This window comes from Corylus avellana, chromosome 4 (assembly GCF_965113065.1).
Source record: "Corylus avellana chromosome 4, dhCorAvel1.hap1.2, whole genome shotgun sequence".
Taxonomy (NCBI): Eukaryota; Viridiplantae; Streptophyta; class Magnoliopsida; order Fagales; family Betulaceae; genus Corylus; species Corylus avellana.
This window is the reverse complement of record NC_142493.1, coordinates 10,494,251-10,566,339: the sequence shown is the minus strand read 5'-3', so window position 1 is coordinate 10,566,339 and position 72,089 is coordinate 10,494,251. Positions and strand designations below refer to the sequence as shown.

The 72,089-nt window shown below is 33.6% G+C and overlaps 3 protein-coding genes across 3 annotated transcripts; 1 reads left to right on the top strand and 2 right to left on the bottom strand.

Moving 5' to 3' along the window:
- The first annotated feature begins 13,116 nt into the window (after positions 1-13,116).
- Positions 13,117-16,891, top strand: LOC132179843 (F-box/kelch-repeat protein At1g22040). The gene is made up of 2 exons (XM_059592633.2): positions 13,117-13,225; positions 14,270-16,891. The coding sequence occupies exon 2, from the start codon at positions 14,369-14,371 to the stop codon at positions 15,788-15,790; it is 1,422 nt and encodes a 473-aa protein (XP_059448616.2). The 5' UTR covers positions 13,117-13,225; positions 14,270-14,368; the 3' UTR covers positions 15,791-16,891.
- A 1,893-nt stretch (positions 16,892-18,784) lies between these two features.
- Positions 18,785-29,494, bottom strand: LOC132179844 (very-long-chain aldehyde decarbonylase CER1). The gene is given in 10 exon segments (XM_059592635.2): positions 18,785-18,973; positions 19,911-20,084; positions 21,132-21,239; positions 21,443-21,643; positions 23,249-23,356; positions 24,324-24,699; positions 26,047-26,266; positions 27,519-27,751; positions 28,967-29,193; positions 29,387-29,494. Coding segments are annotated over 10 exon segments (1,923 nt in total). The 5' UTR covers positions 29,474-29,494.
- A 17,070-nt stretch (positions 29,495-46,564) lies between these two features.
- Positions 46,565-57,455, bottom strand: LOC132178970 (aminotransferase ALD1, chloroplastic-like). The gene is made up of 8 exons (XM_059591567.2): positions 57,405-57,455; positions 56,537-56,653; positions 53,220-53,282; positions 52,831-52,935; positions 52,350-52,400; positions 51,218-51,538; positions 50,339-50,545; positions 46,565-47,034 (listed from the first exon to the last, which is right to left on the bottom strand). Exons 1-8 carry the CDS (start codon positions 57,438-57,440, stop codon positions 46,741-46,743), a joined length of 1,194 nt encoding a protein of 397 aa, XP_059447550.2. The 5' UTR covers positions 57,441-57,455; the 3' UTR covers positions 46,565-46,740.
- Positions 57,456-72,089: the final 14,634 nt, after the last annotated feature.

Sequence of the window (72,089 nt, the reverse complement as noted above, 5' to 3'; positions counted from 1 at the left end):
AGCGGAGGTCACTAGTTCGAATCCCTCCTCCCCCCTCTTGTGTGGACATGTCAAAAAAAAAAAAAAAAACAAAAACAAAAAACAAATTCTTAAGTATTTTTTTGTAACTCCTTATTAAAATATTCAGACCTAAGACTTAGAATAATCAATTTCCATTAAATCTATCTCGATGGGATATTTATCTCATAAAGAGATTACGGATTCATCTTGAAGAATAGTTTTTCCACAACAGTACATGCAAAATCACACAACATATTGGGGTATTAACCATTTAAGATCTTACTCATATATATATCAAAGTAAATTCCCTTCACATTTGAACTCACAATCCTCTCGGAATTGAAAACCAATGTTATAAGCAATCTTGAGTTCAATTTATTTAGTTGATAGTAGTATATAAAATAAAAATTCACTATCGTCCAGTTCAATGTATTCTAAATACACTAACATATCAATTAGAAGTCTTTACTTCCATAATCAATATAATGATTAATGTGTTATAGTTTGATAAGATGAAATGTTGAATTTCATTAATGACAACAAACTATGGTATATAAGCCACAAGGAACTATCGTTTTGATCTTCTGTGTATTAACCACCTTACCACACTTAAACTGCATACAATATGACTTATGGACTACATTCATCAAATGCATGTGCAATGCCAAATGTTTTTGTACATCTATAACTATAAACAACTTTTTTAGTAATGAAAATGATATAAACTTTGAGTAGAACTTAATATTGAAAACTGGCTTGCAAGAGGACGGTTTAGTGCCCCGATTAATTACTAGGTTGTGGTTAACTTAGTTGAAGGGTTAGCCAGATTTTTCGGTTCGTTAGGGTGCATTTGGAATCAGAAGTTTGAGAATTTCGGTTCTGACCGAATGTACAACAGAAAGACCATTGAATGTTCAGCCTAAAACCAAGAAACCATTGGGTAAAATAGTACACTGAATGTTCATTGACCAAATTGTGACCCACTGGGTAATGAGCGAACGTGCGCCTTGCAAACTCTAAATCACAGTGCAAATAGTACACCAAACGTCCAGTGCTTTGTAAGACTGTCACTCATCATATCATTAGGAATCTGAGTCCTTAGACTCATTTTTTGGGTTAGAGAGACTTCATTTGTGTTGAGTTGATTATCACAAGCACATTAGCATAGAGTCTGTGAGGTATGAAATTTGAAATGAATCATGTGTATCTTGAGATTTGTTGATGATTTATTGATAAATAACCTTGGCGTGAAAATTAAAAAAAAAAAAAACAAAATCATTTTGAGTTCGCACTAAGTAACCGGCCTGTTGCCTCATTAAGCATTGAATGTTCCCGTAAAAAGGTGCAAAACTCAAGGTTGGTTGATTGTATGCTAGTTTGGTTTCGTAACCTTTTTTACTCGAGTTATTAAGCCCTTAGGTATATTTTACATCTAGTGCCCTAAAACCATCTAGTTTGGGAGTCATTGGCCTAACACTCGTTACATGGGTCAATTAGAAAGCTTAAGGAAGCTAAGTATTGTACAACCTACACAAAAATAAAAAATAAAAAATGCATATCTTGCCTTGGTTGTTTCATTTGATAAAGATTCCAATGAATTTTGAGGTATTTATCTTGTGAGTAAATTGAAGCCTCATGCTAATTTCAACTTGCACTTATTGAAACATGTGTTGTCTCAATTGCCATTTATGAGTTCTTTGATTTTGGATGCCCTAATGAGTGTGATGATGGTGTTTACCTTTTTAAGCCTGCTTATGAATGAGAACCATAGTTTGTTCTTTTCAATAACATAACACTGACAATGTTTGTAGGTATCATTCATGTTAAACCCTCACGAGACTTCACTCGTCCACTAGAGATGCCTAGGGGTTTAAAAGGCTTGTTGCATATGCTAAATGCAATCGTCTCTCCCATGACAGCGGATTTATGTTTCTCGCTTTCAGTTTTTTTTCGTTTTGTTTTACTAAGGGACTAGCAAAATGTAAGTTTGGGGGTATTTGATGAGTGCCAAATATTGTATATTTGAGCCCTTAATTTATATATGTTAATCCTTTAGCTGTGTCTTAATATGACGTTTCGTGTTAGTTTTGGTATTTTTAGTGTTTTGCAGGTTGCTAAGAGAAAACTGTGGCTTTAAGGTGAAAAATGCAGATTTTGGAAGAAGGTTGGAAAAATAGCCATTTGAGGAAGTAGGATCGAGCGCACACTCCTAAGCTCGAGCGCATATGCGCTCGATCGTAGAAGTGTTACGCTCGAGCACATACATGCCCACAAGCAATCTATTAGTGCGCGAGCGCTGCGCTGCAGGAGAAGTCAAGCATGCTCGAGTGTGATCGAGCGCACTCGTCCGATCTGGAAGCACTAAAACCCTAAATTAGGGTTATAAATACCATTTTTTTTAGGGAAACGTACGGAGGCGCGCCAGGGGGCGCTGTTCTTTGTCATTTTCGAGTTTTTTGGGTTTTTGTAGCTTTGAACTCCAATTGTTTTGTAAGTACTTTGATTTTAATGAAGTTAATTAGTTTCTTTATGATTTCTTTTGTCATGAGAGGCTAATCCTTCAACTAAGGTTGAAGATTAAGCCTCACCATTGATTTATTTGCATATTTTTATGATTTATTCATACAATTCCGACGTTTAGTGTAATGTATGTTCATTTCAGTTAAATTATTTGATTAAGTTCTTGTAATTGATTGTTTAGATTAATATTTGTGCCAAAGTTGGATATTCAATGTGTTTCATCCAATGGATACAGTGCATCTTTAATTTAAATGGGATATCCGTTGTTTTCGTTAATCAAATGAATACATCGGATAATTTTGATTTAAGTTGGATATGCATTGTGATTTGTATAATGGATGGATTCATTGAATCATTCAATGGGTTATTTTTGTGAAAATATAACATGGATAGGATTTTATTGAAATTCGGATATATGAACAAACATAATAATGTGTGCTTTGATTTGGTGAGTGTGAATTCTGAAACCTTAGGCCTTGTTTGGGAAGCAAGATTTTTCAACTCAAACTGAAATTTTTTCTAAATTCATGTTTGGCAATTTTTTAAACTCAATTCAACTCAACTCAAAAATTTTCATCCAAATTAATAAAAATTATAAATAAAGATTGAAAAAATAAATAAATAAATTTAGGGTAGCCGAAACACCCCAGGTGGTGGTTGGGCCACCCCAAGCCCAACTGGGGTGGTCCGACCACCCCTTAATATTTTATTATTTTTGTAAACTTCTTATTATTATTTTTTTAATTAAATTTAAAATATATAGAATATTTTATTATTATTTCTATCAATGTGACATATGTTTCATTTATGGCCTTAGGATATCTCTCTCGAGAGATCCTAATTATTAATTGACATATTTTCTAATTATTTGACATATTTTCAACTATTATAGAGTTGGCTCGGTTGCCTTTATTTTTTATTTTTTGTAACTTTTCCCTCTCCCCTCTTCCCCGCATTGAAAAAAAAAGGGGTGGTGGGGGGTATGAGCATTTTTAAAATAATAATAATAATAATAATTTGAACTTTGCTAGTATTATTTTTTATATTAGCTTAGATTTATCTTCTTTTTAAAGTTGGAATGCTTTGAAATGATGGTAATGTGCAAATTTTAGAGTATACATTTTAGGCAAAGTAGTTGCTACTTGCTTCTCGTCTCGTATTTCAAAGCATTTTCATGAGATATCTCATTCTCTTTTCCATTTAAATAAGAGTAGGAAAATCTCACTTTGTAACAACCCTTTTTCCTACGTCAATTAGAAGATCGTACTTTAACTAACATAAGTATGCTAATCTTTGCAAGCAGATTGTACTTTTTTTCCCCTTTCTAATAAGCAGATCATTTTATGTTGATATCTCATGCTTTGGTTTAGAAACAATAAGTTTAACTCCTCTTGTATCCCCCTCCCACGTTCCTGTATTGTATTTGAATAAATAAAATAAAATTATAAAAAATAAATAAATAAAAAGTGGAACCCCTCCAGTGAATTCAGAGCTACAAGGCCTAAAAGAATTTCCTTACTAACACATGCCAGCTGGTTCTAAAATGAGTCCCTTTTGTGATCCAAAGTACTAATATCGCCTATTATATATATACAACCTTTCGAGTAATGCCGTTATGGAGAGAATCCGTTTTTAAAAGTGTCAATTATGCTACATAGATTTAATTTAAGGGTGAATTAAATTAAGCTGGAAGAGAAATGATAGGATTATAAAATATTTTACAAAATAATTTTATTGTCCTATTATAATTGAAAACGAGATGAATTTATATTTTAAAAAATTTAATCATTTTTTTAAAAAAAAAAACAAAAAATTAGAAGCCTAACAATTTTTTAGCTGAAAAGGCTAAAAAAAAAAAAAAATTGCTAAATAGAAAATCTCTTTTTAAACCATGAGATGGTAGAATTTGTAAATGGGTTAAAGTAATTCCAAAAATATTTATGTATAATATTTATCCCACAAAAGAAAAGGTAATTGTGAAGTGGGAGAGTGTTGTTCTCAAAGTTAGAATTGTCAGTCATTCATTTATGAGGACCTCAAAGGGAAGTTGTGGCATTTAAAACTCTCCGCATCCAATTCCCAATGCTCCAATTACCTCGCATTTACTCCGATCGACGGATGGACGGATGGATGGGACGGATGTGCGTGGAGGCCAGAGGGGGGGACCACATGAAGACGACACAAATCTCAGCCCCAATTGTCTCATTTATGAGCTTCACATGCATGCTTATGTGTTCTCTCTCTCTCACGAATCACGATAGATTGGGTGGTCGTTTCTGAGCCACCACCAATGCAGGCGCAGAGCACATCCGTCCCATCCATCCGTCCACCAATGCAGGCGAAGAGTTGTTTTTCTATTTAGCAATTTTTTTTTTTTTAGCCTTTTCAGCTGAAAAATTGTTATGCTTCTAATTTTTTTTTTTTTTTTTTTTTTTTAAATATGATTAAATTTTTTAAAATATAAATTTATCTCGTTTTCAATTATAATAGGACAATAAAATTATTTTGTAAAATATTTTATAATCCTATCATTTCTCTTCCAGCTTAATTTAATTCACCCTTAAATTAAATCTATGTAGCATAATTGACACTTTTAAAAACGGATTCTCTCCATAACGGCATTACTCGAAAGGTTGTATATATATAATAGGCGATATTAGTCCATCCGTCCATCCAATTCCCAATGCTCCAACTACCTCGCATTTACTCCGATCGACGAATGGACGGATGGATGGGACGGATGTGCTCTGCGCCTGCATTGGTGGTGGCTCAGAAACAACCACCCAATCTATCGTGATTCGTTAGAGAGAGAGAGAACACGTAAGCATGCATGTGAAGCTCATAAATGAGACAATTGGGGCTGAGATTTGTGTCGTCTTCATGTGGTCCCCCCCTCTGGCCTCCACACACATCCGTCCCATCCATCCGTCCATCCGTCGATCGGAGTAAATGCGAGGTAGTTGGAGCATTGGGAATTGGATGCGGAGAGTTTTAAATGCCACAACTTCCCTTTGAGGTCCTCATAAATGAATGACTCTGACAATTCTAACTTTGAGAACAACACTCTCCCACTTCACAATTACCTTTTCTTTTGTGGGATAAATATTATACATAAATATTTTTGGAATTACTTTAACCCATTTACAAATTCTACCATCTCATGGTTTAAAAAGAGATTTTCTATTTAGCAATTTTTTTTTTTTTTAGCCTTTTCAGCTGAAAAATTGTTAGGCTTCTAATTTTTTTTTTTTTTTTTTTTTTAAAAAATATGATTAAATTTTTTAAAATATAAATTTATGTCGTTTTCAATTATAATAGGACAATAAAATTATTTTGTAAAATATTTTATAATCCTATCATTTCTCTTCCAGCTTAATTTAATTCACCCTTAATTTAATCCTTGATATATTTGCCGATAGTTAAGAGTAGTAATTACTAACGTTCCTGCTCTGCTAGTTAACGCGCTTTGGACGAATTTTTTTGTTGTTTAGCCCATAAGATCTCCATCAACAATTAAATAATTGATGCAATGCAACTTGACTTTGATATCAATTAATGCAGCGTGTAGTGATTAGTTTGCCAAGACAAACAAGATAAGAATCACAACTCTTCTTAAAACTAATACTCAATCAAGGGTTTAATGTGGATAGAAAAGAAAACCACTCTTAAAAGTGTTTTTCATTGATCACTGGTCAAAATAACATAATAAATTAAGGCTATAGATAGCCATTACATATATTTATACTACCTAGACTCCTGAACCTAAGAAAACGCTCAAATAAAAGTTTGTTTACAAAAATTTATTGGAGCTTGTCTGAACGTGTAAGAGGCTCTTTCGAACCTAACTATGGTTTCCTCGTATTCTTACATGAATTGTCAATTCACACAGCAGCTCGTTCTAACCCAACTTTAAACGAGTGCATCTATGAATAACTCATTCGAACCCAACTTCATATGAGTTATTGAACGAGCTATTTTGTCAACTTGTTTTAAAGCTTGTTCAAACATAAACAACATACGAGCAATTTTGTACGGCTTTTCAATTTTCTTTTTACGGTCTATTTTAACTCAGTAAACATTTGAATTAGGAAAACTTAATGAAATATGATTTTGTAACCCTCTAAATGAGCTTTCTAACACCATTAATTATGTCTCCATATGATGTCAGAATCGCTATATATGTCCCTTTTGTTAAAGCAAATATGATTGAAAATTGTCCTCTATCAACAACCTTCATTATTCGACCTATGGCCCACGAAGGAATGTGGGTCAAACACGGTAGAGGATTTTCTTCTATCCATTTTGGATTAGAGAATATCCAATTAATAATTAGGATCTCTCTAAGGTCATAAATGAAACATATGTCCCATTGATAGAAATAATAATAAAATATTACATATATTTTAAATTTAAATAAAAAATAATAATAAGAAGTTTTAAAAAATAATAAAATATTAAGGGGTGGTCGGACCACCCCAGTTGGGCTTGGGGTGGCCCAGCCACCACCTGGGGTGTTTCGGCTACCCTAAATTTATTTATTTATTTATTTTATTTATTTTTTCAATCTTTATTTATAATTTTTATTAATTGGGTTGAGAATTGTTGAGTTAAGTTGAAATTTTTTGAGTTGAGTTGAATTGAGTTTAAAAAATTGCCAAACTTGAATTTAGAAAAAATTTGAGATTGAGTTGGAAAATCTTGCTTCCCAAACAAGGCCTTAGTATTTATCTTTTGATTACTTTTATTTTGTTTATTTTCAATTACAAAATTTTCGAAACTAGGTTAGATTAAAATTGTTTTCAAAAATACAATTATCTGTGAGATCGACCTCGTACTTGCAAAACCCTTTATTGCAAACAATTCGTGCACTTGCGAGTAATTAAAATTTGCACAACAACATGCGGGCTTACTATACATGTTAACTTTATGGTCAACTGTGTGTTATTAGGGCCTTGGATCCAATGGTTGGATCATGACCGATGCAACCATATTTGATTGGAGAGTCACTATAGGATATACATTTTTAGTATTGTGGGCCACCCGAGGTCGGACTCGGTCAGGCTGCTAGTTATGAACGATAGCGTACAATGGTCAGGACACCGACATTGTATTATAGGTTCATCGAGACAGCACTAACCCTACTAAGAAGGGGTAATATCTCGGGGAATCATACAATTTGAACTATGACTTGATTCTCATAAATATAGTATGTATTATATCTATATTGCATCCATGATAAATTGTCACCTCACAATGCTGCATGTGATTTATTAACAACTGAGTTCATCATTCCAATGACATGTACATCGTGTGCATTTTACTTACTAAGTCGTCGGATTTACCCTTGTATTATTTCCCCTCCATTATGTGTAACTGCTCTGTTTAGGTACTTAGCTAATGATGGATCTGGGAAGACAACTAGCAATTATAGTGGATTTGTTCAAGATAATTTGAGGACTTGGACCCTATATGGCTCAAGTCAATGTGGAATGTCGACGGATCTATTCGTCTGGAGTTGCTTGAGATCATCTTAATGCTTTATTTAGTTAGACATAGGCCCTAGTTTATTCGGAACAGTTGTTAGTGATATGTATTATATTTAGTGACCGGTCTCTGACCGATACATTTGAAAATCTATCTATGTTAATTGTTATGATGCTTTCAGTTTCGCTTTCGTTTTTATGATTGTGGTTTTAAATTATTGCTATCTATGTTCCTTAGTTAAAGTCTTGCACTGTAGTCTCTCTTTGGAGATAATGAGAATCCTGAGTCTTGTTCCGAGATAAATATGGGTGGAAGGTGAACCATGGAGTCAATTATCTGTTAATTGATTTCCTTGGGGTGTTACAGAGGGTGCCCAAGAGTTTATATACACATGATTAAGATTGTACTTCCGTCATGCAGGGCACCTAGGATTGTAACACATAACTACGCTCCGCAGCCAACGTCCACTACCCACTCTATAAACATTGACCCAGTGGTAGCCTTTTTTATTTTGGTCGCTCTACTTATCTATCAGTATTCAATGCTTTAACATTATACTTATACATAGTGCTAGGAAATTTTAATCTAGCCTATAGGTTGCCTCCTCTGTAACTCAACCACAAAGCGGCAACCTTTTTGATCCCATATTCGATGAGTTGAGTCTGATCCCATACTCTACGTGCTAGTTGGCTCTGATACCAAATGATATAAACTTTGGGTAAAACTCATCATTAAAAACTAGCTTGCAATGGGAGAGTATCCAATAACTTATATATATATATATATATATAGTTAACATTATACTTAAACCATGTGAGAGACCTAATATCGTAACAAAAAATGTCACACAAATCAAATTGAATTTTAGGTTATTAACTAATACTCAAACAGTCTCCCACTTTCCCTTGAAGTCAATCTCACATGAAAAATAAAAACGTGTGTAACGTGTTTGTTTGTCCATTTGACTTTAAGCCCTAAACTAAAAGCGAGAGGTTTTTTTTTCATCTAAATAGTGAAGTGTGAAGTGAAGTGTCACTAGTTCATCTAAATAGTTGAAAGAGTGAAGTGTCACCATGATAGTTTATGAGTAAATGAGAAAACAGTGTTGCATCATAGAGGATTAGTGTTTTTTTTCTCTTTTTTCAAGGGGTAGTAAGACAATGTCTTATAAAAGGCAGGTCACTAGTTCGAGTCACGCTCTCCTTCCCTCTCTCCATTATTATGCGGACATGTAAAAAAAAAAAAAAAAAAAAAAAAGTGCATTTTTCCCCTTTATTTGACTTTTGTATTCTCGCAAAAAGCAAGTAGACTTCCATTTCCTGTTCTTCATCAATTAGTTGTTGTCCAACTTATATACTCCATGTCATGTCATTAATCATAATAAACATGGCAGGTCAAACGCATGTGTTTTGAAAACACATGATTTTAAAGATGGTAAGGCCACTAGTTTTTTCAAACCTCATATTTTACGAACTACTTAACTACCTTTTTGAAATCTTGTTTGAAAAAAGAGTTGATGTCAACTCTCTACCAATTTAGACCCCAATAAGCCGTGGAACAATTACAAACACGAGACATAAATATATCAATTAAAATATTGAAGTACGTATAAATATCAAACCATCAAAGTGATGATCATTAACACCATATTTTGTTGACGAAGAGAAATTTTTTCAAAAATTAAAAAAAAAAAAAAAAAGATTTCTATGAGGCAGCCAAACTTTACTATAGAAGAGTTAAATTGGTGGTTCAATAGTCTAAGGAAATTTTTAAGTGATTAGGTATGTATTAGGATGTGGGTTCGAATCTCCGTAATGAAGAATTCCTATGTTTGATTAGTATAAACCACTTTAGTTCTCATTGATGCCCTGGTGGGGCGGACGGTTAAGCTTTGACTCGGCTGGTCTTAAGGGTGCGCCTGCGGTTTTCGCCGTTTAGGAACCTCCTAATCAGTCTCCCACAAGTTGGTACTACTTTGGTCACACTCAAGTAGAATAGCCACAATTAGTCTCCCCCTCCAACCTTTTTTATTAAAAAATAAAATAAAAAATAAAAAACTTATAGCCTTTTGTAAAATACTTACACAATCTGTATGACGACAAGCTCCTCGCGTATCTTTGCTCCACAATCTTGACAACATTTTTCATGACATTTGTAGCTATAATTGTCTTTCTTGAAGCATTTCTCACCATCTTCATATGCACATAAGTACACAATTATGAATTATCCATTCCGCAAAATAAAAATAAAATTAAAATTTTGGGCACTAAATGAGCTAACACAAAAATCTAATAGTATTTTTATTAACTATATTTTAATTTTTTTTTTTTTTAAACCACACATTTTTTAAGCCGCGAAACCAACAAAGGCTTAGTGGTAAACACTAAAGTTATAAAATTGGGTAAAATCAACATACCCCCTCAAACTACCATCCAATTAACAATATTCCCAAAACTTTTAATTGTAACAATTTTCCTCCAAACTACCAAAACATTGTCAGTGTCCCCCCAAATAATGAAAATACTCTTAGTAAAATAAAAACAAAAAATACTAAAACTTCTAAAAAAAGTTTAAAAATAAAAAGGAATTTAATTCCTTTTTATAAGAAAAAAAAAATCGATTGTTTTAATAAAAATTGAAAATTTTTCCTTTTTTTTTTTTTTCTTTTCTAAATTTTAGTTTTATGAGAATTTCTGTTTTAAAAATATTAAAAAAATTCTTTTAAAAATAAAAATTCGTTTTAAAAAAAAAATCTGTTTTTAAAACATAATTTATTTATTTTTTAAATAAAAAATTTCCGGTTAAAAAAATTAATTAAATTTTAGTTTTAACAAAAAATGAAAAATTAGTTTATTTTTCGAATTTATAAGGGTATTTTTGTCTTATTGAGAAATCTATAGGAGTATTTTAATCTTTTTGCTAGCCTTGGAAGAACATTGACAATATTTTGGTAGTTTAGGGGGGACATTGTCACAATTGAAAGTTTGGGGGACACATTGTCAATTGGCTAGTAATTTGAGGGGATATCTATAAAATTTAAATAATTTAATTTAAAAATAATGATTAAAATGGAAAATATTCTAAAGAATCTGAAGGATCCTTATTAAAATAAATAAATACAAAATAGTCACCGATTTGGTGAGTCTAAGAATGTCTTTGTCTTTTTGTGATGAATAAGTATAACAAAATTCGTGTGGCAATAATTAATTCAATAACGATTTTTCTAATATAGCGGCATTGTCGGCAATTTAATTAATCAAATAGATAAGAGTACTGATATATAGTAGACAATGACTCTCATATATCTAAAATAATGTGATAATAAAAATAGTATTTGAATCACTAAGGGTTTATCAAAAAAAAAATTAAAAAATTAAAAGCTGATTTTTACCACCAATTCATTTCAATAGTTTGCCATCCTATAACTGTTGATATTATTTCATGAAATTAAAATTTCGAATTTATTATTATTTCATGATTATTTAGAATTTCAAATAAATAACCGATCTCCTATTATCATGTTTTAAATAGTCACTTATTTTAAATAAATAACTTTTTATTCTATTATGGTTCTCACTTCTGCTTCAATATCTCATATTATTATGTTATATGAGATCATGTGTTTTTAAGTTTCAATTGCTTTTTCAACGTTAGGTTTTAAAATATATGTAACCCTTATTTCAATTAAAAAAAAAAAAAAAAATTGCTTTTGAGATAATATGAATGATATAGATATATTTTAATTCCCAACAGTTTTATTAAGTACAGATAATTTTTTTTTCCCTCTCTTCTTCTCTCCATTATTAACTGTTGTTACAAAAATATTTTTTGTCCTAGATAGTGTTGAGAGTTTGCAATCTGCACACTACATCAGGCAGTATTGTACTTGAGGATAAGGTTGCTTTGATTCTATTTTGCAAAACTTCTAATACAAGTGAGATGCAATATTTATCTAAGAGATAGAGTCACAATCGCCTTACTGTTTAGATTTCATTTACTTCTTATTATGTTTGTATTCTACGTTTATTTTATCCCCGCAATTCCCACATCTTTATTTCCAACAATAACTTTCTACGAAATAACATTTTTCAATAGTAAAACAATTATTTTTGCAATAGAGAAATTTTATTAGTAGACATTTATATGTCTGTCATACAATTGGAAAAATGTGATAGTAAAACTCAGTAGTTCTGTTTTTTTTTTTTTTTTTTTTTGACATGCTCCTCGTTTAAATTTTACTGAGATAAAAATGTCATCTCAATTACATAACAGTCAATTCTATAGTATTAATTTTTTAAATAATAAAACAAATAGGTGGGTAAAATGACATTGGAAGGATGATGAAAGAACGTACGCCGTAGCTAAATATAGCCCCTCAAAATGAAAATAGTAGAGAATAACTTTTATAGGGTCTTTGTACAAACCAAGGCCTTTGTACCCTTCAATAAGAAGGCGACACATCAGCGTGGAACACTATAACAAAAATATGGTATTCCATTTAATCTTTTTCATAGAATACCTAAAACAAAACACCTTCTAGAATAACATTTTCATATTTTTTTCCAAAACCACTCTAGCCACCAACCTGCCACCAAAGACAATGCCAGAGACGACACCAGCCGATGCAGAGAAAGCCGGAGATGACGGATACTTACTATACAGAAAACGACGGGTAAGAACCAAGCTCCTCCTCCCTCTCTCCGGCGCCCCTCTCTCTCACTGGCGGCAACAACAAAAAAATATGAAAAGGTTATTCTAGAAGGTGTTTTGTTTTAGGTATTCTAGAAAAAAGGTTAAGTTGAACATCATATTTTTGTTATAGTATTTCATGCTAATGTGCTGCTTTCTTATTAGAGAGTACAAGCCAAGACCCTATAGAATTTATTCTCGAAAATAGTATTGCGCAATACGTCAGAGGAGTAGAAACCCCCTGAGACGGATTAGAAAACAGTACATATGTTTGACCGTTCAGAATTGTGGACCCACAAGAACGGACGGTTTCGATCGCGTAGTCGTTGTGATTAAGAATTTCAAGAGAATCAGGTGCCGTGCGGCGTGCACTAAGAAGGATAAAGTTTTGTCCTTTTTTGTTAAATTATTATTATTATTATTATCATTAGTAATGGGTGATTGATGGAAACAAAGAAAACAGAGAAACCAAGCAAAGCTCCCTTTCTGCCAAAGCAAAAGCTGAGCTTCCTTCTTCTCTGTCTCTCAAAAAGTAAGTAATATTAATTATTTTGTCTTTAATTCTTCGATGAAGTCTCAGAGGGTTCGCTAATTTTCTTAATTTTTGATTGTTAGGCTTTAATGTTATTATTTTGTGGCTCTACTCAGTTGCTATTCTCTGGTTGTAGTTTATGGTAGATTTTGTTTTTTATTTTTATTTCAATTGATTAATTCAGTGAAGATTTGTAATGCAACGGGTTCCCGTTGAGAAACCCATTTATAATATAGCTTTTGTTTTGCTTATGTTGTATTAGGTATTGTTTTGCCTATGGAAATTGCTTGGATTGTTGAACTTTCTTTTGGTTAAGACCTCTGTTTGGCTGCCAAGAAAGCCGAGGGATGGGAAAAGAGAATTTAAAGTTTGGATTTTTTTAATTGATAGTTATAATAGGCTCTTTTAAATGAAAGCTTTTGTTTTTATTATTTTTTAATAAATTTAGAATATTTAGATTTAATATGGTAAATGTTTCCTCTATTTTCTTTCAAAAAATTTTGTGGGTTAAAAGTAGGTTTGAATTCATTTCGTGTCAAAAGTCCTGGTTTATCCAGATGCATTTGATTTTTGGGTTTTTTCTTTCCAAGTTAAAACATGTGCAAGATTGTCGTTGTCCATTATTGTATTTGATTGTTTGTTTTTGGATATAATTTTTAAATTATTTGAAAAACTGATCAATTTGGTGGGATACGAAGCTGCAACCCTTTTTTCATTTTCAAATTTTTTTTTTTTTTACCGAAAAGCTGTGAAATCTGAAAGCATAAAAGGCGTAATAGAAAGTTTTCATTGTTTAAGAGTGCCCGTGAATCCTGCACATGAACACTGATTAGTCTACTTCTTAATGGAGTTTTAGAGACTACTTTCTGTACCAATATGAAGATTGATGTATTTATGTGAGAATCTAACCAATACAAATGCATTTTCCTGATTGGGGCAAATTGGTGTGAAAATTTGAGCACTACAGTGTCTTTGTGATAACTGACATTTGACATTGATACTAATACCATTCTTTCGTACTTCCGTTTATTTTGTTGAGCTCAGATATGATTAGAAGTTAGAACAGTCAACAATACTAAACTGTTTGGTTTAAGAAGCTGGCCAAGTTTGATTTCTTATTAAAATCTGAAGAATTTAGATTCAATGGGGGGTAGACTGAGCCTAAACAATTCCAGAATCGAGCCCTATGAGGTTTCACAAAGTGAACTTTGCAAGAGGCAAAGGGTGTCATTAAGCTTTTGTGAGGAGAATCCAAGATTGATCTCCAGTCTTCCTGATGAGATATCTATGCAGATTCTTGCTAGAATTCCTAGGGTTAACTATTTGAATCTCAAGCTGGTGTCTCGGGCCTGGAAGGCTTCCATTGTGAGTGTCGAACTTTATAATTTGAGAAAAGAACTTGGAACTACAGAGGAATGGCTGTATATATTAACAAAGGTTGAAAATGATAAGCTTCTATGGTATGCTTTGGATCCTCTATCCAGAAGATGGCAGAGGCTGCCACCAATGCCGAATTTTGCTCTTGAAGATGAAACTAGAAAGGGTATGATCCCCCTTCGGATGTGGAATATGGTGGGCTCAGGCATCAAAATTGCGGATGTGATAAGAAGTTGGCTTGGGAAGAAGGATGCATTCGATAGAATGCGGCTTTGTGGTTGTGCCATTGGGGCTGTTGATGGCTGCCTCTATGTGCTAGGGGGATTCTCTCGAGCTTCAGCCATGAAATGTGTCTGGCGGTATGATCCGATTTTTAATTGTTGGAGTGAAGCAGCTGATATGTCGATTGGTAGAGCTTATTGTAAGACCGGCATCTTAAACAATAAGCTTTATGTTGTTGGAGGGGTTACTAGGGGTCCTGGTGGATTGACCCCACTTCAATCTGGTGAAGTTTTTGATCCACATACCGGTATATGGTCTCAAATACCAAGCATGCCTTTTACAAAAGCTCAGGTGCTACCAACTGCCTTTCTGGCTGATCTACTTAAGCCTATTGCCACTGGTATGACTTCATATAGGGGAAGGTTATTCGTACCTCAGAGTTTATATTGCTGGCCATTTTTTGTCGATGTTGGAGGGGAAGTTTATGATCCAGAGCTAGATTCATGGGTTGAAATGCCAATCGGAATGGGTGAGGGTTGGCCTGCAAGGCAAGCGGGAACAAAATTGAGCGTCACTGTTGACGGTGAGCTGTATGCACTGGATCCCTCTAGTTCTCTTGACAGTGCCAAGATTAAGGTATATGATTACCAAGATGATTCTTGGAAAGTTATTGCAGGAGACATTCCCATCCCTAACTTCTCTTCATCAGAGTCTCCATATCTACTTGCCAGTTTACTTGGGAAGCTTCATATGATCGCTAAAGATGCCACTCACAATATATTTATCTTGCAAGCTGATTTGAAGAATCATTTAGCTCCCATCCCATCAGCTTCATCGTCATTGGATGATGCTCCCCATGGAATTTCTGAACCAACAGCAGAATCAGAAAGAAGTCTTTGGGAGGCAATTTCCAGTTGCAGTGTTGGGTCAGCTGAACTGGTGAGCTGCCAAACCCTTAATATTTAAGGATTTTGCAACAAAAGTACTCTTTATAAAATGATTTCAGATATTATACTTGTGTTGGTTGATATGATGACTATTACAAATGCATACCAAATTCAAATTTTATTAGCCAGAATATAAGATGCATAATAAATCCATTTCAGTAGAATGGATGTACCTTCTTTTTCTTTTTCCTTTTTTTTTTTTTCCCCTTAAAATTCTATCTCATGTGTGCTGGGTTTTAGATTAGCTAATTCGGTACCCAAATAGGTTGAATGTTAGAATGATTTAAACTTGTAATTTTGGATGAATTTTGGCTCTTGGTTGCCAAGACAATCAGACTGGTTCAAACTACAAGAACAAAACAGACCTACAGAACTGATCATTTGCTGGGTCGGAGTGGAGTTCGGACATGGAGCATCGATAGAAGAATCCGAGAGATTCGTTGGGTAATTTTCAATGTGCTTGGCTGAGTTAAGGAAACCTAGTTAACGCAAGTCTCCCAATACACATTCTTATTTTACTACAAGATAGACCCCAGTGCCATGTTTGATAAGTATTGCTGACATCAATCGTTGGAAATGTCTTTCAAGTTCTTTGCTTAACTTGTCAGTTGGGAATGCATTGGTGGATTCTACTCTTTTGAAAATTAGCCATTGGGTATGCAGGACGCACACGCCTTCACTTATGTGGGTCCTACAAATCCAATGGTTGATTTTCAAAAATAAGGATGGAAAATGATAGGAAAAGAATGGGAGAATGAAATGTATGGTTCTACTTTTATGATCTTTCTGGTAAGAATACCCCTTTGATGGAGAGATATTGACAACCATGACAACAAAACTTAAGTGAAGGGGTAGAAAATTGGTCGTTGCCATATGACTTGACTTATGTGTTGTTGATAGAGGAACAGGAGGGCTTTCATCCTCTAGAAAACCATTGCTATCACAGCATTTTGAAGTATCTTATTGAACCATACAAAATAGATTGATCAATTAACATCATGGTACTAAAGCAAAAGTTTCACTTTTCTAGTCTCGCTGAAGCTTAAAATTTCACTTTTTTACATTGCTATATGATTGTCATATAACTGTGATTGAAAAAGTTAGCACTTTATTTATTTATTTATTTTATTTACAAATGTTGATTCAGTGATTGATTTGTACTACCATATCAAGTTGTATGACAGTTATATAACAGTTTACTAAATAACATTAATCTTCTAGAATTTTTTTTTTTTTTTTTTGGACGAAAACTGTTTTTGCTCCTAAAAAATACATGACATCATAGTTTTGTCTGTGAAAATATAAGCAATTGCAGTAAAGTCTATTTCTCAAATAATATCAAGGAAAAATATCCAATTTGCTCTCTAAGATGTTGGTATTTATCAAATAGTTTATTAGGATTTCGGTTTTATCAAATAGATCTTTTTTCTATATTCCATTTATTTTTTAATGGAAGACCAAAACAAAAGGTACAATAACTTAAAAGAAACAAAAAAAAAAAAAAGTACACATACTTCATTTAAACGGATCCGGCTTAGGTGTGGTAGTTAAAAACTACTGCACGATGCTGTTAAATCTCCCAACGGCTAAGATTAAACAGAAAAAAAAAAAAAAAAAAAAAAAAAAAAAAAAAGAAAACAAAGGCTGTGATTTCACAGAATCCGTTCCCTTCTCTCACGCTTCTTCTCCTTCATTTCTCTCTCTAAACCCATTTTTCTTCCTTTCTCTTTCTTGTTTTTATTTTGGTTATTTTTTATGCCTAGGACGATAAATAGGAGAGTTTAATTGGTTATTTTCTTTTGGTTTGGGAGGAAGAAAGGTGTTGGTTTTCTTGAAAAGTTTGTGGCTTGATTTTATTTTTGTTGTGGGTGTTCTTGAAGATTTGGGTTCTTAAATTGAACCCAGTTTTGAGGTCCAGTCTTCTCCGCATTGAACATGCTCTTCATCATGAATTGCAAGAACACCAACCCAGGTGGGTAGAGAGAGAGAAAGGAAGAGGTTTAAGAGATAAAGATGGGTTTTGAGGAGAAGAGGGAGAAGAAGGTTAGAGAAATTCCGTGAAAATATTTAGTTTGGTTAGAAATTGTCTTGATTAATTTTCAGATTAAACAAAGACAAGAAGAGAAAGGAAGAAGAAGAAGAATGGGTTAAGAGAGAGAAAGGAAGAAGAAGGAGAAAGAAGTGTGAGAGAAACGGAACGGGTTCCATGAAATTGCAGCCTTTGCTTTTTTGTTTTTTTGTTTTTTTGTTTTTTTTTTCTGTTTAATCCCGGCCGTTGGAAGATTTTACAACATGGTGCAGTAGTTTTTAACTACCACACCTAAGCCGGATCCGTTTAAATGAAGTATGTGTACTTTTTTTTTTTTTTGTTTCTTTTAAGTTATTGTACCTTTTGTTTTGGTCTTCCATTAAAAAATAAATGGAAGAGAAAGCACCATCCAAGCTCTTTGCTGTGCTCAAATGCTTACGAGTCTCACTATGCTTCGTCTATTTTCACCAAAACATATCTTGACTTTATTATTTTATTTTATTTATTTCAATTTTTTTAGTATATATTTTTTTAAAAAAATTTCAACTTCTCAACATTCTAATTTTTTATATACACATATTATTTTTTATTACTATTCAAACAAAAAACTCACTACAAAACAAAACTTTTTTACTTTTCCATACAAAAAATTCAAAAACTTCTATTTACCTTATATCACATCAATAACTTTTAATTACTATTGAAACTAAAAATCTACCACACAATCATTTACCAAACACCCCCATTAATTTATTAGATAAAACAATACAAGCAGCGGCATTTCTATATATTTTATAGCAAGCTTGATTATTTAAATGGGATTTTATTATAATTGCTATATAATTGGATGACATGATATTAAAATCCAACCTTTAGATTAGCACTTAAAAAAACAGAAACAATAACTGATTTTCATGGTCACGTTATCCCAGTTACATTACATAGAACTACTCTATTTAGATATAACATTACAAGCACTGTGGATTAATGTTTATTGTAGTGTTTTGATTAGTTTGGGAACATCAAAGGTTGAAATCCATGTCGGAGACTTGCTTGCCAAACTTTGTCAATGTTGGACAATGTGTAACCACACTCTTGTTCATCACATCCTTCTAGGGCATGCACAATCCCAGCTACACGCCATGCACTCATCACTCTTCTTGGCAACCAATTCTGTTCACAAAATTAATTAAATTACTATCTGTTGTAAGCCAAAGGAAAACAGATACAAAATGTGTGCCTGCATTGCAATTGAAAGGAGGTTTAACCTAAATCAAAGTTAAGGATATAAAAATTAAAGGAAAAAAAAGAAGAAAAAGTTCAATGTCAATGTGCAAATGCTAAAGTATATATATGTATATATGAAATGGTAGGGTCGAAAATGTAAGCGGCCCAAGCTCCGCCACTTCAGGGCCACCAAGAAGGCTCCAAACCCAGCCCAAAAGCACGCTCATCTATTGAAATTCGGGTTAAGGCACATGTCACCAAAGAAAAACCCAGGCAAGGCAACAAATCCCCGCGATTAGTCTACATTCTTAAGGGAGGATAGACCATTGACCAAGTGTGGAACCACCCCTTGGCTTCGGGGGCAGGCACCAAAGCCACAGGGTGGTCACCAAATTTTTTTTTTTTTTTTTTAATCTTTTAAATATATTTTTAAAAATTAACTTTTACCCCCATAAGAATTGTTTTTTAAAATTTTGCCCTCCCCCCAAACAAAATGTTTAGTTCGGCTCCTGCCCCTGACCAAGGGAATCGACTAAAGAAAAATAAACCACTAAGGTAAGGATCCACTAAGCCCAATAAAGAAGGTGAACGCTAAAGAAAACCCTCAAAGTGATCGAAAGCCCATTCAGCCAAATAAATAACCTATTGGAGATGCTTGCCTTACCTAGGCATCCAATCAAACAAAAATCCCGTCTATATAAGGCCAGCAAGAAGAATGGCACCCTAATAACAAAGGCTTTGTGTTTTGCTTAAATTTACAATTACATGTATGAGATTTACTGTGAATCAAGGCAACTAATTAAAGATTTAATTATAAAGCACAAAGAAAATGATGTTTTCCAATATATATAATCTTCAATATTCTCGTGGATTCTCTACTAACCTCACAAGAGTGCAGATTCTCAATATGCCTTGGAGTCACCATTGCTGGTGTGCTGTGGTAGCAACAATCCTTGCGCAATTTCTTTGGTGGGAATTGTGAAAAGGGAATAAATTGTGTTCCTTTCTGCGCCTTCAACTGTTCTTCCTCATCCAGTCCATCTCCCACTAACCAAATCTACAAAAATCATAATGATTTTACTGCTTTAAAGGTTGTAAGATGGCTTTTGTTAAGTTTCTTATAATATGGAAATGTTAAAATATTGATTAAATGATTAAATTCATTCATTCTTATCAATATAAGCTTTTGGAATAAGTGGTGATTTAACTTAGTATAAAAGCTAAAGATCTTGAGTTCAAACCTTGATTCCGTCAATTTACAGGAGCATTAAAATATTAATTAAATGGTTAATGTAACACCACAGTCCTATAATGGGAAGAGATGAGTAACTCACATAGAGTGGGTAGTTTATAAGAGAGTCATGAGTGCTAAATTTCATATTGCCTAGTTACTAGGTAAAACTGAGTTTTATAAGAAATTCTAAAGAAGCTCCAAGTTGACTAGTCCTTTTGGCGTGATAGTGCAAATGTGGATAACGCTTTTTCCTAGGTCGTAATAATTAAATTTACCCTTTTTGTTTTCTATCAGACATTGATTCCGTCAATTTACTTTTCAAGCCCACATGTAAGGAGGAGTGTTAAAGTATTAATTAAATAATTAATGTAACACCCTAGTTCCATATTGGAAAAAGATGAGTAACCCTTATAAAGTGGATGGTTTATAAGAGATAGTTATGAGTGCTAAGTTCTACATTGTCAAGTTACTAGGTGAAATTAGATTTTATAAGAAATTTTAATGAAGCTCTAAGTTGATTAGTCATTTTGGGGTGATAGTGTAGATGCGGCTAGCGTTTTTCTTTAGGTCGTTATAATTAAATTTATCTTTTTTTCTATCTACCTATCTTTTTAGGATAAGTGATGATTTAACATAGTATCATAACCAGAGATCATGAGTTTGAACTCTGTATAAGTGGTGATTTAACGTGGTATCAGAGTCAGAGATCATGACTTTGAACTCTGGATAAGTGGTGATTTAAAATGGTATCAAAACAAGAGGTCATGAATTTAAACTATGACTCCGTCATTTACCTCATATTTCAATTAATTAAAATTGTACGTGTTGAACCTCTCTTATTCTTATCAACTTAAGCTTTCGTAGATTTACCTTTTGAGCATAAGTACTTCTTGAAAAGAGCAAATTAGTTTTGGAGTTGGAGTTGGAGTTGAACGATCTTCTAAGCTTCACATACTCATCTTCACGTAATGTAACTACCTGAACTCATTTAAAAACGTAAAGCAGAATTAGATCCATGTTATGAATTAGTTTTTCTTAGCTCAACTTCTTAGCTTTCAAAATTGAGATCAACTATCTATTTCTAATTATGATTTAAAGTTGGTGCATCTAATAGTATATAAGAAGTCAATATTGACACGTCTTTTAAACGTCCCTTGCACACGATTTCAAAATAAACGAACCTCGATACCCCTTTGGCATAAGGTAAAGGCCAGGGCATATGCAACCTTGGTGAGTCTGCCTCTGATGACCACTTGGGTTGTTCCTTTGGGAATTCTGTTTAGCACAACAGCAACTGCGAGGCTACTCCCATCCACCACCTTGATATTTAGCTTAGGGTGTCTCTCTACATAAAGTTCACCATATCTATTAAGCTCCTCTCCCTGCATCAAATGAAACCAGCAAAGTTTACATGAGATATACCATGAAATAAAGTATTTTCATAAAGCAAAAAATTGAAGAAAAAATATGTCATGGGTCACGACATGGATTCCGAATTTCTTTTTATTTCCTGCCTAAAAAACAAGGGGGCAAGAGTTATAACAGCGAAAGAAACTCCCCTATCCAAGTAGAGAGCCTTGGCTACACAAAGGGCCCACTGCTTGGGGAGGAGAGTCTCTCTGACATATAGACCCATGCTCCAAAAAAGATGGAAAATGGGTAAAAAGAGTGTTTTCCAATATTGAAAAATGATTTCTCTATAAACATTTTCGAACATATATCGAAACAAACAGAGCATAAAAGAAAAACATATCACCCTGAGGTTATATGAAGGCCATTAAAGTTTCTATTGCATGCGCATGCATTGAACCTGAAAGAACTATGCCCCATTTATTTTGATGTAAAATATTTTTTTGTTAGAAATTATTTTTCAAGAAAACACTTTCAGTTAAAAACATTTTCTAGTGTTTAGCATGTACGTAAAATCAAAGATATTTTGGTAAAATCTATATACCCTCCTCAAATTACCACTCAATTGACAATATTCCCTACAACCTACCAAAATATTGTCAATGTCTCCCAAGGCTAGCAAAAAGATAAAAATGTCTTTATATATTTCTCAATAAGACAAAAATATCCCTATCAATTAAAAAAAAAAGACTAAAAACAAAAAATTTAATTTCTTTTAAAACGAAAATTTTAATTTAAAAATAACACTTTTTAAAAAAATATTTTTTTTTAAAAGAGTTTTTTTTTTTTCAAAAAAAAAAACATTTTTTTTTAAATTTTGTTTTAGAAAACAAAAATTTTAATTTCTTAAAATAAAAATTGTTAATTTTTATTTAAAAAAGTTATAAAACAAAACAAAACAAAACAAAACAAAAATTTTCAATTTTTATAACAAAAATTATAAAAAGGATTTTCTTTTTTAATTTTAAATTTGCCACCCTTTGGATTTTTTATTTTTTTTTGGTTAGTTTTAGGTTTTTTTTCTAGAATTTTAGTATTTTTTTGTTTTTATTTTACTAAGGGTAGTTTCGTCATTTGGGGGAACATTGACAATTTTTGATAGTTTAGGGTGGCATTATCAATTATGTGATAATTTGAGAGGGTATGTGTACTTTTTCCAAGATATTTTTTATACTTTCATTCAATCATATTAACTTATAAAAATTAACTTTTATTCATAACATAAAAATATTAATATAAAATATTTTTTAAGAAATTAACCTAAAAATTTGAGTTCCGGTGGTGGTCAGGTAGTTGCGGTCCGATGATAGTCCGGCGGCACTCCGACAATTTGAGAATGAGAAATTCAAACTCAAAAAATAGTTTACAATTTTAAAAATGAAACTATTGTACATAAAGTTTTTTTTTTTAAAAAAAAAAAAAAAAACTTTCGGTAAAACTGAAAATATTTTTGATTAACTATTATTTTCCGTAAAAAGAAAAAAATAATTATTTTTAAGAAATCATTTCACCCTAAAACAATCAGAGCCTGAAAAAAAAAAAAAAAAAAAAAAAAAAAATCAGAGCCTGAAACTTGCCTGATTTAAGAGACCAAGGCTCAGCACTTTAGCGCCTCTTTTCTCTGCTTCAAGTATGGCTTCCTCAATCAAGCCATTGATAGACTCAATTTTCCATTGCAAAGAATACTACAACACAGAAACAAAAACAAAAGAAATAAATCAAATGACAGAGTAGCCAGGTAACATTAAATCAGAAAATAAATAAATAAGAGAAATTTCACTTTAAACCTTTGAACTACCGAGTGTTTAGAGAAAACCTCACAAAATTCAAAAACTATCAATTTACATCCATGAACTTTTAATTTCAATCAATTTAGAGCATTCTCAATGGAGGGGCCAAATTTTTATGCAAAATGGCTTCTCAAAATACACTTTATCTAGTTTAGCTAATGAATTTTTAAATGTCTCATACATCCGATTAGCTATATTTTATCTATATCATTTAAATATTATTAAAAGTGAGAAAAGTTTTGAAAAAAAAAGAACATGTGAGAGGAAAAATATGAAAAGTTTTGAGAAAAAGAGAACATGCGAGAGAAAAAGTAGGAAAAGATTTGGGAAAAAAAGAAAACAGGTGAGAGAAACAATAAAAAAATAAAATGGCTTCATTGAGAAGTGCTGCTATATTTAGTTTCTTTTTTTAGCTCTTCCAATCAAATATTTATTTTATATATATATATATATATATTTTGCTAATCTAATGTAAAGGGTTTTTTAAACATTTGAATAGTCATTTTAGATAAATGTAACATTTGACTCTTCCATTAGGACTGCTCTTACCCCCTCCGTTAGTTTTAGCTATTAAATTCTAACGAAAATGCCAAAAAAGACCAAATTACCTTTCGATTTTTATTTTGTTAAAAAAATTTAATTTCAAATTTTATAAAAAAATTTAAGGATATAAACGTTATTTTATCATTTTTAACTTTTAAAATCTAATGGAGATGAGTCAATTGAATTAAATTAAAAGTTCAAGAGATTACATTAAGAATTTTTTTTTTTTTTTTTTTTTTAACTACATTAAGAATTTTTGAAAGGCTTGTCAAATTGCATATTAATTCCGGAGTAAAAAAAAAAAACCGTCTATCCTTACTTGAATGCTGTACTTTGGTATGGCCCAGGTCTGCAATCTGAGCTTATTAAAGCAGAGCCTCTCAACGACAAAAGTACGGCCATAGAACCAGGTTATCATCATGGAGAAGAAGGTGACGGGACATAAGAGGCAGAGGTACCATTTGGATGCGTGAGGCTTGGAGGCCAAGGAGGCAAAGCCAAGACGCAGATGGTAGATGGAATCTGGCGTGGTTAAATGCGTCAGGTGCACCACATCTGGTGACTCTGCTTCCCTTTTCAATGAGCTTTCATAGAGTTGGTCGCTTGATTTGTCCATGGTGCCATAGATGTAGTCATACAGTGGCATGAAAAGGGCATAATTTGTTCGAAGTTGTGTGTGATGCAGAGAGTGATATCTGTGGCCAAAATAACAAAAACAAACAACAATAATTATAGTAAATTACCTACATTGTAACCTATATTTAGAAACAAGTAATGATTGGTTTCAATAATTTGATCATATTTTTTTATAAATTCAATATATCAACTATTAGATTTGAAGAGTTCATTCGTAAGATGAGATTAAAAAAATATTAATACAAATCATTTCTTTTTTAAATTTTAAAAAGTGCCAATATTTTAAAAGTTTGTAATGTTATCTTCTACTGTTAGAGTGTATAATTAAATCAGACTGTAAACAAGTAAAAACTTGCATATTACCTTTACAAAAACAATAAAAATACAACACTACCCTTAATTAAAAAAGAAAAACAGCTAGCACAGAAAAGAAAAAAAAATGAATTTAAAAAAAAAAAAAAAAAAAAAAAGGTATATGGTAGTGGTTTTGCTGACACATGGCTTGGCCAGACCTATTGTCAGTATTTATTATATGGGTAATTCTAGAAGTATCTCTTGTGTTACTTTTGTGTCTCTATTTGATCAATATCCAATAATGATTAATTACAAGTTCAATGCTAATTTTAAGAGCATTACTCTATTGTATAATATAATCCCTTTCATTTTATATTATTGGTCTCGAAGAAAATTCAACTTTTAAAAGAGATTTTAATTAATAAAATATCTTTAAAAAACAAGATGTAAATTTTCATCCTTAATTTAAACAGAAAAAAATATAAGTGAGTACTGACTTTTTAAATATACAAAAAAATAAATATATATTACTCAAAAAAAAAATGTAATTTATTATATTACCTACATCTCTCTTCCTCTAGCTTCTTTAGTTTTAATATTTAATCCAACGTCTTAAGCATGAAATTTATTGGCAAGAAAAGCTGTTAGTAATTAGACCTTAATATACCCACAATAGAGTTGGTTTATATAAAATTAAGTGTTGTATTTCTCGGAATTTCATAACCAAGAATTGTGTCTCTTGGTTGGTTATAAATACTCATGGGATGGAACTGGAAGTTAAAACTATAGATTATTCATTCAATCATTTCAGAATCAAAAATTCTGAATCTCTTTCAATTTTCTCTTCTATTCTCTATCATCAAAGAGGATTTAGGTTGTGGGCATATGTGTTTTGTTTTTGTAATAAAACATCACCGTTGAGTTCTTTCAAATCTGTACGTGAAAGGTATCACTATACATTGTAGAACACATACCAAATATTCTTATTTATGAATTCTAGAAGAAAGATACACACATATAATTCTATATTTTTATGTTTATGTTTTACTCAACAAAAACATATATATAATGCTAGAAATTATAAATATTAAAGAAAAAAAAAAAAAACTTACGAGGGGGTGTAAATGAGGTACTTGAGCTGGGGAAAGATGGAGAAGAGCCACTTTGGAATAAGCTCGTAATTGCAGTGACCCAAATTGTTCATAAAATCAATATATGTGATGTAGCCGAACAAGGAAGCAATAGAGGCACTTCCGGTGAGCACTGTTGTCAAAATCGGTATTGCGAAGAGCACGAAATACACCAAGTGTTCGGCAAACGGATGGATGACGGCTGCCATCAATAATTTTTTAATCGTCAATCTGGTGCATCAAAATTACAAAACTAACAAGTCTAGTTTTATTTTCCTACAGATAAAATATTAGTCAAACCCAAAATATTTTTAGTTGACTTGAAAAACCTCATTTAAGGTGCCTAAAATGGTTTTCTTTTTGTTTTTAGCAAACTAATTTTCGGGTTTGAGTTTCTGATGCTTCTAGCTCGCAAACGTTCTCTTGTAGTTCATTCTCTGCTACTGCTTGAGCAGCTGATTTTTCGTATGAGATAAATGCCAAAAAATGTTTAGGATAAATTGCAATGTTTAGATCGAAGGGCACATATGGATAAATTGCTCTTCATGCATCAACATATAATGTATGAAATTTTAACACAAATATATACGTAGCAGAATAATAATAATACCTACCTTCAGTCATATCATTAAATAAGTCAAATGATTTGAATCTGCATTCAATTTTCTGAAGGACTCATCTACCCTATTCAACTTTATCAGCCTATACGTACGTACACTGGCTTTCTCATGGTTGGTTAGAGACTCTATTCATTTGATTTTGGGAAAACTACAAAAATAACTCCTTAAAACTATGGTTTGTTTTGAAAATGTTCTCTTAAATTTTTAAAACTGGCAATTTTACCTCTCAAACTTTTTCATTTGATGCAATTTACTCATTCGCTAATTTTTGCCGTTAAAATTTCAAAAAATATAAAATTACCCTTCGATTTTCTTTCTCTTTTTAAAAAAAAAATTGAAAAAAATGAAAAAAAAAAAAAAAATTATTAAGTATAATATTTTTTTTTAAAAAAAAAAATTAAGAGTAAATTTAGAATTTTATAAAAAAAAGTTAGAAGTATAATAGTCATTGTATCACTTTTAACATTTAAAAACTAACTTAGGGTTTTTTTTTTTTTTTTTTTGTGATATGTCCAGACAAGAGGAGGAGCTAGATTCGAACGAGTGATCTCTGCTTCATTAGGCGTGATCCCCAACCGATTAAGCTACCCCTTGGAGACAACTAACGAAAGGGGTTTAAATTGACTGCAATTAAAAGTTAAGGAGTTCAAATTGAGAGTTTTTAAAGTTTTGAGAAATCTTTTTAAAACGCGCGGTAGTTCTGAAGTCTAAAGTGAAGTTTACTCTTTAATTTTTCTATGTATGCATGGAGAGTAATGGATACATTTTTTTTTTTCTCACACACACATATATATATATATATATATATATATATAATAAAATGAAATAGCTTACAGGTAATTGGTTCAGTAGCAATGGAGGAATGGTGGTGGGAATGGTAACGAGAGTAAAGGTAATGGTGGTGCAATGCTCTGTGAAACCAGTAGTAAAGGAACTCCACTGGACCCGCATGAAGCAGACTTGAGATAACCATACCATCTCTTCTCCAAAAGGGTAGGTTACGACCCTGAGGAATAATCATAGGGCCTATGTATAATAAGAGTCCATTGAACAAGATCTGGTCATCCCTGTAAATTAACCAAAAAATCAATATAAGAGCAAATCATGTAAGTGAGAGCTTTTGTTATTGTTATTATCATTATTGGTGACAGCAAATTTGATGCAGAAATTGATGTGTTAGCTTAGCTCAACCACCAATTGAACAAAGAGTTTCATGTCTACTAGAATTCGAATTGTTATCATCAACAAGCCAAACTGATGATATTTTATAGAATATGAAGCCTAAAAGATTTAGTGTAATGCTGTATGAAGTTTATGGCGAATGAGAAATCTTGTGTATTCAGATTAATTATGTTTTTCTTTTAGTCTATTGTTAGAGTCCTATGTCTAGCTAGTTTGTTTTTGTTGGTGCACTTTCTGGTCCAAAAATTTGCTACCTATTGATTTTCTTGATGGCTAAGCTGTGAAGAATTATGTATTGCAATGAAGTTCTTGCAAAACAAAAACAAGGTCAGAAGGTCTTCGGTTGAAGCCAAAGACTCTCCGATGCTTAGGTTAGCATCTTTTTTTTTTAAGATAAAAAAGATAATGAAAATTTGTCTTTATTTATTTATAAATCAGTATTTGAATGGTGAGAGAAGTATATGAGATTTAAGGGGGAGACAAAGAGACGTAAGAGAGATGGTGATTGCGAGAATATAGAGAGAGAGAGAGATCCGATTCTCCCTCTTTGACAGAGGAAGAAGATCCAAAAAAGGCGTGGGACCGGAGTTTTTTTTGGAAGGAGAAGAATCCCTTTCCCAATCTCTCCTTTTATCCTTTACATGTGTCTCCCAATAGATAGTGAGAGCAATGTTATAAATAAGTGTGAAAATGAGTGCGGCCTGGGGGAGGATATTTTCTCCCCAATGGTTTTGAATAAGTTGGTGGCTAAATAAAGTGATATAAGTGTAGTTTATTTAATGAATGAATAAAGTATTTTCATTGAAGTTTTAAGCTATATATTGAGATTTTCTTTTTTCTTTTTCTTTTTTTTTGTGTAATTTTTCTTTCCTTCGGCGGTGAGATTTATATCAAAACTCATTGTTGGCCAATAAGACTCCGTTGAACCTAAAATTTATCTTTATTTTCTATTGTTCGTTCTTTCAACAAATTTTTGTCAAACATTAACAGTCGTACAAGCCGCACGAAATAGCTCATTGCTAGAGAGTGTTTGTTTGAATTGAAATTTACTCATTCATCCAGAAAAGAGAGAAATCATAGTACTTAGTAAATTTACTTACCAGTTCCTTTCTCTATCAACCTGCTCGAATTCGATTCCTTTGTCCACAATCCTATTATTGCCTTTGGCTGTTTGGTAACGGGATAGAGAAATCCATAGCTGATTGTGAAGCATTCTCACCAAAAGGAATGGAAATAGAAGCAAGGCGAGGAGGTCTCTCTGATCACTTTCTCTCTTTGCCATGAATGAGTATATGCTATGCACCACCCATGGAGCCAAAATCACGTACTTTTCCCAACAGGTTGCCAAAAAAAGAAAAAGTCAAAAAAAAATATATGTATAATTTAAAAAAACAAAGATGCTAGATCAACTGCTGAATATTATGAACATATCAGTGTATATTAGAATGATAAGTATTCTTTGTATTGGTATAAGTGAATCTTTTCATAGTCCAATGGAGGGATAATGGGAGGAGGAATACCTTGAAGCTACCAAGAGGCTTCCATGGCCAGTCAGTGAGGATCCCTGGTTTGGTAGCCATACTCCAAAGTGCTATTTTTGCATGCATTTGGAGGGCTATATATAGTGTTTTTTTTTCGTGGATAAAATTTTTCTTCAAATCAGTTTTTGAAAGAAATTTCCTTTAATTCACTCTAATAAATGTTAAGTATTTTTTAACATGTAAGAGACACATGTGTTCTTTAACATTCTTGATAGTCATTTATTACCCTTCTACGTACTAATTAACTTAGAAACCCAAACATTGCTGCCTAATAAAAAAGTGGCATGTAATCAAGATAATCAAAAAGAATTTTATGTTCAAAACGCTTCATATCCACTTTTATAGAACGCTTTTTCTTCATAAAATTAAAAGACAATTTTTGGCTCAAAACTTTTTGACTACTCAGAGGATAAGAATCTGATGAAATTATACTCAATTCTCAAATATAACATATCACATTTTTAACAGGTGTCATTTTTTAAGTGTTTGGATACCTAAAAACGATCAAAATTTAAAAATTTATTATTTATTTAAAATTATAGAGGATAGGAACTCAAATATGTTAGATAGGATCGGGCTTACATGCTGTTATTAGGAGTTTAGGATTTATGATCCTAAACCCTAAAATAACATGTTTAAGCAACGATCAAAATTGAATATCTCAAAATCTTTATTTATTTGTCTCTTCTATTAAAAGCTTCTAAAAATAAATCAACTTTAAAATTTTAATATTAACCGTTATTTACACTACAACACAAGTAATAACAGCAATCTAATTAGATAACACTAAAAAAAAATTTAGAGGGAGTTTGAAAAAATTTGTGTCCGGTTAATTAATTAGGTGATGATTACAATTTTTTTAAAAAAATATTTTTTTGGCCTTTTCGAGAAAAGGACAAAATTAACCCACTACGTTACACATTGGCCAACGCTTGACAGAGTACAGTTACCCAATAAATTGAAGAGAAGCTGACATGAATTTATAGGTACCTAATGGCTTTAAAATGTCCTATAAATTCATGGCAGCTTCTCTCCAATTTATTGGGTAACTGTACTCTGTCAAGCGTTGGCCAATGTGTAACGTAGTGGGTTAATTTTGTCCTTTGCTCGGAAAGGCCAAAAAAATATTTTAAAAAAAAAATTGTAATCATCACCTAATTAATTAACCTATAATAAAGGAGCAGACACAAATTTTCTCAAACTCCCTCTAAAATTTTTTTAGTGTTATCTAATTAGATTGCTGTTATTAAAAAAATAATAGTACATGTGTTATAGCGTAAATAACGGTTAATATTAAAATTTTAAAGTTAATTTATTTTTTGGAAGCTTTTAATAGAAGAGACAAATAAATAAAGATTTTGAGATATTCAATTTTGACCGTTGCTTAAACATATTATTTTAGGGTTTATGATTATAAATTCTAAACCCATAATAACAGCATGTAAGCCCGATCCTATGCTAGAAGTAACTATCTGTAGCACTCAGAACAGAGAAAAAAAGAAGAAAGAAACCTGAAAATAGTATAATAAAATATTAGAACAAGTATACCTTCAAGTTGTATTGTTACAACAATACAACACCTTGAAGTTGGGGTGAAAAGAGACTCAAGAGAAGAGAAAATTACACACACACAAAAAAAAAAAAAAAAGGGACGAGAAAATGAATCATTAACAGGAAAAGAGAATAAAAAATGATTTTGCATTATAGTAAAAAATTATTATTATATAGAGTTTTAAATTAAAAATAAATAAAAAAATTTGTTTTGTAGTGATTTTTTTATTTGAATAATACTAAAAAGTAAATTATATGATATAAAAAGTAAAAAAAGTTAGAATGGTTTTTATTTTTTTTTATTTTTATTGTTGTAAAAAATGATTAATATGATATACAGTTTTGTTTTGTAATGATTTTTTATTTATTATTTGAATAGTAATAAAGATTAAAGAGTTATTAATGTAATATAAAAAGTCAAAAAAATTAAAACATTTTTATGATGATTTTTTTAAAGAAAAATGACATGAAGAATAAATAAGGGATAAAAGCCTTTGCCAAACAAGGCCCTAACCACTCCCAAAGAAAATAAATATTCCATACATTAATGGAAAATAACTTGATGATTTGGAAGAGCAAACAGCGGATTGAAGCCCAAAAATAATGCCTTTTGTAATAGTTCTGAAATTAATTAACTAACAATTATCTTGGAGTGTTACCGCAAAACCTTCATAGCAACAATTTATTTATTTATTAACTATTAACATTAATTATTACAACTAGAGTATTTACTAAGTGGCCATCAGATTATATTGTAACCATTACATAATATTTAGAGATAATATAAAATTGGTTCTTGTGATTTGCCTAAATTATAAATCACTCCCTGAAATATAAAAAATAATTTATAGGTCCATGTAGTTGGCCTAAATCACAAATCATTTCTTGTGGTATAAAAAATAATTTATAGCTCCTGGGTAGGCTAAAATAACAGTTTACTCACTGAAATCAATTTACATGCTCTAAAAATAAATGTCAGTTTAATAAAAGGAGTAACCCAATTTTCTCCAACTTAATTTGAATAAAAAAATTGTCACAATTTATTAACTTGAATGTTGTTTTTATTTATTTTTCAATGGTTAGAAGATGTGACCCTCAAATTCTCGCAAAATACTCCCAAAATCATGACGAGAAAGATGAAAATGAAAGAGAGTTACGCACATAGTAAAATTTTGGAAATAAAAGAGATTATATTTATTTACGGTAACAATATGATCCTTAAAGTGATGGTAAATGTGTAATCTTAGCTAGTATCCTAAAATGATATGAAAAATCCTAATTGCCATTTTTTTAAAGTCAAAATTAATAACATATGTTGCATTTTTATTGGATATGACGTGACAAAGTTACAGATTCTGTTATGTTACTTAACTGATATTGATTTTAGAGAATAAACTGTTATTTTTGCCTACCTTGAGGATGTATAAATTATTTTTTATGCCATATGGAGTAATTTGTAATTTAAGCTAACTATAGGCACTTATAAATTATTTTTTATACCATATGGAATGATTTGTAATTTAGGCCAACCTCAAAAACTAATTTTACATTTATTCCTAATACTTATCATCGCTCAAAGTAAGTCTAAGGTATATATTAATAATCGAAATCATTTTAAATCATTAAATCTGTAACTTCACCCAAATACACTAATTACCATTAGTGGTCTATAAATCCTCAAGTGATATAAGGTTGATAATGTACGTATATCACGTCAACCTGCTCCATTTACCTTGAGATTTTCCATGTTTTTTTTTTTTTTTAGTGAGTAGATCACACATGAAACACATTTAGGGGTAAAATCACACACGTAGCAATATTTCTCAATATGGAAAACCATAAAATATGGTTGATGTACAAGTATACATAATAATTAATTATGGTATAATTCTTAATTCTCCTCATTATGACCTATCCATTCCCTTAATCACTTTAGGGTAGGATTTGGGTCTCCAGAAGGATGTATGGAACAATTTCGAGATGAGATATGCTACACATCATTCTTTTAACCATTTTTCAACTATCTTTTTTTGTAAATCTAATGGATCCACTATTGATTTGTAGATCATGCAATCATCTTCTAGTTGTTTGACTGGATCTAACATCAAATGACTCACCTAACTACTGATGCCCCTGAGGGTGACCCCACCCTTTGAATGGTTGCGCTAATGACAAAAGCCCTCAGATCGATCCAAGATAAAATTCACTCCTCACAGCAACTGGTTTATAGGGTCAGTCTGTATAGTCCCGTGTGCACGTGCTAAAGCTTTCTTGTACTATAAATTTTACACTTTTTATATACATGTAAAATAGCATTGAAAGTCACATAATCATCCATTTTGCAAAATAATTTATCTTTACTTACCAATTTAGAATTCATAGCATTAAGTCACAAAACATTTCTTGACAATAGGAAGATTGCAAATTTTTTGGTTTAGAGTTTTATGTGAGTTTATTCACCTTGGTGTCAACCACTAGAGAGCCCCATCTAGTTGTTAGTCTCCACAATTAGAAACCCATGACCTAGCCGTGGGTCTCATTGATTGGAAACCCACGTTTTGAGCTTAGATGATCTCCACAGCCAGTCATGAGTCTCGATGAAAAGAGATCCATGGGTTGGGGAGAAGGATCCTTTCAATTTGAAATGAAATGGAGGGGACCCATTTAGTTAAAACAGGAGAGTAAAAAATGCCCTTTTGTTTTAACTAAATGATCCCTTCTATTTCATTTGAAATGGAAAGGGGGTTGGTACTTGGTGGTAAGTCTATGACAAAGAGCACTCAATATTGGTGTAGCCATTTTTCAATGCAAAATGGCTAACTAAAATCTATTTTTGTTAGTTTAGTTAACCAATTTCTAAAACCTCACCCATTAGGTTATCTAAAATTTTCTCTATTTATTAAAATAATATATATATTTTTATTTTTTATTCATTTTAATAAAAGAAAAAAAAATCTCCATGAAAAAACACCAAATTAAAACACCACAAGTTTTCTTTTTTTTTAAAAAAAAAAATTGGATTCTACCACATTATCACTTCGATGTTTTTAATTTTTCTTTAATTAATTGCATCTCATATGTAGTAATGGTGTTATATTTTAAGAACTCATGCCACCTGATAAAAAATCTTTAAAATCTAGAGGATTCTTATTCAAAATATCTTGGCTTAAAGTGGGACCACCTGATGAAAAAAACGCCAAACTGGTCTTTTGGATACGGTGGAATCAAGATCTACTGAAATTTCTTAAAAATTTGGATAAAGTCCACATACCCTCCTCAAATTACCACCCAATTGACAATGTCCCCCCCAAACTTTCAATTGTGACAATGTCCCCTCCAAACTACTAAAACATTGTCAATGTCCCCCCCAAGACTAGCAATAAGACAAAAATGCCCCTATTCCCTCCTCAAATTACCACCCAATTGACAATGTCCCCCCCAAACTTTCAATTGTGACAATGTCCCCTCCAAACTACTAAAACATTGTCAATGTCCCTCCAAGACTAGCAATAAGACAAAAATGCCCCTATAAATTTCTCAATAAGACCAAAATACCCCTATAAATTCAAAAAAAAAAATTGATTTTTTTTAAAAACGAAAATTTTTAATTTAAAGATAATATTTAAAAAAAAAACAATTTTTTTTAAACAAAAATTTTTAATTTTTTTTTAAAACGGAAATTTTTATTTTAAAAAATATATATTTTTTTTATTTAGTTTTTTTTTTAAAAAAAAATTCATTTTATTAAACGAAATTTTTTTTTTTAAAACGTAAATCTTTATTTAAATAAAATTATAAAACAAAAATTTTTGAAAAAAAAAAAACGAAAATTTTCAATTTTTTTTTTAAAAAAAATTGTCCATCGTTTGGAGATTTTTTTTTTTTTGTTAGTTACAGGTTTTTTTTTTGTTTTTTTTAATTTACTAAGGGTAATTTCGTCATTGGGGAGAACATTGACAATTTTTTGTAGTTTGGGGGAGACATTGTCACAATTGAAAGTTTGGGGGGGACATTGTCAATTGAGTGGTAATTTGAGGGGGTTATGTGGACTTTCCCCTAAAAATTTTCGTTTTTAAAATTTTGAATTCAAGTCGTCTATTTTTTATTCAATATTTATTATTCTGCCACGTGTTTTATTATTAATAAAATAATAACATTTAAATAAAAAATTGGTGACTTAAATTTAAAATTTCAAAAATTAAAATTTGCTTAAAAATTTCTGTCGATCCAGATCTCTATGGTGGTCGCTCTATACGTTGGCCTTGAGAGACTGAGCAAAAAGAGAGAACATTAAATCACATGAAACAAAAATACATTGGTGAGCGTGCATTTTTTAACATATTCACATTAAATCACATTTAACATTGTATTTTCGTACACCTAAAACAGGAACATAATGTCGATTTTATGTCATGTGTCTGTCAAAGGATGCATTTATGATTTATTTTCACGATATTATGACATGTCCCTATATAATGGAGAAGAGAGATTCAAACTAGTGACTTTTAGTATATTAAATGTGGTCCCATTCAATTTATTTTACGATATTTACTTCCGAGTTGGTAGTAAAATTATCTATCTTACCTAAATTATAGGTCTGCCATTAATGGAATCTTGTACGAAAGTTTAGTCTTTAGGTGATGAACGTACCTCACAAGTCAGAAAAAAAAAACAAAAAAAGAGAGAAAGTAATATGTATATATATTAAAAACAAAAGTAATTAACGTAGCAGAAGGCGTTAAAGAAGGTATAGTTTGTATATGATGTATGTACATTAATCGGTTCGGTGGTAGCTATTTACGTTAATAACTCCTTATTCATGTGGCTAGCTATTTCCCGTTTGTTTGCAAGATGTAAAGCGGACAGGAAAAGGATTTCTCAATTTCAAAATCTTTTAATTTTTTCTATTTAGTATATTTTGAAGGGTAGTTTTGTCCAAAAATTTTAATGATGGTAGTGCAATAAATGTAATACCTTTCAAAATGCACTAAATAGAAGAAATTGAGGGATTTTGAAATGGAGAGGATCCTATTCCAAGCGGACAATGGTTAGGGTTAGAAACGTTATTCGTTTAAATGCATTGTATATTTAAAATTGATCGGGACAGTGATATTTTTAAAAACAAGAATGAAACTAAAAACTTTGGTTTGAGGTGGTCATAACTAACGACAAAAATAAAATAAAATAAAATTCGTGAAGAAGATAGGGAATTAACACATGTGGTCGGTGCAAAGACATTGGCCTCAACATGGCTAGTAAGTGTGATAGGTGGGCAAGGACGGAGTTTGGGGGGACCAAGGGCTAAAACTTTTTTGGGAGGAACCAATTGACAAAAACATATCTTAAATTATTTTTTTTGTCTTAAAATTTTTTTTTCCTTGTAATTTAGGGGGGGACCAAGGCCACTACCGGTCGCCTCCTAAATCCATCCCTGTAGGTGGGCCTCATCATGTCGAGGGTGGAGAACGAGGTGTCATGGAGGTAAGAGGCGCATAAAAAACAATATTTTTTTAATAACATTAACTGAATACGAGTCTTATATGAATTTTTAAGAGAAATACTCTGTAGTAAACTTGTTATATAATTGAGATGACATGACAATAAAAATTAGTCTTTAAATCGATAACTCAGCTAATATATGACTGAAAAATGATGTATATATAATAGTTGAATAACAGTCATCTAATAATTTACTAAGTAATATGACTCTTCAAAAAAGTGCGGATGAAAAATAAAATAATCTATTGGGTCGAGATGGTATTGGTATTGGTCAATGATAAAGAAAAAACCTAAGACGGCATGAATTTTTTTGAGAAAGTAAAAGAGGGTGAATACTAAAACTGCGTGTGGGACAACTTGGTAAAAGAAGCCCACTTAGACACAGTGAGACCGCAATCAAGTCCCAAAGGCAGAAATTTAATTGGTATTTGACTGATGACATCTTATTTTGTTTGGGATGGCCAAGAAATTTAATTGGCTTTGAATAGAAGAAGTTAAAAAATTTCAGGTTCCCACCATACAAGGGGTTTGCCCAAGCTCAAATATATTATCTTGTAATGCTCGAGAGATTATTGCGTGCCAGAGATAGTGTTTAAGTTGTAGAGATTTTAAATTGTATGTTTGGCATTGTATGGAGCATTTTGTCATATTTGATTGTTATATCAATTAAGAGATATCATTCCCAAAAATAAAAGTGTGAGAGTAATTCAGGACATAACCAAAATTGTATATTCGAAAGAGCCAAAGTATAAATGAGAGGTTAAACTTAATTTTAAAACTGGTCAAATCTAATTTTTAAGCTTTTTATATATATATATATATATATATATATATATACTTTAAAAGAAAAATTGAACAGTAAGGAGTGCCATCAGAACCCTCTTTGGTCTCATATGGGCCTAACATTAATTTTAGAGAAGGAGTTTATATGAATGTGATGTTTTTATTTTATTTTTATGCCCTTTTATTTATTTTTTTGTTCAAGCTACAAATGCGGCTGGATTGTAGAGTTTTGCAAACATTTTTTTTTTTTATTTATTTAAATGAGTAAAGGGGGTTACAAGGATCGCAAACTTGATTTTTGAAAGTTAAATAGTATAGGCAATTTGTACCTCTCCCTAAACCCCCCCTATTTTATAAGGACCCACAAAAAAAATGCCCTTTTAAAAAAATGTAAAAAATGAAAGGAGGCCATTTGGCATGCTATGACAGAATATGATTCTCTCTAGTTTGAATTGGGATTCCGGCAATACCCATGAAATTGTCCATCAATTTTTTTTTTTTTTTTTTTGTTTAAATCATGGCCATCCATTCTCATCCAATAGCTAAAAATCTGCCACGTGTCCCACTTAATATAAAACAATAAAATATTATTTAAATTTTACAATATATATAAAATAAAATAATTAAAAAATTAAAAAAAATTATTAAAAAACATGGAGTGGTTCGGCCACCCCATTTTCCCCCTAGCCTCCTAGGGGTGGCCAAACCACCCTTGGGGCCGTAAACCGGATGGGGGTGGCTCTGCGTAGGCCAAACCCATAAATCAAGTTTATGGGTTTGGCCCTAGGGGTGGCCGACGCCACCCTAGGGGGGCCCTAGGGGTTGGTCGAGCCACCCCCGGGGCCCCATGGGGTGGCGTCGGCCACCCCCAACCGGCCTTTGGGGGTGGCCGACGCCATCCCCTTGGCTAAGCTGGGGTGGCCGGCCACCCCATGGGGGGAAAATGAGGTGGCCGAATCACCTCATGTTTTTTAATAATTTTTTATTTTATATTTATTTTTAAAATTTAAATAATATTTTATTATTTTATATTAAGAGGGACACGTGGCAGATTGGTGGCTGTTGGATGAAAATAAATGGCCAGGATTTAAAAAAAAATTGATGGGCAATTTCAAGGGTATTGCGGGGAATCCTAATCCCTCCAGTCCATTATGGATTGTTGAATATCCAATTCATGGCTGTGATTTCTTCTTAGAAATCCTAGAACCATAAATATGATACCTATCCCACTACAAAAAAATAATGATAAAAAACAATATTTTAGATTAAAAAAAAAAAAATAATAACGAGTGGTTGGCTACCCCATCTTGGCCATAGGGGGTGGCCGGACCACCCCATTTTAGATAGGGGTCGCTTGAGAGGCACCCCATGGCCCTTGTGGGTGGTCCAGCCACCCCTAAACCCAAACTAAAAAAAAAAAAAAACCATTTGGCCCTTGGAGGTGGTCCGGCCACCCCCAAGGGCCAAACAATTTTTTTCTTTTTCTTAAGATCTGGCCCTTGTGGGGGTGGCCGGACCAGCCCCAAGGGCCATGGGACGAAGCCTCCCCCAGCCCCAACTAGGGTGGTTAGCCACTCCTTAATTTTTTATAATTTTTTTTTAAAAAATATATAATATTTTATTATTTTTTTTTTGAAAAAATATAAAAAAGCCTCCCAAACTAACAGCCGTTTTCGATTTAGCCCCTTGATGTTCCAAAAGTCATAAAGTAGCCCCCCAAACTACCAAATTTTTGCATTTTGGCCACTCAGTTAGTCAAAACAGTCAGTTTGGATGAAAACTACAAAACGACGTCGTTTGGTTACGGGTAAGTTACTACAATGCCCTTGTATGTATTTTTTTTTTTTTTTTTTTAAAACAAGAAGTTAAATGGCGTCGTTTTGCTATGAGGTCATTGAGCTTGAATTGGGATTGCCGGAGAGGAGAACCACCGACAAAATGACAAACATGATATTTATTAATTGCTCGCAGAAAAATCAATGCGGAAGAAAGAAATCAAACGAGTCTCTCTCCACTTTCATCTTTTGATTTGCACTCCATTTATGGTTTTCCACCTGCAAGCTTGTGTTTTTGCTTATGAGAAAAGAAATCAAAGCAAGTCTCTCTCTTCTTTTCACGGTTTCACCTTTTGGGTTTCTCTCTTCATTTTTGGGTTTCTGATGGAATTATATCGGTCATTCAGAACCGCATGTACTGATCATTGAATGAGAAAATCTTGGTATTTGACCAATTTTATCAGACAAAAATGATACTTGTAGTTCAATGGGTATTTCAAAATTTAAGCAAAAGGCCAGGAAGGCAGGAATCAACTATATGTTCGACCATTACAAAAAGCCAAACCAAAACAACCCATCAACTTATATTCCAATATCTCCCCTCCCCGGACGCTAGATTGAATCAACAGGGTCGTTAGGGGTGCCATTAGCAAAGAATTTCGACGGAAAACAGAGAGAGCAAAGGAAATACAGAGCAAAACCGTTTGAGAAAATTTTAGTTTTTTTCGTGGAAGACAATGACCCCTTAACAGATTTTATATAGGAGCAAACGGCAGTGACCCAGACGGGTCTGGCCAGACACAGCCGTGGGTCACTAACCCAGGCGGGGCACCTGGTGACCCACGGCTGGGTCTGGTCAAACCCGCCTGGGTCATCAACGGTAGCTAAGGAGTTTACGGCGATGAAGAATAAAGGGATGATGAGCGATGATTTTAATCAGAGTGGACAAGGTAGAAGAAAGGTTTCCGGCAATGATTTTAACCCAGTGATGATTTCCGACGATGAAGAAGAAAGGGAGAAGAAAGCTTTGGATCTCTAGCATTTCTCATTATCATCACCTCCTTCTTCTCCAGTTATCTATTATTATCTCATTATCTCTTTTTTAAAAAACAAGAAGTAAAACGGCGCCGTTTTGCTTATTGTTTTAAAAATTTTAAAAAACAAATTCACACAAGGGCATTTTCGTAACTTAACCCTAATAAAATGGCGTCGTTTCGTGGTTTCCGTCCAGACTAATGGTTTTGACTAATTGAGTGGCCAAAATGCAAAAGTTTGGTAGTTTGAGGGGCTACTTTATGACTTTTGGAACATCAGGAGGCTAAATCGAAAACGGCTGGTAGTTTGGGGGGCTTTTTTATATTTTTCCCTATTTTTTTTTTTAATTAATGAGACATATATTCTATTTATGGCATCAAGAGATCTTGACCATTAACTGGATATTCTCTAGTCCAAAATGGATTGGAGGGGATTCTATTCCTGCTATGACGTCCAAGAAAGAAAAGAGAAAATGAAAAGGTGACATGAGATGTTTAAAACCCTAAAAGATTTCAAACAAAAGCATGTATCACTTTCATTTTGTATTTCTTATTTCACTTCTTTTCCTTTTTTTTTTTTTTGTCATCATCCATAATTAAATCTTGAATACAAAAATTTAATTAATAATTTTGCATCTCAAAAAGCGAGAAATATATTTTAAACAACATTTTAAATATTTTATATTTAATATCAAATTCAATATATTAAAAATGCATCATTTTAACTTTTGCCTCAAAACTAAAAATAAAAAATAAAAAATAAAAATTCCGGCATTAGTGACGTGTTAATTTTTAACACGTTACTAAATTAGTGGGTTTAGAAATGCTTTATCGTTGGGGACGAATCACTGGTGGTGGCAATTCCTCGGAAACTTTCATGACTGCAAGGGAGGCATTGGAGAGATCTAGAAGATGGGTTTATGAGAAAATAAGAGGGGAAGCTACAAGGGAGGCGTGAGAAAAAAAAAAAAAAAAAAAAAGAACAGAAGAAATAAGAAAGAAAAAGGGAAAAAAAATTTAAAATTAAAAACACGAAGAGAAAAGGAGCTGGTGTGCGCGGGAGGAGGAAGAAAGAGAACTTAGAGAAGGAGGGAAAAGGAAAAAAAAAGGAAAAGGGAGGCAATTGGCTCGCGCCTTCCCGATGGGGTTTCTAGACGTGTCCACATGTGGCACATCAAGAAATTCTTGATGTGCCAATTCTTGACATGTCACCGCTTGACGTGCCACATGTGACACGTCAATAAATAAAAATTTGAAAATCTTCTTAATAAGAGAAAAAAAATGATATGATCACTTATTTTTTTATAAATACTATATACTAAAGACTAAGATAACACATATCTGCATTAATATTTTAGATTGTTAATACTAAAAATCACTTTTTTTTAGTTTATAATAATCCCACAATATTGAAAATGTGATATAACCGTAATAATTTTTCAAAATAAATTAAAGAATAGAAACCACAATAAATATGTACATATTTATATATCATTGTCTATAAACATTTAAAACGCACATTTAATATTTAAGGTCAATAATTGTAGATTCTAGATCGTTTTAAATGTTTTTAGACGCTTGACACTATTTGAAATGGGTTGGGTGATTATGGCTCGAAGCACTACGAAGTTAATGAATGTAGACCCAATGACAGCAGAATCTATGGCAGTATTCGTATATGGACGGATAGGTGGCTCCCGAACCCGTCAACCTATAGGCCTATCTCCCCTCCAAGTATCTTGGCTCCACACGCAACCGTTGACACCCTTATTGATACAGACTCGAAATGGTGGAATATCCCGCTGTTGGAGGCAATTTTTTCAAAAGAGGAAGTCCGAATGATTCAAAGAGTTCCTGTTAGCTGTACAAATCAAGACGACATCCTTAGATGGAGGGGAACAAAAAATGGTGTTTTTTCGGTCAAGAGTGCTTATCATTTGCAAAAGGAGAGGGAATTTGCAACTATGGCCAGAACCTCATCACTAGGGGGGGTTGATAAAATCTGGAAGAGGATTTGGAGTTTGCCGGTTCCTAATGTGGAAAAGAATTTTTTATGGCGTGCGTGTAATGACATTCTTCCCACCTGTGAGAATTTATGTAGGAGACGGATTCTTACAGATCCTTCATGCCCTTTGTGTGGTTTAGAAGTGGAGTCTGGATTCCACATCCTATGGCAGTGTCCGTCGGCTATGGATGTGTGGAGTATGGGCAACATTATTTTCCAGAAAAGCATCTTCACTGGTCCGGGGTTCATGCAGGTTGTGGAGGGTCTCTTTAACAAATGTAATCAAGAGGAGATGGTGCAGTTTGTGGGCTTGGCGCGGCGAATTTGGTTACGGAGGAATGATGTCGTTCATGGCGGGTTTTTCTCACATCCAAATATCATTCTGCAGAATACTGCAAAAGCTGTTCGAGAATTTTCTTTGGCTCAAACAAGGGGGGAGCAGTGTCCATCTCAGTGTGAGGTTCCATTTGTTCAAGTCTGGAAAGCTCCAGCGCCGGACTGGTGTAAGGGGAATTGGGATGCTGCGGTGGAGCGGGATTCTGGTAGGATGGGCTTGGGAGTGGTGGTACGTGATTCCCGAGGAAATTTGATGGCGGCGCGGTGTGCAGCATGAACGGGGAACCTTGCCCCGGCAGGTGCTGAAGCTTTGGCTTTGTTACTTGCCATCCAGTTGTGCCGCGAGTTGGGTTGCCCCAACGTCCATTTGGAAGGTGATGCCAAAGGGGTTATTGATTTGGTAAATTCCACGGAAGCTGATAGGAGTTGGATGGGGCACATGATTGACGACATAAAAATGGAGTTGCAGGTGTTCGGTCACTGGCAGCTTACTTTTGTGAAACGTGAAGGCAACAAAGTGGCTCACAATCTAGCTAAGTATGCTCTGATGAATTGTATTTCTGAAACTTGGCATGGTATGCCTCCTACTTGTATTCATGACCCATTATTACTAGAGCAATCTGCTCTAGTTTTGTGATTTTCTAATGAGAAGTAACTATCTTTGCTAAAAAAAAAAAAGAATCTATGGCAGCTGTACAAGGACTCCTTCTGGGGCAAGAACTAGGGACATCTGGAATAATATTTGAGGGGGACGCTAAACAAGTCGTACAGGAGGTGAATTCTCATGAGCCATGCAACAGCTATTTTGGTCACCTAGTGGAAAGCATCCAAATGATGATGAAGGATTTTGGTAATGCGAGCTTCAACTATATACCCCAGGATGGTAATTACGCAGCACACGGGCTGGCTCAGGAGGCCATTACTCATGTCATGGACACAAAGTGGAGGAACGAAATTCCACCGTGTATCTATGGTATTGTAAAGAGAGGAAATTACCTCTTCTCTTTGATTATATTGTTTTGTATCAGCGATTATTGGAATAAGATATCCATTTCTTCAAAAAAAAAAAAAAAAAAAGGGGTTGGTTTGGAAGAAATTTATGTCAATGTATTATTGACTTATTGTCAAATTTAAATATCTAAAATGCTACTCACATACATATATATATATATATATATATTTAATTTCCTATATTAGATATTTCCTAATATCTAATATAGATCTCAATTTAATTTAGGTCTCAATTTAATTTCCTATTTAAATATCTAATATGCTAGTCACATATCGCCCAGCAGCGATATCTTCCTCTAGACATTAATATTTAATTTCTAAAATAAATAAATAAATAAAATGGCTCTTTAATCACTTGATTTTTTGATACTCTAGAATATACATGTAAAAATTATCAATGTTAGGTTTTGGTATTGTGACAGCCTTGCATAATAATTAATTAAGCACCTTATTAATTATAATTATAAGCCTATAATTCGAACCGAATAAAATTTTATAGAATTCTTGAAGTACTTCAAGAATTTTATAAAATTTTAATGGGTTTGAATATATCTCTTACAAAAACAACCTAATTAATTAGTTTGTTCTGAATTTAAGTTAATTTCTCTACAATAAGTTATTTAATTCTAATTAAAACAATCATTATATATAGAGAGAAAAAAAAACTACACTACAATGATATAGCATTACTCTATAATTATACACACATACCAATTAAATTTTGTTATCTAATATTTTTTTAAAACAAATAATTAATATTATTAATTAATTAAATTTTGACATGTGAAATAATGGCACGTCAATAACGGGTTGACGTGTTATTTTGACAAGTCAATAATTTTTGACGTGTCAAAATAACACGTCAATAAGTATTGATTAATTAGTGACATGTCACTATTCACAAGTCACTAATGGGATTTTTTTTTTTTTTTTGTTTAAAAAAAAAATTTAAAATTTAAAAATAAAATAAAATTCATTTAGTGACGCGTGAATGTTGACACGTTACTAATTAAATATTCACACGTCACTAATGGGATTTTGTTTAAAAAATAAAATAAATTTTTTTTGAAAAAATTAAAATTCATTTAGTGACGTGAATGTTCACACATCACTAATTAGTGATGTATGAATGTTCACAACTCACTAATTAGTGACATGTCGATATTCACACATCACTAATGAAATTTTTTTAAAAAAATTAAAATTCATTTAGAATTAGTGACGTGTCAATATTTACACGTCACTAATGATTTTTTTTTTTTTTTTTTTAATAAAAAAATTCATTTAGTAACATGTCAATATGGCATGTCACTAAATTGTGATGTGTCATATATTGGCACGTCACTAATTAGTGACTTGTTTCAATAACCACATCAATATAAAAATTAGTGACGTGTAGGGGTGTCAAAAACCGCCCGCTAACCGCTTAACCGTATTAACTGCTAACCGCCTAGCGGTTAGCGGTTATTGGGTTTACTAACAGCTAATCGCCTTTTTATATAATATATTTTTATAATTATAATGATAAAAATATTTATGCATATAACATAATCACTTGATCATTAAATCACAATTTGAGTATTAATATATTATCACTATAATTTATATGATTATATCACATGATCAATTGATCATTAAATCATTTGATTATATAATAACAAATTATACATATATAATATGACATAACTCATAAGTATATCAATTCATACTAATACAACAATTAAATATCTAGAGACTTATTTCCAATGTATGTTATAAACTTATAAGTCTATATAAGTCTACATATGCATATGAATAATATAGATGTATAATATCAATACTTAATCATATGATTCAATGACAATTCAAATACTTTATTCAAGACTTCAAGTGAATCATATTATTAATGTACAATGATGATATAATTCGTATAATATCAAATGAAGTAATTGACATTGGATTAAACAATGACCAATGTGTTACTTATAAACACAATTTAAGTATGAGTTAAATACCTAATACCCCTGGGGTTTAGGATCTTTATTTTTACTCCTCTGGGGTTTCATTTTTATCACAGGACCCCCCTAGGGTTTTGATAAAGGACCAATTTAGTCCATCCGTTAGTTGACTGTTACGGCTGACATGTAGATCAATCAGATGTTGACATGTGGCACCTATTTAATTTTTTAAAAAAAAAATTAAAAAAAAAAGAAAAAAAGAAAAGGAAAAAAATTGGGGGTGGCTCTTGGCCATTTGGAGGTGGCTCGGCCACCCCCTTTGGCCATGGGGGTGGCCTGGCCACCCCCATCTGGCCGGATGGGGGTGGCCGAGCCAACCCCTTGGGCTCTAAGGGGGTGGCCGAAACCACCCCCAATACCTATTGGGGGTGGCTTGGCCACCCCCCTAGAGCCTTGGGGGTGGCCGAAACTACCCCCAATGGTTTATCATTATATGTTGTGACAGTTGTCTGAATTCTGAACATTTTTTTATATGTTGTGTTGATTTTTTTTTTTTTTTTTTTTAAGTTAACCGGTAATGATTTAATATTTAAGGAAATTTTTTTAAAGTACAAGTAAATGTAAATTTTGGGTCAAATATTTTTGTTTTTTTTATAAGGGCTCTTTTTATAGCAATTGGGTAGGAAGACACTAAAAATACAAAAAAAAAAAAAAAATAATAATAATAAAAATAAAAATGATGGCAAAAAAAAAAAGCCCAAAAAGGCCCAAAAATCCAAAAAAAAAAGAAGCCCAAAAAAAAGCAAAAAAAAAGCCCAATTTTGAAAAAGCGGTTAGCGGGCGGTTATCTATTTCACTAACCGCTAGGCTGTTAACGGTTGCGGTTAGTGAAATCTACTAACCGCTAAAGCGGTTACGGTTAGTGGTTATTATCAATAACCGCTAACCGTAACCGCCTTGACACCCCTAATGACGTATTACTTTTTAACACTTAGTGACGTGTTACTTTCTAAACCTCATTTTTTTTTTTTATAATGATGACATGTTCTAAGAGCCATTCAAGTATGGAAAACAACATTATTGTACCTCTTCAATTGTTTTACTATTATCTCTTCTTAAAAATAAAAAATAAATAATACCAACAACCGACCATCAACAAGAAACGTACAACAATAATCTGGAGGCTGACAACACCTGGTGGACATGTTCTCATGATCTGTCTCGTAATAAGTATGACCATAAATTGATAGCTTATAGTAGTTGCAAGCTTGACATAAAATATGAGTCTATTGAATTTATTATTACACATTAATCATATTCTGCAGAGAAATAACGTTACTGTTGCTTCATCTACAAGTAACTGCAAACTGCCAGAGGGAGGAAAAACAATGAAACATTTTGCTCATGAAAAAAGGCTTTTCATCCTCTTTGAAGCCTCAAGGATACACTTTCTGTTGCCATAAGCACTAAATCTTATGTACCCTTCACCGCCTGGACCAAATCCAGAGCCTGGAACAGTGATTATGTCAGTCTTCTCAAGAATCTCAGAAAATACATCCCAAGATTTTTTGCCTGGAAAACGTACCCACACATAGGGGGCATTTGCACCGCCATATACTTCTAAACCAAGAGAAGTGAAAGTTTCAACCAGAATTTTTGCATTATCCATGTAGTAGTGAACCAGGGACTCTGCAGCCTGAATGTGTGTGAGAGAGAGAGAGAGAGAGAGAGAGACTTAATTTGGCGAGGAAATCTTTTTTTTGGGTCAACAAAATAGTAAGGCCTTGTTTGGGAAGCAAGATTTTCCAACTCAAACTGAAATTTTTTCTAAATTCATGTTTGGCAATTTTTTAAACTCAATTCAACTCAACTCAAAAAATTTCAACTTAACTCAAAAATTTTCATCCCAATTAATAAAAATTATAAACAAAGATTGAAAAAAAAAAAAAAAAAATTAGGGTAGCCGAAACACCCCAGGTGGTGGCTGGGCCACCCCAAGCCCAACTGGGGTGGTCCGACCGCCCCTTAATATTTTATTATTTTTTTTAAACTTCTTATTATTATTTTTTTAATTAAATTTAAAATATATAGAATATTTTATTATTATTTCTATCAATGAGACATATGTTTCATTTATGGCCTTAGGATCTCTCTAGAGAGATCCTAATTATTAATTGGATATTCTCCAATCCAAAATGGACGGGAGAAAATCCTCTACCGTGTTTGACCCACATTCCTTCGTGGGCCATAGGTCGAATAATGAAGGTTGTTGATAGAGGACAATTTTCAATCATATTTGCTTTAACAAAAGGGACATATATAGCGATCTGACATTATATGGGGACATAATTAATGGCGTTGGAAAGCTCATTTAGAGGGTTACAAAGTCATATTTCATTAAGTTTTTCTAATTCAAATGTTTACTAAGTTAAAATAGACCGTAAAAAGAAAATTGAAAAGCCGTATAAAATTGCTCGTCTGTTGTTTATGATTGAACAAGCTTTAAAACGAGTTGACAAAATAGCTCGTTCAATAACTCATATGAAGTTGGGTTCGAATGAGTTATTCATAGATGCACTCGTTTAAAGTTAGGTTAGAACGAACTGCTGTGTGAATTGAGAATTCATGTAAGAATACGAGGAAACCATAGTTAGGTTCGAAAGAGCCTCTTATACATTCAGACAAGCTCCAATAAATTTTTGTAAACAAACTTTTATTTGAGCGTTTTCTTAGGGTCAAGAGTCTAGGTAGTATAAATATATGTAATGGCTATAGCCTTAATTTATTATGTTATTTTGACCAGTTATCAATGAAAAACACTTTTAAGAGTGGTTTTCTTTTCTATCCACATTAAATCCTTGATATATTTGCCGATAGTTAAGATTAGTAATTATTAACGTTTCTGCTCTGCTAGTTAACGCGCTTTGGACGAATTTTTTTGTTGTTTAGCCCACAAGATCTCCATCAACAATTAAATAATTGATGCAGTTCAACTTGACTTTGATATCAATTAATGCAGTGTGTAGTGATTAGTTTGCCAAGACAAACAAGATAAGAATCACAACTCTTCTTAAAACTAATACTCAATCAAGGATTTAATGTGGATAGAAAAGAAAACCACTCTTAAAAGTGTTTTTCATTGATCACTGGTCAAAATAACATAATAAATTAAGGCTATAGATAGCCATTACATATATTTATACTACCTAGACTCCTGAACTTAAGAAAACGCTCAAATAAAAGTTTGTTTACAAAAATTTATTGGAGCTTGTCTGAACGTGTAAGAGGCTCTTTCGAACCTAACTATGGTTTCCTCGTATTCTTACATGGATTGTCAATTCACACAGCAACTCGTTCTAACCCAACTTTAAACGAGTGCATCTATGAATAACTCATTCGAACCCAACTTCATATGAGTTATTGAACGAGCTATTTTGTCAACTCGTTTTAAAGCTTGTTCAAACATAAACAACATACGAGCAATTTTGTACGGCTTTTCAATTTTCTTTTTACGATCTATTTTAACTCAGTAAACATTTGAATTAGAAAAACTTAATGAAATATGACTTTGTAACCCTCTAAATGAGCTTTCCAACGACATTAATTATGTCTCCATATGATGTCAGATCGCTATATATGTCCCTTTTGTTAAAGCAAATATGATTGAAAATTGTCATCTCTCAACAACCTTCATTATTCGACCTATGGCTCACGAAAGAATGTGGGTCAAACACAGTTGAGGATTTTCTCCGATCCATTTTGGATTGGAGAATATCCAATTAATAATTAGGATCTCTCTAAGGTCATAAATGAAACATATGTCCCATTGATAGAAATAATAATAAAATATTACATATATTTTAAATTTAATTAAAAAATAATAATAAGAAGTTTAAAAAAATAATAAAATATTAAGGGGTGGTCGGACCACCCCAGTTGGGCTTGGGGTGGCCCAGCCACCACCTGGGGTGTTTCGGCTACCCTAAATTTATTTATTTATTTATTTTTTCAATCTTTATTTATAATTTTTATTAATTGGGTTGAAAATTTTTGAGTTAAGTTGAAATTTTTTGAGTTGAGTTGAATTGAGTTTAAAAAATTGCCAAACTTGAATTTAGAAAAAAATTTGAGATTGAGTTGGAAAATCTTGCTTCCCAAACAAGGCCTAAGGGTTTCTAAAGAGTTAAGACTTGAGACAGTTAATCATGTACGTTAATCAACAGACATTAATGAGAGTCTCTTCTATGAGGATATGGTGTAAGACCTTTTTTTAGGGTCTTCAATATAAATTTGATTCATCAGGTAAAAACATCAAATGCAATGGAGATGAAAATACAGTATCTTTAATTCAAATAAATTTCATTGACTTTTCTATTCATTCTAATCAAACGTCAAACACCCACCACCTATCTATAAGGCCCAATACCGAAGTTTCAAAAACCAACCAAGATGATGGTTTAGTGGTTTTGTCAATGAGTATTTTATCTATAAAATATTTTGTTAAGAAAAGAAAAATTATTTGGTGTGAATAGTTATATTATTTTTTGGTGTTCCAAGCTGAGATGTTTGCTTTCTATTTGAAGGTGCAAAACACCTTGTTTACACCACAACTTAATTGAAGTTATTCTCGACGTGAAAATGGCTGATTTACAACTACAAAGAGTCCACTGCATACTAGTTTTATTACACATAAAATTATCTCTTCGTCTGGCTATATCAAAACCTTATGTAGTTTAATTTCAAATTTGAGTCTCTATCTTGTTAAAATAGAAAATCTAAGAATTAACGTTCTAATTCGGATTCGTTTTATACAAAACGCAACCAAACTACATATGATTTTTGAGATTTATTGTATCTTGCATAAATATTTGTTGTAACTCGGTGCATCCTAATTCAAAAAAATTGGTGGGAGCAACTAATTTCATAATGAAAACACTCAATAACGGAATTTAAGAACATTTCATTTCCTATTTTATATTTGTGTTCATACAGTAACGTACCTTCATACCCTCTGAGGAAAGACAGGCAAGTCCACCAGCCTGAGCTATATTGGAGGCTCCGTTAAAGCAAGTGCAAATAATGCGATCAAAGTCATTTATGACAGGAAACCCATTTGAAAATAAGAGTTCATCAGGGACTACTGTCCAACCAAGACGGACACCAGTGAACCCAGCAAACTTGGAGAAAGATGAAACTTCAATTGCAACCTTGAAAGAGGGAAAGAAAATCTCATAAGCACATTCGAGAAACATTGAGATCCTATTAACTTTTTAGGAAGAAAATTAATACATTATGTATTGAGTAATGCTACATACAATACCTTCATTCCATTGGGCTGATGTGCAGATAGCGCCCATTAACACTTCAATTTTTTACTTTTCCTTCATTAGCACTTAAAAGTCAACCCTAATATTAATTTTTTTCCCCTTTTTTTTTTTTTGTGTCTAAGATTAGGTGCGACACAAAAGTTGCTGCTAATATACCAGTATTAGCGGCAACTTTTATTTGTCACCGCTAATAATTTGGTGGCTAATGAGCCAGATTTTTGTAGCGTATGAGGTCTGATCCAAGGTAGATGCATGGGTACTGTGCATCGCCCAGTACTGGTATAGGGATGTGATGGAAGTGTAGTATGTAGTATTATTTAAGTTAAGGGTAGAGTAATACTATTTAGCGGATTGTTATACTACTGACATACAATTAGAATGATGTAACAATAAAAATAATTTTGTTTTTTAAATATATATTGATTCAAAGGTTAATTTTTACTGCGACATCATCAAGCTATATGACAGCCGTATAACAGTCTACTAAATAGTATTACTGGTCGGGGTATGATAATCCTTTCTTTTCATGTTTGAAGACAAGCAAATATTTACCTCTCTGGCACCAGGAATTTCAAAGATTGACCGAGGACTGTCATCCATGACATAAGACGCATAGGCAGAGTCGAATATTATAATTGATCCATTATCCCTAGCAAAATCCACAAGTTTCTTCAATTGCTTCCATGTTGCTGCATGACCAGTGGGATTGTTGGGAGAGCAAAAGAAGATAATATCTGCTCTTGAAGCATATTCTAAGTCAGGGAAGAAATTATTTTGAGGAGAACATTTCATGTATTCAATGTTTCCACACTTCCGAGCTCCACCTTTGAAATCACCAGCCTGACCAATTATGACACTTGAATCTACATAAGCCTGTTGAGAAACATTTTCCATCATAAACTCTATTGTGACAGTTGTATATATAATCTACAGATTCAATATATATATGAAACAAAATCATAGCAAAAGAATGAGAGAGAAGTGACATGAGAAATTAACCTTTTAGCAATAGTTTGGAAACCAAAAAACACGTGCGTTAACACCTCGGTCCCATATTGAGAAGATGGGTAGTTAACATTGAGTGACTGGTTTATATAGGTGCTAAGTCTTACATTGCTTACTTATTAAGAGCTTGTTTGATATTGTGTTTGAGAAATAAAGCTTTTAAGTCAAAAAACATTTTTTGACAAAAGCTTCATTTTTAAGCTTTTGCCAAATGCGTTTTAACCATGTTTAGACTTTTTAGACACTTAAAAATGCTTTTAATTTTTTTTACCAAACGAGTACTTTTTTCTTCAAATAGACTTTTTGAGTGTTAAAAACACTTTTAGGCATCTCAAACGTAATCCCAAATAGACCCCAAGTAAAACTGAACTTTATAAATGATTTTAAGAAAATTTGAAATTGACTAATGGTTTTGAAAAGACAGCTAGCACTTGTATCATTACAATGTGTATGAAGAAACTAAAGCAGTCAATTATTGTAAAGAACATCATTAATGATGGTCAGCTACTATATTGAAGAAATAATTTATAATGCCTGTGTAGCCAACCAGTATCTCAATCTCATATTTGGTTTGATTTTAATTAACAGAGGATGTTGGTCTTTTGTTAGTAACATGTGCAGTTCAATTAGTCAAGACAAACTAATAAAAGAAAATAAATAAGCATGATGATAATGTCACCGGAAAAGATGGATCCTGGACAGCTACTGTCACATTGGAACCCAGAAGCATCTGCAAAGGGAGAAGAAAACATGAGTCAGTATTTGTGAAGTAAAACAAGCTTAATTCTACAAAAATTAGGCAAAATAGTGACCGTGGAATGTGACATTTTAAGCCCAAAAAATGTCTCTACTTCATTAGGGATGTTCAAATAGTGACATTTTGCAAATGTCTTCAAGTATAGTGACTTGAATAAAAATTAGGAACGTTTGAGCAGGGAAAATGTCCATACATTTTTACTGACACGTCTCCTTCCCAAAAGGGACATGTGGTCCCCTTATTATAATAAAAATATGCAGATCTCCCTTATGTTGCAGATTAACATAATTATCAAAGGTGAGTAAAGTCAACCACCCATGTGAAGAAGGAAAAGGAAAATACCCACAAACCAACCACATGATAAAGGGAAAGGAAAATACACACAAACGATCAATTTGAATACCTGAAGCCGAGAAATATCACACTGTGAGCCATCTGTCACAAAAACTTCTGTATCTTTTACCAGTACATCTTGGTAGAATACTTCAGCAATTGCCTTCCTCAAGTCCTGTTATATAAATACAGTGTTAGAATATTAAATAATGATTAAATTAATAATTCTTCTATTAGCTTAATAATTTGTGATTAACATGGTAATAGAACAAAAGTCCTGACTTCGAACATTGTCTTTGTCATTTAGCTTCTATTTAAAATGGTTATAGGTATTTATAGCTAACCATGTTACAATTTTAGAAAATGATATAATAGAAATCCAATACATTAATATTCAGCTAAGCATGAAGTTCTATGTAAAGCATAACAGAGTTAATGATGAAAGAAATACAATGATACCTTGTTGCCTTGCTCAGGTCCATACCCTCTATAACCTTCAGGTGTTGAAAGGGCTTGTGCATACTGTAAAATATGAAGTTACTGGACGTTTAATTTTATAGAAAAATAATGAAAAAATCATAATGACATTAATGGTTTTTGGTTTAAGAAAAAGCACAGAGAAGAAAGAGAGAGAGATTGAAATTTCAACAGCATTAATAACATTTTCTCAGTCATTCCACAGCTTCATATGCTAAATAGTTTGGTTTAGGTTGGTAAGAAGAGGAAGATGGAGACTTTGAATACAATCTAGTAATACATGACCTGGTAGCCCCCACAGAAAGTGGCTTAATTAATTGCAACAAAATTATAGTTTGATGTATCTAAGGTGGTGTTTGGCAAAAGCCCCACGCAGCCTAGACACTGTTCAATCAAAATTGTGACTCCTTTCCCTGACGTGCATTTACTGTATTACCCTTCAATTGTTTCTCCAAAAAAATCCCAGCGCACAACTCGTAAAAGCGAGCGCTCTTGTGTCTGAGTGAATGCATTTTCCAAAGTAAAAAACCAACCATTGAACACACAACCCAGCGATCATACCGGAAGTTCCCCCGGAGGGAAAAGTCAGACCAAATAAAATAAAATAAAAACCTCTCCCAACCGTCAGAGAGATCTCTGTACACTAAGAATTGCGACGGCGACAAAAAAAGCGGCAATGTCGAGCCCAAGAGGAGCACCGGCAACAGCCGGAGCAGCAGGCCTAGACTCGTGGGACTGCATGCTCCCGGGGCCGCCGAGCCGCAACAACTTTGGATTGGCGGACCTAAGCCCCTCGGGCCTCCTGGCCTTCGCCGCCGGCAGCTCCATATCCGTCGTCGCTCTCTCTAGCTCATTTCCACTATCCCCCTCCCCTCTCCCAGCCCCTCCAACTGCAATTCCCTCTCGCCATTCGTCACCTTTGTTCGTTGGACTCCTCTCCCCCTCCGCCGCGACCTCCTCTCCATGGAGCCCTTATCGTCCCATCTCCTCCTCGCTGCCGCCGACCGCCAGGGACGCATCTGCATCCTCGATTTCTGTGCCCGATCCCCGCTTCTCTGGTTCGAGACGCATCGAAACCCGACATCCAGGACCTCTGCTGGGTCCAAGCCCGACTCCTATCTCCTTGCAGCCATCAACGACCCCTCCACTCTCTCCCTCTATAGCGTCTCCTCCGCCCGCTGCCTCTTCCAATACGATGCCGCACCCGAGTTCCTCTCCTGCCTCCGCCGCGGAGACGGTCTTCTGCAAATCGTAGGGGATGAATGAGAGAGTTCTCAGGGTATCGGTGGTGGTTCGGTTGAAAATCCGGCCGCCACCGGAGAAGAATCCGGTGCTGAGCTGGAGGATATTGGAGGTGTTAATAGACGAGGATAAGAAGGAGGTTTTGGGGGCTAATGGGGACTCGAGAACTAATGGGGACTAATGGGGACTAATGGGGCTGGGTGTACAGGACTTCGGGGTTTGAGTTTCGGTCTCCGACCAGAGAGTCGGAGGTAGTAGTCGGCGTGTTGGCGATGAATATGAGAAGGAAACAGAGGAAGGGATTGAGTGGGAATTTGTGGGGTTTTAAAAGGTTCATTTGGGATTTGAGCAATGGAGCTGAAGAAGAAGAAGAAAGAAGAAGAATTGGATGGAGTGCCGGGGGGGAGTGCTTTGGGGATTTTCAGGAAAAAAAATACAATAAGTGAAGGATGGAGCGCAGGGGCAATATGGTCAAAATCGTGTGACATTTTGAGGCTGAAATTTCAAAGTTGATGGTCAATCGGTCAAATGATGAACAGTGTCTACGACATCCCTGTTGCCAAACTACACCTGTTAGTTTATGTGACTTTTTTGAAACCGACAAATAGTTCAAGGGGTTTAAGTATATTTAGCACTATTAATTTTCAAATCAATTTTGAAGTACTAATCAAATTTTATTCTTTCAAAGCTATTCTCTATGTTCTTTGGGGCGACTAGGGTTTTTTTCTTCTCTAATAATTATTTTCTCTCTTCATGAGTTATCTTTATAACCTTCAATCTTTAGTTTTTGTTTGTTATTATACATTAGTTGTCCGAACAATTCTAGTTCTATTTGGCGTCAGTACCCTAACAATATATCCTTATCGTCACTAGGGCTATATTAAAAATTTTGATTAGTATATATGTTTATGGGTTAAATACACTTAAGCCCTATGAACTATGGATTATTTGATAAAAAAAAAAAAGAGAGAAAAAAAAAAAAAAACCATAAACTGATACGTATGACACTTTGACACATATAACTATTATTTTGTGGCGAAAAGGTCACTACGTTAGGGTTTACCATTAGAATTGACGAAAAAGCTAAATTTGACCAAAATCTTCCAAAAGTAGCCTCACTATGACCATTGAAAAACCAAATCCCTTTATAATTATTAATTAGTAAAAAAAAAAAAAAAAAAACCTTAAAAAAATTATTTTTTTGATTTAGTTTTTTTTATGTTATTTATTATTAATAGACGTTTTGATTTTATTTTTTGATTTATTTATTTTAGTTATTTTTTTTTATAGCTAATAATTATAAAGGGCAAATTTGGTTGTTTAATGGTTTTAGGGTATTTTCATAAGATTTTCATAAGATTTTGATCAATTTTGGTTTTTCCATCCATTTTAATGGTCAACCCTAACGGAGTGACCTTTTTAACACAAAATAATAGTTTGATATATCTAAGTGTCACACATGTCAGTTTGTGAAATATATATATATATAAGTTCTATTTTCTAACACAATAGAATCAATGGAATTATAACACCTTAAAATCAGTCGTTTTTAAGAGAATAATTTAGAATTGCGACAAGTAACAATTTAAGATACTGACAAGCGTCTTTTTAATGTATTCCTAGAATGCTTATATAATATATAAGCATAAAAGAATTACGAAAAATCTAAATCAAATAGGATTTCTTTTGTATCCAATGTCCCAAATCATACTGTTATCTGTTTATATCTTTTTAGGTTAAAAACACCATGCTTACAAACTTAGTAAATTATATGTAGCATTTTGATCGAATAACTCAACCTTTTCTTATCTAATTTGTAAATTATCTATTATTTTGTACACATACATATGTGCTTTTGTGTGGACATCCATATATAATATGCATGTTAGATGCTAATATATTAATAATACAATAAAAAAAAAAAAAAAAAAAAAAAACGTTCAAGCTAGACAGATATGGACATGTTGGCAAGTTTGGAATAATATTCTCCAACTTTTCAAGAATATTGCATAAGCATGACATGCAAAACAAATTAATAGATATTAGAGTTAAAATACTTTGGCCATGCTTGACGCTATGATTTCTGGCAGAGGCTGTGTGGTATCACCAATCCCAAGGCTTATCACTTTTGCATTTGGATACTTCTCAATGTGTTGAGCTTCGCGCCTGGAAATCTGAATCATATGTAGAATATGTAGTTACAAACACATGAGCAACTATCTATGATGTCCACAATCTTATACATTGTCATTGAAGATTAAATTATTAAATTTATCTATTTTAATGATATAAATTTTTTTAAAAAATTATAATTTAACATGATATTAGAATCAAAGGTTCTAACTTCAAATATTAATTACGTCAATTCGACTCATTTCAACTTAATAATTTACGTATTGAGCCTCATTAAATTTAACTTTTCCTAATAACTTAAATTTTTGGGACAAGTAGTTATTTAAGTAGGGCTGACAATTTTTGACATGACCCGCAAACCCGACACGGCCTCAACACGAAATTAAAGGGTTATGGTAAAAGAGTTTGACCCATTTAATTAAATGGGTTGGGTTATGATTGACTCATATAGTCTTATAATTATACATCGACACAACATGACCAGAACTTGATACGCGACATAATAATTTGCAATTTTTGACATAACCTGTAAATTCGACATGAACTCAATACAAAATTAAAGGTTGAGGTAAAGATGTTTGACCAATTTAATTAAATGAGTCGAGTTATGGTTGATCATATAGTCTTGTTCCCATGCCTTGACATGACCCGAACTCGACACATGAACGCGAATTGCCACCTTAGACCTTAGATTTAACTGACACTAGGAAACCAAGAAAAGAAAAAGGTAGTTTTCCTCAAAAATCAGCCAAACAATTTCACATGTAGATATCAAAGAAGAAACCAAGGCACCTCAGAGAATAAATAGTGATTCTGCAATTTCTCCATGTTAACATTGCGGGGCACCTTGGTACAGTGACCTGCGACTGCAGCAACTTTTATCATTGATGAGAATTTAAAGCTAAAGAATCACAATGAAATTAAGAACCTAAAAAGGAAACAAATTATGGAAGATGGCTTTTGAAAAACACAATATATGTGCTTACCATGAACAACTCCATCCTCTTGGACCCTCAGACTGTAATAATCAGTACAGTATCAGAAAACAGTAAAAGCAGAGCAGATGATAAGTTCTTTTATAAGCAATGGCAGTACCTGGCCCGAACAATCCCAAGCTGCGATGTAGCTGCAAAGGACAAAGAACTGCAAACTAAAAACTTGTTCATTTTTTTGTGTTCAAAGTGACAAACTTTTATCAGATTTCTTGCTTTGAAAGTAGATGACTAGTAGCAAGAATGCTAGCGTCCCACATCGACCATATATATAAAATGACTTGTAACAATGTCAGTCAACGTCTAAAAGGTGTCCATAATAAATAATTTGCAGAGACCATGGAAGGTTTTCTCCAATAGTCAGTCCTCAGAAACAAGGACATGTATTTATAAAATAGAGAAGCTAGGAAAGAACCTGGACATGTGAAATCGATTGTTTCACACCAAATTTGATAGTTTTCTGGGACTAATTTATGTAAATAATTAAATTTTTAAGTCAAATTGAACAATGAGTCCATTTTCCACTCCACCTAATTTCTACCTTTGCCTTCTTTTCTCTGTTTTGACTATATTTACCTCTGCGCATCAGAAATTTGGTCGGGTGCATGCATTCGTTGATGGTGCTTTTCAAGGCCTTGGAAAGACATCATTCAAATTTCGAAGAGTAAAAACATTAAACGCTTTTTTATCTGTCAATTTGAGAATTACTTTCACTGTCTACCCCTAAGTTTGAGTCTTCTAAAACCTGATATATATATATATATATATATATATATATATATACACACAAAGATTTATATGACAACAAGAAGTGAAAATACATTATAAGAATAGATAAATTTAATTATTTAATTATAAAAAATTTGTAAAGCTTCGTGTGTTAATTTTTTTTATAAAGAAAACATATTTGCAAGATCTTTGCAATATTTTTTTATATATATATAAAAAGCAAAATAAGGGTATTTTAGGAATTTTGACAAAATTTAACGGAAAATCTTAACAAAATTGGGTAATTGAAGGAAATTGAGAGTTTGATACCCTTAATTGAGAGTTTTTAAACTTTGGGGATAATGCAAAACGAGTAAAAATTCTTGAGGGTTTTGTAAAGTTTTTCCCTTTATTTTATATTATAACACAGTAACACTCCTCTCATTTGTAGGCTGAAACTCTATATTAATAAGTGAAGTTTAGCACATCGAATATTTAATTAAAATTAGAAGTGGATTGTGAAAATAAGATTCGAACTCAAAACCTTTGCTCCAATACTTAAAATCACTATCTATCTTAAAAGCGTAAGCCCAAAAAAAATGCTCGATTGCACCACGATAATGGGAAACCATGTTATATAATCATACAATGGATGTCGATGATATGCAGCACAACCTGAACAATGGGAAAAAAAGAGTATTCTATATCTATTTTGAATAATAAACGATTAATTTCCACATTGAATTGTTAAGTAATTAAGTAGTTTTATTTAGGTGAGGTCTTTTGTTAAACAAATAAAAACCTTGAAGTCAGATTAAATGCTGATCAGTTGACCATATACCTATTAAACATAATCCATATATGCTCACCTAATTCTCAATAATTTTGTCTCTAAATCGTCTTTCCAATGCTTTGATGAATTTGCCTGACAATTTCTTACATCCTTCAATTGTATTTCCTCTAGCCACTCATGCAAATTCCAAGAAATTTCAAATTATATAATATTCTCTGCCATGAATGTGAACCCAATACTGACTCTAAAAAACCATTTCACAATCTGTACATAGTTTTAGACAAAACTTCATTTATTCTCCGAATTGTTAAGTATTTTGTAATTATAACCTCAAATTATCAAAATTTACAATATCGATATCCCTACCATTAGTTTTTGTGTTAAATCAAACGGCTAACTTGAGAAATGTCTAGTATACTTTTATATAATTCATAAAAATACATTTTTTCCCATAAGAAAATAAAAAATTTTAAATTGAAGAAAAAAAAAATAAAATAAAAAAAAATAAAAAAACCTAAACACCCTAGCCGAGGGTCACGAGAGTCAACAAATGTTTAGTTTAGTTTTTTTTTTTAAAAAAAAAAATTTAAAAATGGGGCATTTTAGTTATTTTGATATTTTCTGTTAGGATTTAATAAAAAATTCTAATGGATTAAAAGGGGCTGAAATATGGGATACTAACATTACAATTTTTGATAATTTAAGATTATAATTATAAAATCCTTGACAATATTCAAAGAGTAAGCGAAGTTACCTCATTTTTAAGTCAATCTTATAATATATAGAGACACCTAGCTATAAGTGGGAAAAAAAAAATCCATTTTGACCAATGGCAATCATGAATAGGATATAGAATTAATAATGTGACGCTGATGCCATAGAAGACAAATAAATGCTTTTCCATGGTATGAAAGGCCATTGAAGAGAATTAGCATAAGAGATCTTATCACCAAACAAAAGCCAAGTAAACACCTAACTCCCATTAAACATATTAATGTCAACACCCAACTTATAAAACCTTAATTTTATTGCTTTAATACTCTTGATGAGCTCCAAACAGCAATTGGAACGAAACAGGACACCTTCAAAGACTATATATATATTTTTTTATTTGGTGATGTGACAGACATAAAGGAAAATTTGTTTCTAGTTTTTTTGTTAGTATTTTTTGTGTGGAAAGTTGTAATAAATTTTTTTTTTTTTTTTTTTTTTTTTTTTAAAAAAACTTCTTTTACACTCACTACAAGCAATATGGTCTTTAGCGACCAAACAAATAGCGGCGACCAAAAAGTTGCCGCTATTGAGGAGTCATTTGCGGCGACTTTTTTAAGTCGCCGCTAATGACCCATCTTTTGAGTCGCCACTAATAGTGGACGCTTAAAACAAAAAAATATATTATTTAGCAGCCACAACAATAGCAGCGACTAAAAGTGGCCGCAATTAAGCATCATTAGCGGCGAAACGGGTTGCAGCTAATAATTCCCCAAACAGCGGCGACCGTGAAGTCGCTGCTAATGATGGTCAACAGCGGCGACCCCTAGAAGTCGCCGCTGATGAGTGGTCAATAGCGGCGACGTTAGGGTTGCCGCTATTGACATGAGAAAATTTTTTAAAAAAAAATTAGAAAACTCATTAGCGGCGACGATAACGTCGCCGCTACTGATGGTCAACAGCGGCAACCACTAGAAGTCGCCGCTAATGAGTGGTCAATAGCGGCGACTTTAGGGTCGCCGCTATTGAGATGAGAAAAAAATTTTTTTAAAAAAAATTAGAAAACTCATTAGCGGCAACGATAAAGTCGCTGCTACTGATAGTCAACAGCGGCGACCCCTAAAAGTTGCCGCTAATGAGTGGTCAATAGCGGCGACTTTAGGGTCGCCGCTATTAAGATGAGAAAAAATTAAAATAAAAATTAGAAAACTCATTAGCGGCAACGATAAAGTCGCCGCTACTGATGGTCAACAGCGGCGACCCCTAGAAGTCGCCGCTAATGAGTGTCAACAGCGGCCACTTTATGGTTGCCGCTATTGACATGAGAAAATTTTTTTAAAAAAAATTAGAAAACTCATTAGCGGCGACGATAACGTCGCCGCTACTGATGGTCAACAGCGGCGACCCCTAGAAGTCGCCGCTAATGAGTGGTCAATAGCGGCGACCTTAAAGTCGCCGCTATTGACCCTTGAAAAATAAAACAAAAAAAAATTAATAAATAAATATTGGGGCGATGTTATTGACCCTACATATATAATATAAAAAATTTATTTCCCAAAAATTCACCTCCATAATATGTCATTATTTCTTTTATATTAATTATTGCTGAATTTTTTCTATTTTTCTATTTTCTATTCTTATTTTATATAAAAAATAAATATTTATTTTTTTCTTTTAAATAGAACAAATTTTCCTATTAAATTAAAATGCTTAGAAAAATTAATTTTTTTATATTATTATTGAAGTTTTCTATTTCTTATTCTTATTTAAATGTTTGATTGATCGTGATAGGGTCAAATGTTCAATCAAACATTCGATCGATCCTAGTGAATTAGTTCGATTGATCGTTATAGGATCAAATGTTTGATCAAACATCCGATCAATCCTAATGAATTAGTTCGATTGAACATGATAGGATCAAACATCTGATCGATCTTAATGAATTTGTTTGATTGATCATGATAGATCAAACATCCGATCGATCCTACTGAATTAATTTGATTGATCGTGATAGGATCAAATGATCGATCAAACATTTGATCGATCCTAATGAATTAGTTCGATTGAGATCAATTCTAATGAATTAGTTCGATTGAGATCGATTCTAATGAATTAGTTCGATTGATCGTGATAGGATCAAATGATCGATCAAATATCCGATCAAATCCTCCGATCGATCATAGTGAATTAGTTCGATTGATCGTGATAAGATCAAATGATCGGTCAAACATCTGATCGATCCTTTGATCGATACTAGTGAATTGGTTCGATTGATTGTGATAGGATCAAATGATCGATTAAACATCCGATCGATCTTAGTGAATTAGTTCGTTTGATCGTAATATGATCAAATGTTCGATCAATTTTTTAAAAATATTTTTAAAACTTGCACCAAAGTACTAGTGTGTTTGCTTCCAGAAAGTTGTTGTAAAAAAGTTTTAAAAAAAATATTCATAAATTTGATCAAATTATATATATATATTTGCTACTTGATGTACATCCTGCTCTCCTTTTTGCCCCCTGAGTATTGTCTTGCTCTTATCCTCTTTGCTTACCCCCTGATAACCTTTCTCTGTGTCGAAATCCTAGTTGTTAGACGGTAATCTACCACCCCGTCAGTTCAGTTTGCCACCACCCCGCTACCATAAGTCGTCGAGGTATCTGTAAGTCCCTCTTAAGCCTGGGTTTGGCGTCTAGGGCGTGAAGAAGAGACCACGGATTGAACGTTAGCCAAGGGTATGTGTGACAGTGTTCGCGTCCAAGGGTATGTGTGGATAGTCTAGTGTCTAGGAAGGAGATCCTTAGAGAGTTTACCTAGTGAGTGAGTACCTAGGATGAGATCCTTTAAGACTCTACTGAGTGTGTAACTTTGAGTTTAGATTGTGTGTCAAAATGTGGAGATCTAATTCTTCTGTCAGCTCTAATTCCAGTTTGCCACCGGACGTGGTTAACTATGAAAATTTTTCTGTTAATTCTGATAATGATTTATGTGTTGATAAATGGAACATCCCTAAGCTGGACGTTAAGGATGTTTACACTACTTCTTGGTTTAAATCTTCTTTTAAATCTCAATTTTTTGTCAAAACTGTCGAACAAACCTTTGCTATTACCGGCAAAGATCAAACTATAACCCTGTTTAACAAGAGGTTCATTAACGATTCTCTTGCTAAAGGTTATAAGTTTTTGCATGTTGGTTGTGTTCAAGTTGCAGTCAAGCCATTGACTCGACTTGGTATTAATGCTTCTGTTTTGCTTTGCTTGCGTGACGCAAGATTTCTTGATTTTAAGACCAGTATACTTGGAATGATTCAATCGTCCTTGTTTGTTGGTCCTGTTCATTTTGATGTCTTTCCCAATCTCTCTCTTTCTTTGTCTGATATGCATATTTTAAAAGCTTTGACGCTTAATGTTTTGTCTTCTGGTTATAACATGGAAGAAGGTAGCAGACCCCTTGCTATCATCTATCTTGTTTATTATAAATTGATGAAGACAAATCCGAATCCATAAGCTGTGATCAAGAATCCAGGTGAATCAACTTTGTTAATTCAAAGTTCTACTCAGAATGCTAATATCAAAATTCCAAAAATGATTCGCTGGGAAGAGATTGACCTCCCCAACGAATGGCTTTTGGAAGGTGTTGCAAAACCTTCTCGAGTAGTTAACGATACATCTAATCTTGATTACATCCAACAATATATGGATGGATCTGTCAAAATCAATTTTTCTGATTTAGGACTTTCCAGCAGGATCGAACGTCCGCTGTTTGAAAGGCCTCTGTTGGTTAATGAACGAAGGAATTCTTTTGCGAGTTCAACAACCTCAGAAGGATTTCGTCGTCGTGATAAAGAAGTGGATTAGTCACTTAACGCCTCTCCTCCTCTTTGTCATGTTAACCCTGATTTGAAACTCAAAGGAATTTCTACCGATTCCCAAGTTTCTTCAGCTTTTTACTCTACTAGAAATCATCCCCTAACGGATGACGAAGGTAGATCTACTTCTCCTTCTGCTTCTGATTTTGATGCTCCTCTTCCCACTGCTCCTCATCAGTGTAATGTCATCACCACTACCTCCCCAATCAAAGATATCGTTTCTGTCATTGATTGGCCTGCTTTATCCAAAGATTTTTTGTCAAAAGAAAATCATGCCATTCGGCATGCTTTTCAAAAGAAATATTCTTCCAAGGAACAAGATCTCATCAAGGTCAAATGGACTGAGATGATGATTGAGTCCCAAAAACATATTTTGTTCTTTAATTATCTTCAAAAACATTTTCTTGTCGACAATGTCTTGAACGTCGTCAAAAAGAATTTTGTCAAAGAAGATAAATCTGTCATCAAAGCTTCTCATCCTCCTCTTGAAAACATTCTTATTGATGTCAACAAAATGGTTGTTAAAAGTTCTCCTTTTAAAATCCATGATGATAAGGATCCTATTACTAACGATAGGAGAATTATCGAACAAAATAATTTTTGTGCCCAATCTTTGCATATTTTAGGACAACAATTGGATCGTATCGAAGAGAAACTTCCCTCTACCTCTTCTGATTCAAAAGTTTCCTCTGCTCCTCCAAAGATTGAAAAACCCCTGATTTCTCTCCCTGATTTGTCTAAATCTCTGGTTGGAAAACGACTTCTCAAATGAACCTTGAGAAAGTCAACAAATTGCTTTCTGATTTGACTCATGCTCGTGCCGATTCTTCTAAACCGGATATTGGCATCAAAAAAGTTCCTTCTCCTAATCTTGAAATTTCTCCTCAAGAATTCACTGATTCTGACGTCAGAATTCTTGAACAAAACTTTGATAAGATTGAAATGGAGCCTAACCTCCAAATGATCTTTGACGGATCCTTCAATCCTACGAAAGATTGTCTTCTTGAGACTGCTCCTCCTAATGAGATTAGCCATAATAGTACTTGTTCTGTTCTGACCAAATCTGAAGAACAAAACAATGCTAAAACATCTCCTGAAAACGCTTTGGAAAAAATTTCAAAACAAAAATCCAAAGTAGTTACAATCTCAGATTTAAAATACGAGATTCGTAATATCAGGAAAGATATGGTTGATTTAAAAAGGAATAAGCATCTCCCTATCTCTGCCTCTGATAATGTTCATTTTGTCAATTTAATCAACAAAGTTGTTCCTCCCAAATGGCATTCTAACGTGCATATCATTGTTTCTCCTGATTTCACCCTTGATGTTATTGCTTTAATTGATTCTGGTGCTGATTTGAATTGTATCCAAGAAGGATTAATTCCCAGCAAATATTTTGAAAAATCCACAGAAAGGTTGCATTCAGCCAGTGGAGAAAAGTTGAACATCAAGTATGAATTGAACAATGTCTGTTTTCATATTCCTGCTGTTTTGGTCAAGAACATGACTGATATAAAGTCATTCTTGGACTGCCTTTCATTGCCATGCTTTACCCCATAACAATTGATGACACTGGTGTCTCAACTGTTAAGATGGGATTTGAAGTAAAATTTCCTTTTGCTCCTGAATCTGAAATTGATAACGGTTGTTTAAACCTGGTCTCTGCCAAGCATAAACAACTCAATTTTCTCAAACAAGAATTAAGGTATAAAAAGATTGCTGAACAACTCTCTGACGAGCTTTGCAATCAAAAATTTCTGCTTTCAATACCTTGATTGTTGATTCTGTTTGCTCTGATCTTCCTAATGCTTTTTGGCATATGAAAAAGCATATTGTTTCTTTGCCTTATGTTAAAGATTTTTATGAAAACAAAATCCCAACTAAAGCTAGGCCTATTCAAATGAATGCCGAAACTTTAGAATTTTGTCAAAAAGAAATTGCTGATTTGCTTGCTAAGGGTATTATTCGTAAGAGTAAGTCCCCTTGGTCCTGTGCTGCTTTCTATGTCATGAAAAATGTTGAGTTAGAACGAGGTGCCCCAAGGTTAGTCATTAACTATAAGCCCCTCAATGATGTGTTAGAGTGGATTAGGTATCCTATCCCCAATAGGAAGGATTTGGTCAGCCGTCTAAACGACGTTGTAGTCTTCTCTAAGTTTGATATGAAGTCAGGTTTTTGGCAAGTCCAGATCCTTCCTATTGGGTTTAACGGCCTTTACTACCCCTTTGGGTCACTATGAATGGAATGTCATGCCTTTTGGTTTGAAAAATGCCCCGAGTGAGTTCCAAAATATCATGAACGATATTTTCAACCCATTCAGCCATTTCACTATTGTTTATATTGATGATGTCCTTGTCTTCTCAAAGTCCATCGATGAACACTGGAAACATTTGAAATCGTTTCTAGAAACCATCCGATATAACGGGCTTGTTGTTTCTGCCAAAAAGATCAAACTCTTCCAAGATAAAATCAGATTTCTTGGGTTTGATATTTCCAAAGGCCAAATCCGTCCTATTGACAGGGCGATTTAATTTGCTGACAAATTTCCTGATATCATTACTGAGAAATCACAACTTCAACGATTTCTTGGTTCTTTGAATTATATTGCTGATTTCTACAAGGATTTGCGAAAACATTGTAAACCTTTATTTGAAAGGTTACAAGGCAATCCTCCCCCTTGGTCTGACGTCCATACTTCTCTTGTCAAAGAAATCAAACTCCATGCTTAGACTCTTCCTTGTCTAGGCATCCCTTCTGATAATTCTTTCAAAATTGTTGATACTGACGCCTCTGAAATTGGCTTTGGAGGTATTCTGAAACAAGTTGTTTCCCCTGGATCTAACCCAGAATCCGTTGAACAAATTGTTCGTTTCCATTCTGGATCCTGGAATTCTGCGCAGATTAATTATAGTACTATCAAGAAAGAAATTCTTTCTGTTGTTTTATGCATTACTAAATTTCAGTTTGATTTGCTCAATCAAAAATTTCTTTTGCGTATTGATTGTAAATCTGCCAAATATATTTTGAAAAAAGATGTTGAAAATATTGCATCAAAACAGATTTTTACCAAATGGCAAGCTATTTTGAGTGTTTTTGATTTTGATATTGAATACATCTAAGGCTCAAACAATTCAATACCTGATTTTCTTACCCGTGAATTCTTGCAGTGCCACAATGGCCAGCAATAAGGGAAAGGAAAAGGTTAATACTGTTTTGAGACCTAAACCTTCCATTCCTCTTGATCCTTTGGATGACCCTTTGACGGCTCATTCTTCATGTCTTTCTCTAGCTCCCCCACAAATTGCCTAGTCAAAATCTTCTGCTTTTTGTCAATACAAAGCTGGACCTATGGTTTCCCAAATGGAACCTAGCTCCCACTCTGGTTCTCAAAAGGAACCAAGCTCTAATCCTATTGTCTTATCTTTCCCCTGGATTACTCTACCTTTTTCTCAATATCTGTTTTCTTCTGAAGATCTTTCCAGAACCCCTGGGCAACTGGCCCATAACTATTTTCCTGCTCAATTTCATTGGATTCCTGAACATCCTCTGAAAGATTTGCCATTTTTCACTGATATTTTGATCCAAACCAAATCTATCAAATTTAGGTCTATTCCCAAGAAAGACAAACCTCAAACGGCTGTCGGGACTATTGCCTATATTGTCAAATTTATTTCTGTTGAAGATTGGGGTTCCCACCCATCTCAACTTCTCCCCTCTTCCAATTCTCAAGTTCTCTTCTCATACTATGATTATGGCAATGCCTGGTTTCGATTTATGTTATATATGAACCCTGAGTCCAAACACTTTTGGTTCATTACTTTTGTTGAAGACTTCGATTGCCTCTTCCCCCATGGTTCAAACAATGGTGGGACCATTTTGGCCTAACTATTTGATGTTCTTCCTTCTCCTCTTGTCTATGCTTTTCATCTGTTCTCCTCTCATGTTGCCTGCAAAGGTTTTGTGAGAAATTTCAATCCTATTTTTCCCCCTATGATTTATTTTGCCAGAGAATTCAGAATTCCTTGGTTCCTCAAATGGAAATATGTCTGGAATCAAGAAAAGATTGAAAGACACTGGTTTCAATGTAAGACTTGGACAATGTCTCCAAAAATTGATCCCATTGTCAGGAAAGTTGAATCAATGACTCGCAGGTATGATGCCATCGTGCCATACTCTGCGCCTCCTCCTCCTCCTCCTGTCCCCAAATATTGTTCCAAAAAGAAACAATGGATTCAGACCTACCTTGATTCTATTGGTCCTCTTGATGATAACGAAGAATAATTCGGGAACACAGCATCTTCCAAATAGCCACTGACGGTTAGCTTGGAGTTCTCTTTGCAGGCCCTTAACGGCTTTTATTTGGTCCCTAAATGACCACCCAAGAAAAGAACTGATACAATTCCACTGACGGTTTGTTCTCAGTCCACTGTCTTTAACGACAGCAAAAGAAAATGTGTGATCTCAAACGGGTCACTATTCAGATTGTCTTCGAAGTTACTGTGCAAAATCACTGTTCACTTTTACTGTTCATTGTCCGGACGACACTGGGCAGGATTACTGTTCAGACGCACTGTTCAACTTCACTGTTCATGTTTTGTCTGCCGACACTACAGTGCCGACAGCACACTGTTCAATCAGGTGACTTTCACTATTCAAGATTGGCATCAAACGTGCCTCTACTGTTCACATGTGACCGTTCTGACGCGGCGCCTGCTTTTACTGTTTTGTAATCAATTGTAATTTGTCTTTATGCTTTATGCTCAGCCTATATAACGGGCTCCCCTCTCCCATTGTAAGGCAGAGTTTTTCATAGAGCTTTCTCAGAGTTTTTCTCAGAGCTCGAAATCCTCTTGCTCCCCCTGTCTTTGCTCCCTTACTTCAGTAAGCACTAACGCTTTCTTTTGTAAGACTGTCTTTAATCTGTAACGATTTTAAACTCTTTAACGAGTTTTTATCAAGATTATTCTTATCTTCTATCTGTCTTTATTTCTTTGATTTATCAACTGTCATACCGCCTTCTTGGACGGTTTTACTTGCTTTGATCTATATCTATACTGCATGTACATCACTCTCCCCTATCCCCTGCATCTATATGCATACTGCGCCTCTTTACCCTCCCTCGTTTTGGTATCAGAGCATCTACAAAGTTGATTCTTATGGTGCTAAGTTTCCAACTATTCTTTATTTTTTCAATAAATACAAAATTCCATGGATTCTGAAATGAAATTATCACCTAGCTGATGACAAGATTCAACGGCAATGGTTTATCAAATGGTGGGATAAATGCTCACTAACTGATGACATTGTCCTCTCTGTCAAAAGCATGTCTCTGGCCCTCAAGGCCCAGCCACTAACGGCTAAACCTCCTCTCCTTGTCACCCCCAGGGTATTTTCTTCTCCAAAAGAAGAAAAAGAAACTTCTCATGTTTCTTCCCCTTCCTCTGCTTCCAGCTCCTCCAAGAAGATATCTTCTTCCAAGAAAGAGAAGTTGAAAGCCCTTCTTGCTACTCTTGATGATGTTTCTGACGAAGAAGACAAAAAGTCTGCAAAGCCCGTCCAGAAGCTTGTCCAGAGTTCTCTCATGAATCCCCTCCAGAATCCCTATTATGAGGATACTCAAGATTACTATCCTCATCCAGGGATTGAAGATATGTGAAGAGCCCATAACGGCTGTTTTGATTGGTCCCTAACGACAATTATGTTTTCAAAGGAACTGGTGCAATTCCACTGACGGGTTGTTCTCAGTTCACTGTCCCTAACGACAGCAAAGAAAATTTGTGATCTCAAACGGGTCACTGTTCAAATTGTTTTGAAGTTACTGTGCAAAATCACTGTTCATTGTCCGGACGACACTGCACAGGATTACTGTTCAGCAGCACTGTTCAACTTCACTGTTCATGTTTTGTTTGCCGACACTACAGTGCCGACAGCTACTGTTCAATCATGCGACTTTCACTGTTCAAGATTGGCATCAAACGTGCCTCTACTGTTCACATGTAACCGTTTTGACGCGGCGCCTGCTTTTACTGTTTTGTAATTGATTGTAATTTGTCTTTATGCTTTGTAATCAGCCTATATAACGGGCTCCCCTCTCTCATTGTAAGGCAGAGTTTTTCACAGAGCTTTTTCAGAGTTTTTCTTAGAGTTTTCGGAGAGTCTTCTCAGAGCTCGAAATCCTCTTGCTTCCCCTGTCTTTGCTCCCTTACTTCAGTAAGCACTAACGCTTTCTTTTGTAAGACTGTCTTTAATCTGTAACGATTTTAAACTCTTTAACGAGTTTTTATCAAGATTTGTTTATCTTATCTCCTGTCTTTCATGTTTGATTTATCAACTGTCATACCGCCTTCCTGGACGGTTTTACTTGCTTTGATCTATATCTATACTGCATGTACATCACTCTCCCCTATCCCCTGCATCTATATGCATACTGCGCTTCCCCCTTCCCTTGTTGGTATCAGAGCCAGGTTGTTACCCCCCTCCGTTGTTGGTATCAGAGCCATAAGAGTTGCGATCTCTTTGCTGCTTGACGTACACCCTGCTCTCCTTTTTGCCCCCTGAGTATTGTCTTGCTCTTATCCTCTTTGCTTACCCCCTGCCACCACCCCGCTACCACATGTCGTCGAGGTATCTGTAAGCCTCGCTTAAGCCTGAGTTTGGCGTCTAGGGCGTGAAGAAGAGACCGTGGATTGAATGTTAGCCAAGGGTTTGTGTGACAGTGTTCGCGTCCAAGGGTATGTGTGGATAGTCTAGTGTCTAGGAAGGAGATCCTTAGACAGTTTACCCAGTGAGTGAGTACCTAGGATGAGATCTTTCAAGACTCTACTGAGTGTGTAACTTTGAGTTTAGATTGTGTGTCAAAATGTGGAGATCTAATTCTTCTGTCAGCTCTAATTCCAGTTTGCCACCGGACGTGGTTAACTATGAAAATTTTTCTGTTAATTCTGATAATGATTTATGTGTTGATAAATGGAACATCCTTAAGCTGGACGCTAAGGATGTTTACACTACTTCTTGGTTTAAATCTTCTTTTAAATCTCAATTTTCTGTCAAAACTGTCGAACAAACCTTTGCTATTACCGGCAAAGATCAAACTATAACCCAGTTTAACAAGAGGTTCATTAATGATTCTCTTGCTAAAGGTTATAAGTTTTTGCATGTTGGTTGTGTTCAAGTTGCAGTCAAGCCATTGACTCAACTTGGTATTAATGCTTCTGTTTTGTTTTGCTCGCGTGACGCAAGATTTCTTGATTTTAAGACCAGTATACTTGGAATGATTCAATCTTCCTTGGTTGTTGGCCCTGTGCATTTTGATGTCTTTCCCAATCTCTCTCTTTCTTTGTCTGATATGCATGTTTTAAAAGCTTTGACGCTTAATGTTTTGTCTTCTGGTTATAACATGGAAGAAGGTAGCAGACCCCTTGCTATCATCTATCGTGTTTATTATAAATTGATGAAGACAAATCTAAATCCACAAGCTGTGATCAAGAATCCAGGTGAATCAACTTTGTTAATTCAAAGTTCTACTCAGAATGCAAATATCAAAACTCCAAAAATAATTCCCTAGGAAGAGATTGACCTCCCCAACGAGTGGCTTTTGGAAGGCGTTGCAAAACCTTCTCGAGTAGTTAACGATACATCTAATCTTGATTACATCCAACAATACATGGATGGGTCTGTCAAAATCAATTTTTCTGATTTAGGACTTTCCAGCAAGATCGAACGTCCGCTGTTTGAAAGGCCACTGTTGGTTAACGAACGAAGGAATTCTTTTGCGGGTTCAACGACCTCAGAAGGATTTCGTCGTCATGATAAAGATGTGGATGAGTCACTTTACGCCTCTCCTCCTCTTTGTCCTGTTAACCCTAATTTGATACTCAAAGGAATTTCTACCGATTCCCAAGTTTCTTCTGCTTTTTACTCTACTAGAAATCATCCCTTAACGGATGACGAAGGTAGATCTACTTCTCCCTCTGCTTCTGATTTTGATGCTCCTCTTCCCACTACTCCCCATCAGTGTAATGTCATCACCTCTACCTCCCCAATCAAAAATTTCTTTTTTGTCATTGATTGGCCTGCTTTGTCAAAAGATTTTTTGTCAAAAGAAAATCGTGCTCTTCGGCATGCTTTTCAAAAGAAATATTCTTCCAAGGAACAAGATCTCATCAAAGTCAAATGGACTGAGATGATGATTGAGTCCCAAAAACACATTTTGTTTTTTGATTATCGTCAAAAGCATTTCCCTGACGATAATGTTTTGAATGTCGTCAAAAAGAAGTTTGTCAAGGAAGATAAGTCTGTTATCAACTCTTCCCATCCACCTCTTGAAAATACTCTTCTTGATGTCAACAAAACAATTGTCAAATGTTCCCCTTTCAAAACTCATGATAAAGATCCTGTCACTAAC

Bases quoted from the DNA above. Each gene is read 5' to 3' on its own strand.
- LOC132178970 (XM_059591567.2), bottom strand. From the start codon at position 57,440: ATGGAGAAATTGCAGAATCACTATTTATTCTCTGAG. The intron at 56,654-57,404 runs GTGCCTTGGTTT...CATATGATTCAG, and splicing joins ATCACTATTTATTCTCTGAG to ATTTCCAGGCGCGAAGCTCA. The intron at 50,546-51,217 runs GTAAATATTTGC...CCCTCTTTCAAG, and splicing joins AAATTCCTGGTGCCAGAGAG to GTTGCAATTGAAGTTTCATC.
- LOC132179843 (XM_059592633.2), top strand. From the start codon at position 14,369: ATGGGGGGTAGACTGAGCCTAAACAATTCCAGAATCGAGCCCTATGAG.